This window comes from Schistocerca gregaria, unplaced genomic scaffold (genome assembly GCF_023897955.1).
Source record: "Schistocerca gregaria isolate iqSchGreg1 unplaced genomic scaffold, iqSchGreg1.2 ptg000304l, whole genome shotgun sequence".
In the NCBI taxonomy this organism is placed as follows: Eukaryota; Metazoa; Arthropoda; class Insecta; order Orthoptera; family Acrididae; genus Schistocerca; species Schistocerca gregaria.
Window position 1 is genome coordinate 1,086,267 of NW_026061786.1, and position 72,089 is coordinate 1,158,355.

General features: G+C 40.7%; 1 protein-coding gene across 1 annotated transcript; it reads right to left on the bottom strand.

The window, feature by feature from the left end:
- Positions 1–15,003: 15,003 nt before the first annotated feature.
- LOC126305259 (uncharacterized) lies at positions 15,004–54,207 on the bottom strand. Its single transcript, XM_049992029.1, has 3 exons — positions 53,588–54,207; positions 34,719–34,889; positions 15,004–17,405 (listed from the first exon to the last, which is right to left on the bottom strand). The coding sequence occupies exons 1-3, from the start codon at positions 53,745–53,747 to the stop codon at positions 15,310–15,312; spliced, it is 2,427 nt and encodes an 808-aa protein (XP_049847986.1). The 5' UTR covers positions 53,748–54,207; the 3' UTR covers positions 15,004–15,309.
- Positions 54,208–72,089: the final 17,882 nt, after the last annotated feature.

A 72,089-nucleotide genomic window follows, 5' to 3' on the forward strand; every position in this document is an offset into this window, starting at 1 on the left:
AGTGTATGAGGGTATGTTGGCGAGAGACCATTGCGTGCAATGAACATTTGGCATTGGTCACCTCGCAAGAGGCCACTGCTGACACAGGCACATAAAGATGACGAAAGCAAAATTCATTGGGCTGGAGAATATGCAACAAGTTTACTGTACTCTCCCCCACCTGACTTGAATCGCACGGAAATTTGTGGGACGTGTTGGAACAGGGAGTAAAACGCCAACAATAGCATCCCTGTAATTTGGTGGAACTGTACAATCAAATCCTCAGTGAGTGACTTAACCTGGATACAACGTACCTGCACAACCCTATGGACTCACTTTCTATCCGATTCTTAGCACTTACCAACACCTGGGGTGGAATTAGACCATATTAAATGATGCTTGTAATGAGTTCTCTAGGAGTGACTAATTTTTTGAGAGGTGAGTTAAACGTACATGGTGTGTTGTTGGTCAACTGTGAGGGTGACTTATCTACAAGGTTTGGACAAAAATAAAGAAAGTCATGCTTGCACATAAATGCAGGTGCCAGCCATGCCTACAGGTTGTGCTGTTGCATTTGATCACTAATGGCACTTGTGCAATGTCTTCAATACGTTGCAAGTGTCTGTCACAATCAGAACAGACTCTATGTAGTTGTTAATGCATTGCGTTAGAGGTAAGTGATGCTGAATGTGGGCAGATTGTTCCTGTTTGTATGGTGGGTGCTTTAGTAACCAAGGAAGTCAAACTGTTTGGAGAGGCAGGATATAAAAGATTTATGCTGCATACTGAGAAAGTGAGAAACTTCATCCACTACATCACAATGCGGACACAAGTGTGTGTTGAATGATTATGACAGACAGTCATTGAAGAGGACTGTAACAAAATGTGAGAGGATGACAGCTGCAAAAAAAAAAAAACTACAGAATTGAATGTCACACTCGACAAATCTGTGAGCACCAAAAACGAGAAGAACAGGAGTGGTGTCAAGGGGAGGCTATTGTGGAATATCATATTACACTAGATAGAATGACTTCAGAAATCAGTGAGTATATTACTTCAACAGATTCAATCATTTTTTTTATAATTATGTAGCAATATAGGTTGCAATGTATTTCAAACACATGTTAACAAAAGAGTAAGAGTGGCAAGTAGCTTACTATCTAAACCAATAAATATGATTTAACTTAAAATGGGCATCTTATTATTTCTTAATATACAATGGATGTATATCAATGTATGAGTACCACATCCAGTAATCAAGAAAGCTAAATACGTCGGGTATGCCTACCAACACTTAAATTGCTGACCCCAGACAAAAACATCTAAATCGCCGGACACCTGGGTCAAATTGTATTATTTTCCTGGGCACACACACTCTGTAGACATGTTTTTATCCTGAGCTCCAATACAGTTACCAAAAACTACTTTAAGCAACACCAGATCTTACCAATTTGTCGGTGGATGACCCCAACTCTTCTTTTGTTAAGCGGTATACCATTCCTCCAAACCCCATGACCACCCCCCCACCCCCCTCACACACACCACGCCATTAGCCTCCCCTTGACTGACTTTTAGATTCGCCCCTGAAGAAGAAAGCTCCATAACAGTGAATTGCAGGCCAAGTTGGAATTCCAAAACCACTCATCAGTGACAATAATGCCCCTAACAGGAAAATAAGGTGATCAAGCCATAAAACCTAGACTATGGAGCAATGGAACAAAGTCATTTAGACAGAAGAATCTTCTTTCACATTGTTTTCACAGGTTTTTCAAGGAAGATTGAGAGGCAGATTCACCTGGTCCTACTCCAAATCCCATGCCACTTTCCTTGACATTGACCTCCATCTGTCCAATGGCCAGCTTCACACATCCATCCACATCAAACCCACCAACAAGCAACAGTACCTCCATTATGACAGCTGCCACCCATTCCATATCAAACGGTCCCTTCCCTACAGCCTAGGTCTTCGTGGCAAACGAATCTGCTACAGTCCTGAATCCCTGAGCCATTACACCAACAACCTGAAAACAGCTTTCGCATCCCGCAACTACCCTCCTGACCTGGTACAGAAGCAAATAACCAGAGCCACTTCCTCATCCCCTCAAACCCAGAACCTCTCACAGAAGAACCCCAAAAGTGCCCCACTTGTGGCAGGATACTTCCCGGGACTGGATCAGGCTCTGAATGTGGCTCTCCAGTAGGGATACGATTTCCTAAAATCCTGCCCCGAAATGAGATCCATCCTTCATGAAATCCTCCCCACTCCACCAAGAGTGTCTTTCCGCCGTCCACCTAACCTTCGTAACCTCTTGGTTCATCCCTATTAAATCCCCAAACCACCTTCCCTACCCTCTGGCTCCTACCCTTGTAACCGCCCCCGGAGTAAATTCCGTCCCATGAACCATCCCACCATCACCTACTCCAGTCCTGTAATCCGGAAGGTGTACACGATCAAAGGCAGAGCCACGTGTGAAAACACCCACGTGATTTACCGACTGACCTGCCTACACTGTGACGCTTTCTATGTGGGAATGACCAGCAACAAACTGTCCATTTGCATGAATGGACACAGGCAGGCAGTGTTTGTTGGTAATGAGGATCACCCTGTGGCTAAACATGCCTTGGTGCACGGCCAGCACATCTTGGCACAGTGTTACACTGTCCGGGTTATCTGGATACTTCCCACTAACACCAAGCTATCCAAACTCCGGAGATGGGAACTTGCCCTTCAATATATCCTCTCTTCCTGTTATCCACCAGGCTTCAATCTCCGCTAATTTCAAGTTGCTGCCACTCATACCTCACCTGTCATTCAACATCATTTTTGCCTCTGCACTTCCACCTCGACTGACATCTCTGCACTAACTCTTTGCCTTTAAATATGTCTGCTTGTGTCTGTATATGTGTGGATGGATATGGGTGTGTGTGCGAGTGTATACCTATCCTTTTTTCCCCCTAAGGTAAGTCTTTCTGCTACCGAGATTGGAATGACTCCTTACCCTCTCCCTTAAAAACCACATCCTTTCATCTTTCCCTCTCCTTCCCTCTTTCCTTACGAAGCAACTGCCGGTTGTGAAAGCTCGAAATTTTGTGTGTGTGTTTTTTTATTGTGACTATCTACCGGCACTTTCCCACTTGGTAAGTCATGGAATCTTTGTTTTTAATATATTTTTCCCATGTGGAATGTTTCTTTCTATTTTATTAATGTAAGTTTTCTTTACACAAAATATCTTTTTTATTTACTACTTCATATCTTTAAATTTATCTATTGAGTAGAAGGAATTGACATTCAGAAATTCTGCTGATATGTGTTCAAATATTGGTTGGCTATCTGCCAGGCTTTTAATGTTATTTGGCAAATGACCAAAGATTTTTGTGGCAGCCAAAGTCAGATTTAACCCAGAACAGTGAAGATCATCCTTTATTCTAGTGTTGCAACTATGCACTTCGCTGTTATTTTTGAATTGGGATGGCTTATTAATAACAAATTTCATAAGTGAATCTATGTAGTTTGAAGGGACTATGAATATCCCGAGTTCCTTAAATAAATGTCTGCAAGGTGATCTCCACTGGGCTCCAGCTATTATACTGATTACACGCTTTTGTGCAATGGATACTTTTCCTCTCAATGATGAATTACCCCAAAATATGATACAATATGAAAAGCAGTGAATGAAAACAGGCATAGTAGGCTAATTTACTGACATGTTTATCACCAAAAATTGGAACAACCCTAATAGCGTAATGTAGTGCCCCCAGAATTTTACGAAAGTCTGGAGTCACTTGTGTTCCAGCCACTTCGAACACAAGTTATTTTGTAGTGGGTTGTAGCATAAACAGATACATACTGCCACAGAACGTTATTTGTGCAGGCTAACCGAGAAAAAAGAGCAAAACCGGGACAACAAGTGACGCGCTCGGTTGCAGCAAAGAGAAAAGAAAAACTTCTGGCCCAGAATTCCGTGGACGAATTTCATGCACGAAAAACATTGGTGATTGTTGTGTGTTGTGGAGAGACAACGGAGGAAAAAAAATGATTATTATTAATAGAGACTTGGTCTCGAGCAGACGGATATGTACATTAGTATTGTATCATTTAGAAAAAATGTTATTTAATTTGGTTGAATTCAGTCGTGTGCGAATGCCCTAAGAAAGTGTGGGCTTACTGTTTAATGTGGCAGTGAAATTGTGTATTGAATTTTGAATATAGAATATGTTAACAGCAATTGAAATTTGAGAGTGTCTTTAGTTGGACTAGATAATAGGATTTTGGAATAGTAGATTAATTTTCACCTTCTTCAAAAGATAGAATCTTCGGAGAAGAGTTTGATGCAAGCAGAAGACGCCGGAGCTGCAGGGATCTGAGCCTGCATCCGGCATTCAAGTAAGATCACACTGATAGGCCAAGGAGTGCAGCTCTAAGTTTTAGAGAAGATACAACGGGGCACCGCATAACATGGCGACCGGTAAAGAAAGGACCTATGAAGAAGGTGGAAGATTAACGAAATAAAGTTGAAAAGATTGACGAGTGTTGCCATAGCAATGAGTAACAATGAACAAGATTCGAGTATATTTATCGAAAATTGTCCTGTTAGGGAATGGTGATAGAAGCAAGGAAATCAAGTAGAACGAACGCCAAAGTCAATCCATTAATTCACAAATGCCAACGCGCCGTTCTCGGCGGCGCTGGTAGCAGATCGTCTAGTCACACCGGGTGAGCAAACTTCGACTTTTGTTCAATTATGCAGTGTAAGACTTGCGAGTAGGGGGTACTGTAAATGTTGACTCGATTTAAGGCTAAGGAGAATAAGATGAAAGGGGATAATCAACAATCAGAAGAGCATGTTGGGGCTATGGGGCTAGGAAACCCAGGACCTGATTTGAGTGAATTAATAAAGTTTATCAAAACTCAGTTTGAGTCACAGAACACAAGACAAGATGAACTGAGGGCAGAATTAAATTCTAAAGTAGATTTACAGAAATCAGAATTAAAATCTAAATTATATTTAGAGAACACTCAAATGCAACACCTCAAGTTAGACTTGAAGAAGGAATTGTCTGACTCTCTAAGTGAAAGAGTAAATATTTTGTTTAAAGGCTTAGAGGAGAGACAGGAGAAAAATTTACGGGAAATAGCCCAGAAATTAGAGTATGATGTCGACTGTAAATGTAGCAGCCTAGAAACCAGAGTCAACGAACATTTTGATTCCTTGAAAGATGTCTGTAAGGTCACATTTGATTGGTTAAACAGGGATTAAGTAACATTGAAACAAATGTACATAAACAAGATAATTTGCTCCCATTAGTTCAGGCGTAAATTTCAGGAGTTAGCTCACGTTTAGAAACTGTAGAACAAAATCTCAAAGAAAAGTTAACTCCAACTGAGTTGATCACTCTAACCGGTATAGAGGAACAGGTGGATGAGCTAATAGCATGAAAAGTGGAAGAAAAATTAAGCATTGACATTCCTTCGCCTATAATGACCTCCGAATTAGATCATACTAAAAAAGACTTAGATAACCTAAGAAGGGAATTCAAAATTATTCAGGAGATATTTAAAAAGATTACAGTCTCAAAATCTTGTTCTAAATAAAGAAATATTTAACGATTTGCAATGGGGATCGAATTCAGGCATTTCCCAACAGTGCCCTAGGTTTAAACCAGACGGGGAGGTACACCCCACACATTTCCTAAAACGATTTAATCAGGCCATGCCTAAAAGTTGGGAAGAGGCTAAGAAAATAGAATTTGCGATAGGTTATTTGGAGGGTGAAGCTTTAGAATGGAGCACAGTAAACATAGAGAACTTTACGTCCAGGGAAGACTTTCAAAGAAAATTTAAAGAAAAATATTGGTCTTCCAGTGCACAAGAGAAGTTAATTTCAGATTTGTGGGACCCGAAATACTACAGCAACGCCTGGGTTTTGACGCGTAAGTATTTTGACTGGCACTTGATGAGGGCCAAGTATTTAGTCAAACCAATAGAGGAGAAAGGAATGTATACTGTTAAAGATATAAAGAGATATGTACAAAACCCCCAGGAACGTTGACATTCTGTGTTAACGGGCGGAGTTACATCCGCTGGTTCCCGAGTTGGATTCGGTGTTGCTTCTACTTTAGTTTTCCTGCACCGGGTTCCCTTCACTTCTTCAACTATTCTGTCATCTATTCTCATACTATAAATTTATAACCGGTCATTTTCACGTCAGCCTGAAACAACTGTACTGACAACTAGGTTCAGGGTTATCTCATTTTCGAGTTCTGAAAAGGTAAAACCCGTAGATGTAATCTACGAAGGCTAGGTCCCTCACAGACTTGACATAAATTTGTCAACTTTGAAACTGCATTTGGATCTCGGGATATTCCGCTGAGGAAGTGTGCCGAAAACAAAAGGGGAATCTCACATGTGAGTTCTGCAAGGGTAAAACCCGGGGAGTGTGTTCCTGCGAGTGTTATCTGGTAGTCTCTGTACTTCTAGATAGAACATTATAAACGCCAGTGTTGAGGAAAATGGCATAATTCAGTGTTACATGATGTTTAAATTTTTGTAAAATGTTTTGTACCTTTTGTAAAGTATGTAATGGGGGAGGGTTTGTAGTCAATTTTGTATAAAGGGGGGAGGGGCGGGGGGGGGGGGGGGGGGTAGTGTAGACATAGACACGACCAACACTACACAAACACCACACCCTTCATACAGCCCTCGCAAACATTTTATAATGTATAGCTGGATCCTATTTTCTGTGCGACACTTAAAAATTATTATTAAACATGTTTTCTACTTCTGACTTCCCATTAACAAACTTTTCATTGAGTTTATAATAGAGGGAAACATTCCACGTGGGAAAAATATATCTAAAAATAAAGTTGATGTGACTTACCAAACAAAAGCGCTGGCAGGTCGATAGATACACAAACATACACACAAAATTCAAGCTTTCGCAACCAACGGTTGCTTCTTCAGGAAAGAGGGAAAGAGAGGGAAAGACAAAAGGATGTGAGTTTTAAGGGAGAGGGTAAGGAGTCATTCCAATCCCGGGAGCGGAAAGACATTTATGTCTGCTTGTCTCTGTGTATGTGTGGATGGATGTGTGTGTGTTTGCGAGTGTATATCTGTCCTTTTTTCCCCTTAATGTAAGTCTTTCCGCTCCCGGGATTGGAATGACTTCTTACACTCTCCCTTAAAACCCACATCCTTTCGTCTGTCCCTCTCTTTTCCTCTTTCCTGAATAAGCAACCGTTGGTTGCGAAAGCTTGAATTTTGTATGTATGTTTGTGTTTGTTTGTGTATCTATCGGCCTGTCAGCACTTTTGTTTGGCAAGTCACATCAACTTTGTTTTTAGATATATTTTTCATTGAGTCTGATAGAAATACTTTTTGTTGCCCTGCTTCCTTTTTGACAATATTCCAGATGTGCTAATCTCAGGCATAATGCACACACTTCTGGACTTTTCAATAACTTTCTTAATACAGTGCAGTAGTTTTTATAGCATTTCACTGTTTCTGGTCATTACTCTTCCTAGTTATAAGATACAGTTTCCTTTTCCGTTTACAAGATATTTTTATCCCCTTAGCAAGCTGTGGCTTTTTAAATGGTTTCTTAGAATTATACTTCACTGTTTTCTTAGGAAAGCTGTTTTCAAATATACTCACAAAGGTATCATGAAATAGGTTAAATTTTAAATTAGCATCAGGTTCTCTCTCTCTCTCTCTCTCTTTCTCTCTCTCTCCCTCTCCCTCCCTCAACGCGCGCGCGCGCGCGCGCGCGCGCGCGCGTGCGCGTGCATGCGCACATGCGCGCGCACACACACACACACACACACACACACACACACACACACACACACACAGAGAATGTTACTTATGCAGTCCACATGTTACAAAGTATGTGCAACCTGTTTTCAACTTATTTAAAAGTGTAAGTTGTAACAAGATAGCTATTAAAGAAGTAACTATTTTTACTGTATGCCAGTGTCAACAAAGAGTAACTTTACAAATATATATGGTACCTATTCTGAAGAAAGTATTGTCAAAACACCCCAATATAGTTTGATGAAGGATTTGGGAAGAGCATAAAGTGCAAAGGAATCAACTTATTACACAAATATGTCTTCAGTATTTCATTTCAGATACTCCATCCTTCCAAACAATGCTAACAACCTGTGTCCTTTCACTGCAGAATGATCCTCTTGTGGCCTAGTTGTGTTCTTCAGTACTGCCTTTGAAACATTTCGTCCATGTGAAATAATGAAGAATGCTTCAGGTACATCAAACCACAGCATACTCTGTATTCCACTGTCACCATGTAGAAATTGTAAGTCATGCAGTGAGCTGATAGGTCTCAATGAAGTCTGCAAAAGGTTGTTTCACAGTCTGAGAAATGCTTGAAATGTTAAGAGAGTTTGCCTGAGATAGTCTGCACTTGAGCTGTTTGCACAATGGCACTCTTTACTTTTCAAGGGGCAGGTTCGTTGGCATCTCCACAGTTTCGTGAAACATCCTGAAGTCAGTTGGCTGAATAGTATCCAGCCAACCTTACTGGAAATTTATCTGCCTGCCCTCTTTTAAGGGCTTTCCCAGTTCATAAACAGGTTCAGAGTGGAATGTGGTCACTGGAAAAGACATCTTCATCCTCTTCCCACATTCCAGCAGCAGCCACGACAGATGTGTGAAAGAACATGTCGACTGAGGTCAAAACTCCTTATGACATACTGAATGCATATCATACCTGTGCTCAAAAGGCACGTTTACTCTCACTATTCAAGTATTAGGGCAAATGGAATTAGGATCCCAAGTAGAAAATGTGAATTTACTGTTCAAATACTTTTTAAGGACAAAAAGTTGAAAGAATGTTATGTATACAGAGTGACCCACATAAACGTTTCAGTACAGATATCTCTGTAACCACAACGGATATTGAAAAATGACTTTAGTGGGCGTGAATCTGAGATAGAGGCTGATGAAAGTAAATACTATGAGACATTCTGAAATATACGCAAATATTTCAACACAAACTTACGTTTTCTTTAAATGAACATTCCATATTATTTCTTACACAATCAATAATGTGAAAAATCAGTTGCATCTCTAGAAACTGCAGAGTGAAGTTGACCCTTGAAATAAACCAAACACGCTGCTACTGCACATTCCAAGACGTAAGTTTGAACCACACACTGCTCATAATTGTGATATGATTGGCGTTTGCAGTCTTACTTTCACTGTTATCATGCGGACCAGAAGAAATAATAGCATTTCATGTCACAAACATTGATATGTACGTAACAGTTACCATCTTGTGTTTTTTATTTATCCATGTACACACTACAGAACAGAACCCATCAGTGTATTGAACCAACAATTCCTAAATCGATGGATAGGATGGGGCAATCCTGTTCAGAGGTTTCCAGTGCGGTCACTGGATCTTACCGCCATGAACTTTTTTGTCTGGGGACATGTGAAAAATATGGTGTATCAGAAGTTCCAAACAACAATGGACAACATGAAAGCCCATATTACCTCTGCATGTGCCGCAATAAAACCAGAAACACTGACACCAGTGAGTCGATCAGTGATGGAGGGTGCAATGATCTTGCCATGTACATGACAATCTCTTCAAACATACAATGTAGCGTCTCTGCTTTGAGAAATGTTGCTGCATACCAGTGCACATTTTGCGTGCTTCTGAGGAGATGTATGTTTGTTTTGTAGGTACAATAGTAAATTTGTGCATTTGAAGTGCAAACATTTATTCTAATGTAATCATTGAAAATTTTCAGTGACATGTCTTGTAATTATTGTGTACCATTACGTACAAATACAACTATAATTTACCCCTCTGTTGGGTCCTTGGTCAGCCATTAATTATATTTACTCTGGCAAGTAATATTTGGTATTTCGTTACCATTACGTCCATTTTAGTACTGTAGTAAAGATCAGTAAAGTAGAAATGAGTAAAACCTTTTCTTATTTATCACTGTGTGTGACTGGACATTTGTACTGTTTCCCATAAATAGCAATAAGTACTGTGTTTATTGAATAATAGTACAAGAATTACATCACAATTATGGGCAACATGGGGTCCACACTTGAATCTCAGGATGTGCAACAGCAGTGTGTTTCATTTCTTTCAAGTGTCAGCATTGCTTTGCAATTTCTCAGTATGTAATTGACATGTTGTGACGCAACCAACTCTATTCTTTTTAAGATATTTCACATTACGGATTGCATAAGAAATAATACAGGGTATCCATTTAAACTCCCCATGAACCATTGACCTTGCCGTTGGTGGGAGGCTTTCGTGCCTCAATGACACAGATAGCTGTACCGCAGGTGAAACCACAACTGAGAGGTATCTGTTGAGAGGCTAGAAAAACCTGTGGTCCCTGAAGAGGGGCAGCAGCCTTTTCAGTAGTTGCAGGGTAACAGTCTGGATGATTGACTGATCTGGCCTTGTAACACTACCCAAAATGGCATTGCTGTGCTGGTACTGCAAACGGCTGAAAGCAAGGGGAAGCTACAGCCGTAATTTTTCCCGAGGGCATGCAGCTTCACTGTATGATTAAATGATGATGGCGTCCTCTTGGGTAAAATATTCTGGAGGTAAAATAGTCCCCCATTCAGATCTCCGGGTGGGGACTACTCAGGAGGACGTCATTATCAGGATAAAAACAACTGGCGTTCTACGGATCGGAGTGTGGAATGTCAGATCCCTTAATCGGGCAGGTAGGTTAGAAAATTTAAAAATGGAAATGGATAGGTAAAAGTTAGATATAGTGGGAATTAGTGAAGTTCGGTGGCAGGAGGAACAACACTTTTGGTCAGGTGGATACAGGGTTATAAATACAAAATCAAATTGTGGTAATGCAGGAGTAGGTTTAAAAATGAATTAAAAAAATGGGAGTGCGAATAAGCTACAACAAACATCATAGTGAACGCGTTATTGTGGCCAAGAAAGACAAGATGCCCACGCTTACTACAGTAGTACAAGTTTATATGCCAACTAGCTCTGCAGATGATGAAGAAATTGATGGAATGTATGATGAGATAAAAGAAATTATTCAGGTAGTGAAGGGAGACGAAAATTCAATAGTCATGGGTGACTGGAATTCGACAGTAGGAAAAGGAAGAGAAGTAAACTTGGTAGCTGAATATGGATTGGGGCTAAGAAATGAAGAGGAAGCCACCTGGTAGAATTTTGCACAGAGCATAACTAAATCATAGCCAACACTTGGTTCAAGAATCATGAAAGAAGGTTGTATTAATGGAAGAACCCTGGAGATACTAAAAGGTTTCAGATTTCCAGGGGCATATGTGGACTCTGACCACAATCAATTGGTAATGAACTGTAGATTAAAACTGAAGAAACTGCAAAAAAGGTGAGAATATAAGGAGATGGGACCTGGATAAACTGAAAGAAACAGAGGTTGTACAGAGTTTCAGGGAGAGCATGAGGGAACAACTGACAGGAATGGGGGAAAGAAATACAGTAGAAGAAGAATGGGTAGCTTTGAGGAACGAAATTGTGAAGGCAGCAGAGGATCAAGTAGGTAAAAAGACAAGGGCTAGTAGAAATCCTTGGGTAACAGAAGAGATACTGAATTTAATTGATGAAAGGAGAAAATACAAAAATGCAGTAAGTGAAGCAGGCAAAAAGGAATACAAACGTCTCAAAAATGAGATCGACAGAAAGTACAGAATGGCTAAGCAGGGATGACTAGAGGACAAATGAAAGGATGTAGAGGTACATATCACTAGGGGTAAGATAGATACTGCATACAGGAAAATTAAAGAGACCTTTGGAGAAGAGAGAACCACTTGCATGACTATCAAGAGCTCAGATGGAAACCCAGTTCAAAGCAAAGAAGGGAAGGAAGGTGGAAGGAGTATATACAGGGTCTATGCAGGGGCGACTTACTTGAGGACAATATCATGGAAATGGAAGAGGATGTAGATTAAGATGAAGTGGGAGATATGATACTATGTGAAGAGTTTGACAGAGCACTGAATGACCTAAGACGAAACAAGGCCCCAGCAGTAGACAACATTCCATTTGAACTACTGATAGCCTTGGGAGAACCAGCCCTGACAAAACTGTACCATCTGGTGAGCAAGATATATGAGACAGGCGAAATTCCCTTAGACTTCAAGAAGAATATAATAATTCCAATCCCAAAGAAAGCAGGTGTTGACAGATGTGAAAATTACTGAACTATCAGTTTAATAAGTGTGTGTGTGTGTGTGGTTTGAGGTTTTCGGGCACTAAACAGCATGAGTTTAATAAGTCACTGCTGCAAAATACTAACGCGAATTCTTTACAGATGATTGGAGAAACTGGTAGAAGCCAACATTGGGGAAGATCAGTTTGAATTCCGTAGAAATGTGGGAACACTTCAGGCAATACTGACCCTACGACTATCTTAGATGAAAGATTAAGGAAAAGCAAACCTACGTTTCTAGCATTTGTAGACTTAGAGAAAGCTTTTGACAATGTTGACTGGAATACTCTATTTCAAATTCTGAAGGCGGCAGGGGTAAAATACAGAGAGCGAAAGGCTATTTACAATTTGTACAGAAACCAGATGGCAGTAATAAGAGTTGAGGGAGATGAAAGGAAAGCAGTGGTTGGGAAGGGAGTGAGACAGGTTTGTAGCCTCTCGCCGATGCTATTCAATCTGTATATTGAGCAAGCAGTAAAGGTAACAAAAGATAAGTTCGGAGTAGGTATTAAAATCCATGGAGAAGAAATAAAAACTTTGAGGTTTGCCGATGACATTGTAATTCTGTCAGAAACAGCAAAGGACTTGGAAGAGCAGTTGAATGGAATGAACAGTGTCTTGAAAGGAGGGTATAAGATGAACATCAACAAAAGCAAAACAAGGATAATGGAATGTAGTCGAATTAAGTCGGGTGATGCTGAGGGAATTTGATTAGGAAATGAGATGCTTGAAGTAGTAAAGGAGTTTTGCTATTTGGGGAGCAAAATAACATGATGGTCAAAGTAGAGAGGGTATAAAATGTAGACTGGCAATGGCAAGGAAACCGTTTCTGAAGAAGAGAAATTTGTTAACATCGAGTATTGATTTACGTGTTAGGAAGCCATTTCTGAAAGTATTTTTTTATGGAGTGTAGCCATGTATGGAAGTGAAACATGGATGATAAATAGTTTAGACAAGAAGAGAATAGAAGCTTTCTAATTGTGGTGCTACAGAAGAATGCTGAAGATTAGATGGATAGATCACATAACTAATGAGGAGGTATTAAATAGAATTGCAGAGAAGAGGAGCTTGTGGCACAACACAACTAGAAGAAGGGATCAGTTGGTAGGACATGTTCTGCGGCATCAAGAGATCACCAATTTAGTACTGGAGGGCAGTGTGGAGGGTAAAAATCGTAGGGGGAGACCAAGAGATAAGTACACTAAGCAGATTCAGGAGGATGTAGGCTGCAGTAGGTACTGGGTGATGAAGAAGCTTGCACAGGATAAAGTAGCATGTCGAGCTGCATCAAACCAGTCTCAGGACTGAAGACGACAACAACTGCAGCATCCATTTAAAAAGCGCAAGTCTGTGTTGAAAATAATATTTGCTTACATTTTAGAATATCTCATAGTATTTACATACATGAGACCCTCCTTACATTCATACCACTAAAAATCAGTTTTCAGAATCTGTTGTGGCTCCAGAGATATCTGCATTGAAATGCTTAAGTGGGACACTCTGTAGTGCATGAATCTCACTACTTATGGCAGTGACTGTAACAGAAGAATCTCTGACTATTAAAATTCATAAATTAAAAGAACTTAAGTCAGTTTACGAGGTGTGCTTGGATAGTCTAATGGTTAAGCCAACTATTTCTGAAAAGTAAGAAAAAGAGTTTCTGGAGCAAACTCTTCAGGAAGTCATATGTGTATATACTGTACACAGTGACCTCAGAAAATGCATCTGCTGAAAGTTAGTAAATGACGAACAGAATGTACAGTGTGTATAAACGTAGCCATTGTATACAAGGAAAGCAAGACTTCATCCAAACAGATCTGCTGCTAACTTGGGTAAATGTAATACAACTTAGTTGTGATACGTGCTGCAGTGACTGCATGCTGAGGATATGTTCACACCGGACAAGCCACACAGCACACAAACATGTTAGAGCATCACAAAATGGCACAGACCAGTAGAGAATGGAGCAGTGTTGGTAAGTGCACAACAATATTCCAGTGTGTACTTGTCAATAAAATTGGGAAACAACAAATGACATCCAAACACAGTGCATACAAGTGGACCATTTCCTTTGATGTAATGACACTTGACAGATCTTGTTCACAGTTGCACAGAGTGGTGCTGTTTGACATTCACACCAGACGTACAGCACTATGCCAAGTCTCTTTCAGTGGGTTTGCACATCTGTGAATGGTCAGTAAAAATCATCCACAAAGCAACAACATCCATAACACCACCATCATTATTACTTCAGTGAAATGAAATTACAAGGTACAGAAAGAAAACAGATCAAGGCAAGAATTTCAACTTTGGCTTTTGTCACACTTATTACTCTAAGTCTCTTTCCATCTCAGGTGGCAGCACAAGGAGAGCTCCGCTGATTGCACAAGAGGAGATCTAGTGCTCAGGAATTAACACATATGAACTAAATGAAACTTCCTGGCAGATCAGAGCTGTATGTTGGACAGAGATGCGAACTCGGGAGAATGTGCTCTACCAACTGAGCTACCAAAGCATGATTTGTGACTAATCTTTACAGCATTACTTCCACTATGAGGACGGGTCTTGAGTTGTGCTTGGGTAGCTCAGCTGGTACAGCACTTGCCCATGAAAGGCAAAGATGCAGAGTTTGAGTCTCACTCCAGCACACAGTTTTGATTTGCCAGGAAGTTTCATACCAGCGCACACTCCACTACAGAGTGAAAATCTCTTTCTGAAAAGATATGAACTAAAGTTGATCTTTTATAGATGAGACAGGAAATGTCAATGACAATTAAGATTCTGGATCTGATTAAGTGTTCTACACAGGGCATTTAATCAAAGATTTATTTTTAACATGTACAATATTTACATATCAATAACAGAAATTATATTAGTGAAGTAATACAAAGCAAAAAAGTAAAATGTATTTGAAGCAATACTGTTTGTGCATTATCACAGAAGTATAAACATGTTACAATCAGGTATGTGAAAACAATCATAAAGGTTTCATGGTGCCTGTTTACATACTAACACAGCCATTCATGTCATGTAAGACAATATAAAAATCAGACTATGTTAACCATCATTAACATGTCAATATATATGTTAACAGTGTGTTACTGCTACAAAAAATATTCAAAATCTGAATTTGGAAACAGTCATATAGGCTTTAGATATCCATCTCTTTGGTTTAAAATACTTCCTTTGTTTTTGATACTGTTTGCTATTATTGTCATGGTATTCTTTTTCAGACTCATTTGGTGGAGGATCTGTAATTTTGCTGTATTCACTGCCAGATTTCTGACGGCATGACTTTCTACCTTCAGCTCTTTGAAAATACCAGTTATTCCAGTTGTTCATATCCCACTTCCCATTTCTTTTAGCTTTCCTTGCATATGCTCTTTCAAAGAGCCAATCACTTTTGTGTTCATTCTCCCTAGATTCTGCTCGTGCTCTACTCATGTCAATCACCCAATCCCCAGACATGTTGCTATGCCTGTAGTCTTCATCTTTATTCCATTTGTATATATTATGAGTATTTTTCTTTCTTGTGTCATACAGTTTGCTTTTAAAATGTTTTTCTTCTTTGTAATGATATTGCTTCTTTAAATTTCTTCCTTGGTCATGATACTTTTCCTTCATTTTTTTAAAATCCTTATGTTTCCATTCATCCTTTCCATTGTTTCTTCTGGTTTCAGCAGACTGTTGCTTAGATTTTTTGTACTTTTTCTTATCATGATCTTGTTTTTTCTTATTTTTCTCTTTTTTGATTTCACGTGTCAGTCTTTTTTCATATTTACGTAGTTTTGAATGGAGGCGGTGCTGAGTAACAAATTTATCATCAGTTTCTATCTTTGGCAATTTTTTGAAATTAGAAATCTTTCCATGTCTTTCTATAGCACTTTTCTGTGATAAAACTTCCACAGTAGGATCATCTATGACTTTTTTATGTGATGGTGTTTCAGTTGCAGTATACATATTGTTTTCCTCATGAGGGCTGTTAGGATGTTTTCTATAGTGCTCCATGGGGTGTATATTGTGGTGATAATTAATAAAAACCTCATCAATGAAATCAGAAACAGTGCAAACATTACTTCTCTCAGCATTTAACACAGCACTTCCTTTTGGATTTAAGGTAACTTCAATTACCTGCAGGGAATCCATAGCTTTTTCTAAGTGCAGTGCATGGAAGTTAACACTGCTAAAAATTTCATCAATTTTTCTTTTGTCGGTCATAAGAGGACTGTTTTCCAGGACTGAATAAAGCATGTCTTTAATATACTGCAGATGTGATTTAAGTTTTGTGGTAGCTTCCATGTTTAGTAATAGTGCTGACTTAAAAATTGGAAAGCTTTGCATCAATCTCTTTGCTTCGTTTCTTATATTCCTTATGTCATCATGATGCAATGAAAGTACAGATTCAGTGATTTCCTGGACAACATCTTTCACAATATGTTTTAACATACTTTTGTTTGTATTTTCTGTACTAACAGGTGAGTCCTTGGAATCAGTGGCAGCTTTGCATCTTTCAGAACTGTGTGTAGATGTAGATATAGAAATTTTAGATGGTGACTTAGCTAGTGAACCGATCAGTTCCTCTGACAATGCACTTTTTCTTGTTTCTGCTTCGCCTCCCACCCTCACTTGTGTACTTTCTGGAATACTTGTCCTTGACATGTGTTCGTGTATTTTCTTCTTAGAAATTCTTTCCTCTTGTGTTTTTACTGTTACACTTTCAGTGTACGCATTAATTTGTGAAGAACATCCTTTGACTGTGACAGTTTCTGTCATTTGCGAGGCTGTGGCAGTCTGTCCCTTTCCTTGTGTAGTAATAGTTCCTCCCTCACTGTGAAGTGCTTTCTCTGGAGAGTTCATGTAGTCAATAACTTCATCTCCCTTGGAGCGATTCCGTAATAGATTACCAATTCTGTCATGAAGCTCATCATCAGAAATGTGACCATTCAGAATATCCTGCCGTAAGTCATTTAAAGATGTTTCAAAGCCTGACACCTTAGCTTCAGTATGTGGACAGGTAAGATTTAGCAAAACTGTGAGGAACACACCATAATTTTCATTAAAATGTTTCAGTTCTGTATAATCATTACCTGTAATATGCATTATATGATTGTCATAGTTTTTTAGTGTCAGGCAAATGTGATTCTTTAGTTTGAAGTTCTCAGCTTCCAATTTCTTCACTCTTGTGCCCATGTCGTTCACCTCCTCTGAGTAACCTAAAACAAAATACTAATAATTGAAATAAATAGATCTTCAAAGGCACAGAATATAACTGCATCAAATTGCACCAAAGGCAGTAACAATTAGCACATGGGTGGTTTCATGTCAAATCATACAAGTGATGTCAACCCGTGGTCATGACTTTTTCTGGAAAAAATATATATTAGACCTCTATATCATAAGTGTTAAGAAATAAAGTATTTTCATTTATCTTAATTTTTGTAAATGGTACAGTCCTTTGAAAAATGCATATTTTGTAAAGAACTCTTAAAACAGTTCAGAATTTAAAAAAAATATACCTAGTAAACCAAAAGTACTGGAGACCTGGCACATGTTTTTCATTAAAGCTCCCTCATAGTGTGTTGAAATTTATTTGACACCTGCACTCTTACGGGATTCCTTTAACTTACAAATTTAAGATGAAAATATGAAATTTAAGTTAATTTTTTCATTGTTTTTTCTAATTTGGAAAGCCACAGAATGCTATCTTGTCATATTACCAGACACTACTGAAGTAATTATAAATAGTATCTTCTCTACACCAAATACCTGTATTATGTAAATATTTATTACTAAAAATGTGGGAAATATTTTTCTGTGTAAAAAATTTTTCAACATTCTGCATACTTCACGTCACTGAATTTCTAGAGTAAAATACGCATGTTTCCAGCATTCTTCTGTTAATCACAAATGAGTGAGAACTTGCACATAAACCATTCTGCATCAAGTTTTGTGTTTGGTTTGAACTTTCTGTTAGATACAATATCAGTCAGGAAATACAGCAGTGAAAGAGTGAAGTGTGTGTACTATGAAAAACAGACAAAAGAAGGTGCTTAAGAAAAGTGAAAACACTTCACAGTTGTTGGAAATCTGTCAGAGGTATTGCAGAAATATATTAGTCCGCAAGTAATGGTATTAGCATCAGACCCATTGTGCAGGAATTGTTACAATCACTACAAGAAGAAATTTAGTGGCACCCCATCTGAATGATCACCATCACCCAAATGTGAAACTGAAGAAGACAGTGCAGATATTTATATTCCTGGGTGTGAAGTTGTTGATGTGTTGAATGTTAGCACTTCTGCTATAGTCTCTACTATGTCCCCCCTTAAATGTCGACAGAAGCTAAGAAGCACAAGAAGGTAACAGTATGTAAAAAGAAAAGTGGACGAAATTGAAATAATTTTTACACAAGCAACACCTTCAAAACTTTGTGAAATGCATACCGCAGATGCACCTGGTGCAGAACCTGAAGATAGTGATATTATGTACACGAAATGTGATGTGTGGTTTCAAAACCTAAATATTGATATACCAGCAGCCACCTATACTGAGAAGGTACAGTTACTGACACTGACACCAGGTAGCTACCTTAACCAGCAGATACAGAAATACATGCCCACCACCTCACATTATTTGATTTCAAAAGCTCATAAAATAAAGAACGAAAAAGGTATTTGGGCATGCCCATATTCCTATTGTGGGCACAACCAAAATGGGTAAAATGCCAGCCAGTGAAGGAAGCATGCACATGTATTTACTGCACTAACTTCCAACTTGTTTGTTTTGCCATAAGCAGTGTCACAGGAAAGAAGTACAGAGAAATGGACCTGATGCGTTTGTGTATATATCATGAGTCACAAGATAAAGGCTGGCTGCAGAAGTGTGCAGTGTGTCCTGGTGCTGAAATGATGACTGTTGAAGCATTACACCTTTAGGATATTGACAATGATGTAACCTATGCATTATGGGAGGGGAAGAGATGGTGAAGAAGACAGCAGAGCCAGAGAAGTTTGTTACAGAGGTTAGTCAATGGGTCATGAAAGGAATAGCTCACCATCACATCCAGGGGATTCAGAGACAGGCCACAGCAGAAGCAAAATCAGCCACATCCCAGAATACTGACACATTAGTTCCTCATTTCCTCTTTGCTGAGAACTGGTCTGTTGCTTTGCAGAGTAAAATTCAAAGTCCCCACTAGCACACGTCACAGGTTCCAGTATTCAATATTCACATGTGTTGCTCACTTCCTTGAGAAATCACATTGTTCTGCTATTGTCAGTGATAATCTCATTTATGACAGTGCACAGGCATGCTATACTGTCAGCATCATAACTAATGACATAGCATCTCGAGGCCATTCATTACCTAAACATGTGCTTGTGACTGATGGTACAGCATCTCATTTTAAAAACTGTTTTCAGCTTTATAAGCTTGGTCAACAGTGTAGTACACGAATTAAGGCAAAAGAGATGAATATTTTCGGCAACAGGTCATGGAACAAGTGCAGGTGATGAGGTAGGAGGTCTCTGTAAACATCTTGCAATCTTGCAACAAGACTTAATCTGCAGCACAAAGCTGTTAATGCTATAAGAGATGCTACTGGAATTAGTAACAAAGATGTAACTCTTTTAAATAAAGTACATTAAGCGAATTCTGTTCAAATAAATAAATAAATAGAGAGAGAGAGAGAGAGAGAGAGAGAGAGAGAGAGAGAGAGAGAAGAGCGGTCTCTTACGAAGGCTGTGGTATGAATTCAATTAAGTCACTACTGGGTTGCATAGCAGAGTGGCACAAACTTTGCAAGAACATTTCTCCACGAAATGCAGCCTGTTATTGTATGTGAAATGCAGAGATCACAATATACATTAGAAGACTTTGTAATAAGCTACTTCACTTCTTGTGTGTATGACAATTTGTGGTGGGTGGGACAGATAATAAGTGTCTCTCATGAGCTGCAAGATATAACCATCTCCTTTGTGACACCTCATGATCCTGCTAATGTTTTCAAATGGCCATCATAAAAATATCAATGTGTAGTTCCCATTTCCCAAGGACTGCTGTTGTTGGATCATTCCTGTCCACATGCAAATTCAGCTTGGCAACAAAGGTTCAATGAGAACCATATGAAAAAAACAAATGAACTCTTTTCAAAAATGCAGTGTTGATTGTTACATTGTAGGCAAAGTATGGAAAATCATGAAGTAGTAAAATCATGACAGAAGATAACAATAATTTGTAAATAATATCATAGAAACAAAAATGGGTATAAATATTCCGTATCACATTTTTGTTATAAAATGCTCTCATACAAAATTATGAATTGTTTTCCCACTCATTTATAATGTTATACAGTAATTATTTTGACTCAGAAATATTAGTTTTGCATCACATTTATGTAAACTCAGCAATCAATTTAAATATTCAAGTGTAAATGATTTTTTGAACTTGAGAGTAAAGCTAGGTCTACCTAAAAAACTTCTCACATTTTGTACAAACAAGGATTGCCCACTCTTATTGTGCATTCCCTCAGTACAATGACCAACTAACATACCATGAATTTTTTAGAAAATTTACGATGGGGTTTTTGGAGAAAATAAATTCTAAATAGGAGAAAATAAATTCTAAATAACAAAAAAATTTCAGATTCTTTCATCTTTATGTACACCTATTTAACAGTTTAAGCATTTCATGCTTTAATTTCATAACTGACAGTTTGCAGTTCTTCCACTTTATCATTTTTCTCATGATAGTTAACATCCTGTGACTATTCATATTTTGAAATTCACAAAAAAGTTACAAATTTTTGCAGTTTATTTTAAAGAATGGTTTCTTTATTACAATTTTTCAATTTTCCTTTTTGTTACGACATTTCCACAAATACTCTCATTTAGAGAGGTCTGTAACATTTTAACAAATCATCAGAAAAAAATTGTCGATTTGGAGAGGTATCACGTGGAACTTCAATACATATTTCTTCCAGCAACGTTTGAAATAGTGATGTGACACATTTACTCTTGATCTGATTTGACATGAAATCACTTGCTTCTCAATTCGATGAATCATCCTCAATGGGAAAAAATCATTACCTAATTACTAAAATAAAAAAAGTAAAAGATACTGGTACATGACTGCAGACTTTTAACGCAAGTGCAGAGAGCAAAACATTAGGACAAATAACTAAAACTTAGTCATTTTTGTATTACTTGTGGGAAATGTATGGCAGCAATTAGATAAAATAATGTCAACGTTTCTGGTCAGAGTACTTACAACTAGACCAATTAAAAGTGAACTAAACTGTAATTTGTTGTACATCCGCAGTGATATTAATGTCAGGCATGCATATACATGTGTAGGGCTGATTTGCGGATTAGGTTGTTGAGAAAAATTATGGCTCAAAAGTGAAGCAATCTAATCTGTGTTATGCAAAGCTATGACATCATCTACACATAGAATTGTGGAAACAGATATTCAAGTATCATTTAAATGAAATGGACTCTAAATAAAATTATTTTATTCACACATCAAGAACAATCTCTCTCTCTCTCTCTCTCTCTCTCTCTCTCTCTCTCTCTCTCTCTCTGTGCGTGTGTGTGTGTGTGTGTGTGTGTGTGTGTGTGTGTGTTCAATGAAGTCAAATCAATCACGAATCCTGGTGTCTCATTTCAAATCTGAAGGTAAAATACAAATGGAACACATGAAATTATACAGAAAAAGATGGTATACAATCAAAGAACAAGACAGAGATGAAATGTAGGAAAAGATCCTGAGAAGCACTACTGTGTGAATAGTAACAACAAAAAGATGTGGTACTTTCCTTCCAGGAACCTGGGACAACAATGATAGTATTTTGGTTCAAAGACATAGTGGGATGTACTATGCATCCTGACAATACTATGAGTGATAAAGCTTAACAAGGTACTTTGGATTTATGGAGCCATTTCTTAAACTTAGGTTAGCACAATGAGTTTACTCAAGGCAGTCATAGTGTGGCAACACATCACAATAGTAACATTTTCATGCATGCAATTGTTGCTCCCATCTTCCATTGCCTCACACTCCCCCCCCCCCCCCCCCCCCTTTCCTCCCAATGCTGTAATTTTAACTGTTTGCCATGTCTGCAAAAAAAAAAAAAATGTATGTTGTATTCCTACAAAACTGGCAGGAATTGTGTGACTCTGAAGTATATGTGTGGCATTCCCCATGATTCTATCTGATGGCAACCATAACTCTGTTGTTAATTATTTACACAATTCTATATTAATTTCATATTTTAGTAACTGGCAAGCACAGTGTAAACATCCTATCATGAAGTTTTAGCACCCATTATGATATTTAACCTGCAAAAAACAAGTTATTTTCTTAATTTCGATTCAGTCATTTTAAAAACAAATTAGGGTTCCTACAGGCTGAAGTCTGAAATGTTAGATACCTTTATTGGGTAAGTAGGTTAGAGAATTTAAAAAGGGAAGTGGATAGGTTGAAGTTAGATATAATGAGAATTAGTGAATTGGAGTTGCAAGAAGAACAGGGCTCCTTGTCAGGTACATACAGAGCAATCAAAACAAAATCAAATAGAAGTAATACAATAGTAGGCCCAATCTTGAATAAGAAAATAGAAATGTGGGTAAGCACAGTGAACACATTATTGCAGTCAAGACAGACACAAAGCTAATACCCACCACAGTACAAGTTTATATGCCAACTAACTGCAAGAAGAGAACACAATCTTTTGAAATATGGTGCTATGGACAAATGTTCAAGATTTGATGCGGATATCGATTAAGAAATGACAAGGTACTGATCCAAATTGGGTACAAAAAGAAATTCATAACACAAGTTGACTAAAAGATGGTATCACTTGATAGGACACATCCTCAGGCATCAAGGAATTGTCTATTTGACTATGAAAGGAAGTGTGTGTGTGGGGAGGGGGGGGGGGGGGGGAGGGGGGGGGGTACATATTGTAGACAGAGACCAAGGCTTAAATACAGTATGCACGGTTGCAATAATTATGCAGCGATGAAAAACCTTGTACAGGATGGACTAGCACTGACAGCTAAAAAGAACCAGTCTTCAGACTAAAGGCCATAACAACAACAATTTTAACAAACACAAAATTAGTTGTATACCTGACACCTACAACTGCTGTACAGATTGCACACTTAAACTTGGCCCTAGAGCAGAGGATGCTTGGTGTGAAAGCATGTGATCGGCTCATTGTGCATTGGCTGTTGTGTCAACCCCACCTCCCTCTCCCAGAGCAGCCAGCTTTTAGCTTTCAGACAAAACGAAAATGTAATAGATGAATACATCCCAGAGTGGCATGAAAGTTGATAGCAAGTTGCTAGAAGGACCAGGTATAGACACTTTGCTTATTTTTGTAAATAATATTATCAATCACTATGAACAACACTGCACACAAATCCACCCAGGTACACAGTGGCTACTTACTGTTATGGCATTCAATACTGTTACAAAGCTGAGGCTGGCAATGAGCTTAAACATTCTGAAGCAGCAAGAAACCAGTCAACTTTCACTGGTAAGAGACAGGTAAGTTAAAGTGAGCCATCTGTGATATTTGTGTGTGGGCAGTGTCATATTTCACATTACTCACTTGCATCTCAACAGTAACACAATATATGGTAGATGCAACTCAGAAAGAAAGTTGAGAAACAAGAATAGGTTATTAAATGAATTTGTCAATTGTAGGGAAAAAAATGGGAAAGGTACTGGTGCAGGATGGAAAATGCCATGTGGCTAGGGCCTCCCGTCTGGTAGACTGATCGTCTGGTGCAAGTCTTTCGAGTTGACACCACTTCAGTGACTTGCATGTCAATGGGAACGAAATGACGATGATAAGGACAACACGACACCCAGTCCCTGAACGTCTCTGACCCAGCTGGGAATCGAACCCGGGTTGTTAGGTATGACATTCCGTCATGCTGACCACTCAGCTAGCAGGGGCAGCCACTGGTATAAGATAAATACATAAGATATATTACATGCATGAAAGAGAAGAAAGTTGAGACTGATATTTAAAACAGTCAAAATTATTTGTCTTTGCCAGGCGACATCATATTGGTCACATAGGTTAATACCTTCTTTTTTGAATGTCATAAAGTCATATTAAGACTGAATGTATTTTGCTTTATTTTGATGTATGTTCAGTGGTGAATTTAAGAATATGGTTTTTCTTACAATTTTGTTTGCTAGGATCATAAAGAAGGGAGATAACACTGATATTAAAAAATTTGGCACGTACCAACTCCAGTGCAGTGGTTGCGTTGATCTACACTCCTGGAAATTGAAATAAGAACACCGTGAATTCATTGTCCCAGGAAGGGGAAACTTTATTGTCACATTCCTGGGGTCAGATACATCACATGATCACACTGACAGAACCACAGGCACATAGACACAGGCAACAGAGCATGCACAATATCGGCACTAGTACAGTGTATATCCAACTTTCGCAGCAATGCAGGCTGCTATTCTCCCATGGAGACGATCGTAGAGATGCTGAATGTAGTCCTGTCGAACGGCTTGCCATGCCATTTCCACCTGGCGCTTCAGTTGGACCAGCGTTCGTGCTGGACGTGCAGACCGCATGAGACGACGCTTAATCCAGTCCCAAACATGCTCAATGGGGGACAGATCCGGAGATCTTGTTGGCCAGCGTAGTTGACTTACACCTTCTAGAGCACGTTGGGTGGCATGGGATACATGCGGACGTGCATTGTCCTGTTGGAACAGCAAGTTCCCTTGCCGGTCTAGGAATGGTAGAACGATGGGTTCGATGACGGTTTGGATGTACCGTGCACTATTCAGTGTCCCCTCGACGATCACCAGAGGTGTACAGCCAGTGTAGGAGATCGCTGCCCACACCATAATGCTGGGTGTTGGCCCTATGTGCCTCGGTCGTATGCAGTCCTGATTGTGGCGCTCACCTGCACAGCGCCAAACACACATACGACCATCATTGGCACCAAGGCAGAAGCGTCTCTCATCGCTGAAGACGACACGTCTCCATTCGTCCCTCCATTCACGCCTGTCGCGACACCACTGGAGGCGGGCTGCACGATGTTGGGGCGTGAGCGGAAGACGGCCTAATGGTGTGCGGGACCGTAGCCCAGCTTCATGGAGACGGTTGCGAATGGTCCTCGCCGATACCCCAGGAGCAACAGTGTCCCTAATTTGCTGGGAAGTGGCGGTGCGGTCCCCTACGGCACTGCGTAGGATCCTACGGTCTTGGCGTGCATCCGTGCGTCGCTGCGGTCCGGTCCCAGGTCGACGGGCACGTGCACCTTCCGCCGACCACTGGCGACACCATCGATGTACTGTGGAGACCTCACGCCCCACGTGTTGAGCAATTCGGCGGTACGTCCACCCGGCCTCCCGCATGTCCACTATACGCCCCCGCTCTAAGTCCGTCAACTGCACATACGGTTCACGTCCACACTGTCGCGGCATGCTACCAGTTTTAAAGACTGCGATGGAGCTCCGTATGCCACGGCAAACTGGCTGCCACTGACGGCGGCGGTGCACAAATGCTGCGCAGCTAGCGCCATTCGACGGCCAACACCGCGGTTCCTGGTGTGTCCGCTGTGCCGTGCATGTGATCATTGCTTGTACAACCCTCTCGCAGTGTCCGGAGCAAGTACGGTGGGTCTGACACACAGGTGTCAATGTGTTCTTTTTTCCATTTCCAGGAGTGTATATTTAGGGCAGGCCAATAGAACATTTGAAGCAAGAACATGGAAAAACATGGAAATATGGCACCAACCATTTAATCTTCTATGTAGGAACACAAAGAAACACACAGCTGTAAAAGAGAAACAATTTATTGGGTCTCAGAGTGACATCAACAAAAATACAAAGTGTCGTTCGTATAGTGCTGCACGTGCACAGTGGAACTGGTGATGACAGTCACTGACCGAGGTGCCCCTCATGGTGGCCTCAGGTATTTGCAGGCACGCTGTTTGACGGTGGTGTGCAGTACTTTTGCCAAAGTAGCCTGCCTTTGTTCACTGTGGGCGCTAGGTGCAGTAAACAGCAGGTTACTACACTCCTCCTTCCTTGTGTGTGTGTGTGTGTGTGTGTGTGTGTGTGGGGGGGGGGGGGGGGGGTGGGTGGGTGTAGGGGGAAGGGACAGTGGGGAAGCAGGTGTAGCCATCCTGATCTGTGCAGAATAATGCATACAGACAAAATTGAGTGGAGGAAAGGCACGCCACCACCCGCAGACCCCAGGACTGGCAACAGTGGAGGGGGGAGGGGGGGAAGCTTAGATCTTGGAGCCCACAACAAGGGGCAGCGGAATGGACAGCGATGATGGCGGAATGGAAAGGAGAGGCACTATTGATAGAGGCCTGGCTTCTGCCACCACTGATGGCAGCGCCAACTCAGTGCAGTGGGAGGTGTCAGCACCTGCCGCAGAAAGCAAACTTGCCATCAGTGCTGATGAAACCCTGACTATTGGCCTGCTCAACCCTTGGAACAGCCGGGGGTGATGAAGAATGAGGTGTTGTGCCCACAGCTTGAAGAGGGGACCCTGTGCTCATCCTAGAACACAGCTGATCCTAGTGGCATGCTTTGACTTTATCTTCATTGCAAACCATAAAGATATGGCAACTCTGCTGGCTGTGGATGACAGGTGGAATCCAGCTGACAGCGGTGTAGGAGCTCAGTGGGACTCTTGGTCGCAATTGCTATCATTCTGTAAGAGCACAAAAAAATAATAATAAAAAAATAAAATGTGAGAGCCTACTCAGCCAGGAAATCTTCCACATAATTGTGCAACTTGATTTCAAACGTTTGGACAAGGTATTCCAATTCACCATTTGTCTTCACATGGAAATGGCAAATACCACAGTGTACAAAAATCCTTAAAAGACTGCACCACAAACTGAGAAACACTGTCCAAAACCAAGGTGCAAGGCATGTCTTCTATGGAGGATATCTTCCAAAGGGCCTTGACTTTCGCATCTGCTGCTGCAGAGTGACATACGGAAAACAAGACAAAGCATCAACTACTAATAACCCGAAAATTTCTAAAGGAGGACCAGCAGAATCAATGTGGACTTATTCTTCTGCTTCTTATTCTTTTCATTTATTTTATTATTCAATATCTGGGGATAATAATTTTTACTCAAGATTTTCTTTTGACAAGAAGGGTTATGAAATATGGTCCTAATAGTACTGCGAAGAATAAACCTCGTAGTGATTAGATTCTATAATACTGTGGTGTGCTCATGTTGCGGTTACCCTTGAGGCTTAAAGAACAGCTGTATTAAGTAATGGAATTTGTATAGGATAAAAAGGTTGAATTCCTATTTGGGGTCATAGTATTCCTCATTCAACTGCTACATCTACATCTACATCCATACTCCGCAAGCCACCTGACGGTGTGTGGCGGAGGGTACCCTGAGTACCTCTATCGGTTCTCCCTTCTATTCCAGTCTCGTATTGTACGTGGAAAGAAGGATTGTCGGTATGCTTCTGTGTGGGCTCTAATCTCTCTGATTTTATTCTCATGGTCTCTTCGCGAGATATACGTAGGAGGGAGCAATATACTGCTTGACTCTTCGGTGAAGGTATGTTCTCGAAACTTTAACAAAAGCCCGTACCGAGCTACTGAGCGTCTCTCCTGCAGAGTCTTCCACTGGAGTTTATCTATCATCTCCGTAACGCTTTCGCAATTACTAAATGATCCTGTAACGAAGCGCGCTGCTCTCCGTTGGATCTTCTCTATCTCTTCTATCAACCCTACCTGGTGCGGATCCCACACTGCTGAGCAGTATTCAAGCATTGGGCGAACAAGCGTACTGTAACCTACTTCCTTTGTTGTCGGATTGCATTTCCTTAAGATTCTTCCAATGAATCTCAGTCTGGCATCTGCTTTACCGACGATCAACTTTATATGATCATTCCATTTTAAATCACTCCTAATGAGTACTCCCAGATAATTTATGGAATTAACTACTTCCAGTTGCTGACCTGCTATTTTGTAGCTAAATGATAAGGGACCTATCTTTCTATGTATTCGCATCACATTACACTTGTCTACATTGAGATTCAATTGCCATTCCGTGCACCATGCGTCAATTCGCTGCAGATCCTCCTGCATTTCAGTACAATTTTCCGTTGTTGCAACCACTCGATACACCACAGCATCATCTGCAAAAAGCCTCAGTGAACTTCCGATGTCATCCACCAGGTCATTTATGTATATTGTGAATAGCAACGGTCCTATGACACTCCCCTGCGGCACACCTGAAATCACTCTTACTTCGGAAGACTTCTCTCCATTGAGAATGACATGCTGCGTTCTGTTATCTAGGAACTCCTCAATCCAATCACACAATTGATCTGATAGTCCGTATGCTCTTACTTTGTTCATTAAACGACTGTGGGGAACTGTGTCAAACGCCTTGCGGAAGTCAAGAAACACGGCATCTACCTGTGAACCCATGTCTAAGGCCCTCTGAGTGTCGTGGGCGAATAGCGAGAGCTGGGTTTCACACGACCGTCTTTTTCGAAACCCATGCTGATTCCTACAGAGTAGATTTCTAGTCTCCAGAAAAGACATTATACTCGAACATAATACGTGTTCCAAAATTCTACAACTGATCGACGTTAGAGATATAGGTCTATAGTTCTGCACATCTGTTTGACGTCCCTTCTTGAAAACGGGGATGACCTGTGCCCTTTTCCAATCCTTTGAAACGCTTCGCTCTTCTAGAGACCTACGGTACACCGCTGCAAGAAGGGGGGCAAGTTCCTTCGCGTACTCTGTGTAAAATCGAACTGGTATTCCATCAGGACCAGCGGCCTTTCCTCTTTTGAGCGATTTTAATTGTTTCTCTATCCCTCTGTCGTCTATTTCGATATCTACCATTTTGTCAACTGTGCGACAATCTAGAGAAGGAACTACAGTGCAGTCTTCCTCTGTGAAACAGCTTTGGAAGAAGACATTTAGTAATTCGGCCTTTAGTCTGTCATCCTCTGTTTCAGTACCATTTTGGTCACAGAGTGTCTGGACATTTTGTTTTGATCCACCTACCGCTTTGACATAGGACCAAAATTTCTTAGAATTTTCTGCCAAGTCAGTACATAGAACTTTACTTTCGAATTCATTGAAAGCCTCTCGCATAGCCCTCCTCACACTGCATTTCGCTTCGCGTAATTTTTGTTTGTCTGCAAGGCTTTGGCTATGTTTATGTTTGCTGTGAAGTTCCCTTTGCTTCCGCAGCAGTTTTTTAACTCGGTTGTTGTACCACGGTGGCTCTTTCCCATCTCTTACGATCCTGCTTGGCACATACTCATCTAACGCATATTGTACCATGGTTTTGAACTTTGTCCACTGATCCTCAACACTGTCTGTACTTGAGACAAAACTTTTGTGTTGAGCCACCAAGTACTCTGAAATCTGCTTTTTGTCACTTTTGCTAAACAGAAAAATCTTCCTACCTTTTTTAATATTTCTATTTACGGCTGAAATCATCGAATGCTGATGCCAGTCTTCTGCTAAAGAAAGTTCAGAAGAATGATACAAAGAATAAAACTTCTGATGCAATAAATAAAATTATTCTTCATCGTAATCTAATGAATACAAATTCTGTATGTAATCCTTAATTTATAGTTAATAATGTAATTCCAAATCCAATTATGAATTGGTTAATATTGAATAGGTGGAATTATTTTCCTAATCCTGATATAGAGCTATTGCTCCAATTGCTCCTGTTAATGGTCAAGGTCTGTAATCTACTAAGTGGCATGGGTGGTTTGAGGGAGTTGTTAACATAAGTTAAGTAACTTCTCTAGATTATAAAGTTCTTAAAATTTAGAAAACATGAATTAAAGCTACTGCTGATTCTAGAATAAATAGAAGTATTTGTCCAATAATTAGGAATGAAATAAATTTATTGATATAGATGGCCCTGTATTTCTTAATAAGGTTAATAATAGGTGTCCAGCAATTATATTTGCTGGTAGTCGTAGTGCTAGTGTACCTGGTCGGATAACATTTCAAATTGTGTCAATTAGTACTATGCAAGGCTGTGCAAGGGGGTTCCTTGAGGAACAAGGTGTGTAAATATATGATTAGTGTGACTGATTCATCCAAATAGTACAAATCTTAATCATATAGGTAAAGCAATTGCGAATCTTAATGCTAAATGTCTTGTTCTAGTAAAAAATACAAGGGAATAATCCTATGAAATTATTGAATAATATTATAATGAAAATTGAAAAAAAGATGAATGTTGTTCCATTAAATGATTTTGGTCTTAATAATGTTTTAAATCCATTATGTAAGGTTAAGTTTAGTTTATTTCAGATAATATTAATTCGTGATGGTGTAAGTCAAAATATTGATGGGATTAATAATAGTCCTACAAATGTTCAGGTTCAATTTAACAATAAGCTAAAGATGTTAGTAGATGGGTCAAATGTTGAGAATAAATTTGTTATCAATTTCAGATTAGATTTTTTTATCTCAATTGTTCTTTTTTCTGCTTTTTTAATAAGATTAGGTTTAAAGGAAGAAAAGAGTTTATTTAACTAAATAGAATTAAAGTGGCTGAAAATATAATAAATAGAAAGAATCATATGAGTGGAGATATTTGAGCGGCTGCATTGGGGTCAGCCATGGTGAAAAAATAGTGTGTAGCACTGCTTCCCGACCCGAACACTTGGGCAGGTCACAACAAGGCATTCCTCCTCCTGCTTCATGACACATCACAGTGTGGCAACAATTTTGTGTGAAAGATTTCCAAGTCATCCTGATGTAATAAGTGAAGAGCCTCCTATCTCTGAGCTACATGAACCACAACATGGGGAGTAAACCCTTCCATCGACAGGTGAATAATACATTCAAGAAGGAGAGGCAATGGCTGTTCATATAAAAATTCTGAAGCAGATCTGCCCAGCCCAGCAGAAATTGGGCCATCCATCTTGTATCGTGCATACAACATGCTGGAGCACTGGATCCACTGCCAAAGCAGAGGCAATACCAGAACTTGTAAAGAGAAAGCCATCCACTGTGAGCACTGCCTCCATATCCAGTTGGAAACAAAGTAGTTCCACCTGCTTGAACATGGAGTCATGAGCTGAGAAAAAGAACCACCATTCCCATAATTGAGACATGGGATGACAATGGATCTCATAATTGTACCAGGACAAGAACAGAGCCCACCGCTGTAGATGATGAGTGGCTTTGTCCGGTAAGGCACTGATGGCCTAAACAGTGAAAGTAAGGGCTTGGGGTTAGAAATTAAATGAAATTTCGCACGTATGAATTTTTTAAGGCCCAGACAATAGTAAAAGTATCTTTCTCCATCAAAGGATAATGTTGCTGAGCTGAGATGAATGTTTCTGACATAAAGGCAATGGGCTGTTCGGACCCATCTGAATGGTGATGTACAAGGACATACTGGAACCCATCTATCGCCAGGACTGGATGCTTCCCGGGTTGAAATATGACCAAACACGGCACTTAGTGAAGACTAAGCAGCACAAAAGCATGCTAACAGACTGCAGACCAAACAAATGGAGCACTTTCACAAAGCAACAGATGCAAGGGCTGGGTGATAGTACCCACTCTCTGAATGAGCTTGTGACAGTACCCCACTTTGCCAAGGAGTGCCTGAAGTTCTCATAGCCATAATGGCAGCAACATATTCTTCCAAGTGACACATGTCCTGCTGGGGAATTACATGGCCCAAATAAACAATGGAAGGTTTGGAGAAGTTGGATTTAGCTAGGTTACATTTAAGGCATGTGGTCTGCAAAATAGGAACAAAGAATGGAGGTTACATAGGTGACCCTCCATGATAGCACCTGTCATGACAATATCATCAAGAGAGTTAATGCGATGATGGACAACAGTCATAAAATGTTCTAAAAGATGTTGAAAGATGGCAGGTGCACTAGCAACTCCAAACATAAGCTGTTGGTACTCACAGTGGCCAAAAGGCATATTAACAACAAGCGACTGTTTTGATGATTCATCCAACAGAATCTGAAGGTAGGCTTCACTCAAGCTGATTTTCGAAAGGAACTGACCCCCCGCCCACTTCTATATAATCACTAAGAGCATAACCCTCTCACTTGAGGAAATTGGTCTAATCATTCCCAATTATGTTAAGCAATCCAGCTCCATCTTAACCTGGTCACATGAAGCTACTGGCACCAGCTACATCCAAAAAAGGGAGGGCAGGCAGAGGGTTTGAGGCTGAGGGGTCCCGTGAAATTGTTTGCAAAACCTAACCCTGGGGCAAAGAAAACCAAAAGCTCAGAACACAAAATATCCAATTTGTTACACATTAATTGGCCTGACACCAGGTATGCTGCATATGCAATAGAAAAACAAAAGTAGCAAAGGCATTTAAAATTTTCAGTATTTGCATTGTTAACCAACAAGTACGTAATGGAACTGACTTGTAAGCTGTTTTGGCTGTAAATTCGCCAGGAACAGCAATCTGCTGTTTGCTATAGCTTACCAATCAACATTCAATGTGTGCCAACAGTGGGAACCCAAGCCTGTCTTACATCTATGTGCCGAGTGGCAACACAGTGGCCACCATGTCAACTTGTAGGATTAATGGTTTACCTATCACCCGCACTTCAATGAACAGTTTGTTCTGGCTTGCAGACAATAATAAACGATGATGAAACAGCATGAATATCAATGTTCACTGATTCCTGTAATGACTCCTGGGGTGGAAGGTTGTGATAGAGATCGAAATACCCCTGCCATGTGCCCTTTCTTTTACATTTAAGAAGTCCACTGCTTGGGGCAGGCCGCCTGCTGGCACTGTGCAAAAGAAAAGGAGCATGAAGGAAGTGTTGTTCATTTTCCCTGCTGCTTATAACATGTTTTACTTCATCAGCCCAGTTGGCTTCTTTGTATTGTGGCTTCCTCCTCTTCCCCCAGTGAGCCAGGCTCCATGCACCAGGGCTGCACACAGTCAACAGTGCCATCAAAACCTCTTCTAATGTAGCATCTTCAAGCTGAATGGCACATTGATTGAACTCCTTATTTGGGACCAAACAAATGACTGTCTCTGACAATGTTGTCGGCATAAGATATCCGGGACGAACCAACGCTTAATGAGTGAGGCTGTGAAACTTGGCCGTCCAAGCTCAATATGATTGCTGTGGCTGTTTGTGACACTGGTAGAATTCAACACATGCTGCAACCACTTGCATACACTTCTGGTGAAAGGAAGACAGCAAACTATGCATATCGTCAAAAGAAAGTGATGCTGGTTTCTGCAGATAAGCTAACTGGCACACAAGGTATGCACCATTAAAAAAAGAGCCTTATCGACCTCTGTGTTGACCACTTGGAATGCCATGAAATGTTGACAATGTCTCTTCTCATACATGTCCCAGCCCTTCGGGGATTCATCACAGGGGACGAATGGCGGTAGGTGCCCGAGCCTGGGTAAACGTGGCAAACAAACATTCCAATATAGCCATATGCACCTGCTGCTGTTGCAGAAGTTACGGGGATAAAGCCTTCATGGAAGAGCTGAATCCGAAACTCACAAAAATTTGACCCTCGATGTTGCCATTTGTGTTCTGATTAGGAACACAAGGAAATACATGGCTGTAAAAGAGATACAATTTATTGGGTCATGGAATGGCATCAAGAAGAGTACAACAGAAGTAGTATACATGTCTCAAACCCATTTACCAACCGATGGCATGGAGGCAGGTTCATGCCTTTAGAAAGACACTATCCATGTCATGTGTCAATAGTGTAGTGCTGCACATGCACAAAGCATCTGATAATGGCAATTGGTGACCAGGCTGCTCCTCGTGACCATCTCAGCTAGTTGCGGGCACACAATTTTAATTTCAGTGCGCACTAACCTTGCCGCAGTGGCCCCACTTACATCTGCTGTTAGCAGAATGTGTAGTAACCAGCAGGTTACAACATTCAACATTTGCAGAACACTTCCAACAAAACACCCACTGCCCTACCACAACAAAAACAGACATGAAAATAGTCAGATTCAGTAGCAAGAAACATTTTTGAGCCACATAAGAGAACTTCCAAAACACATAATAAATGAAAATACAAACACTAGTAACAAAGTGCTATTTAAGCTGATGGCAATGGACTTGCACAACATAAAAATATTAATTTATTTGTCATCAGTGAAAGTGCTGTGTGCAAAAATCGACCGTATATGTGCAGAAGAATGTTAGGAATTGTGTAACAAAAAAACTACACATAACAATAATAGTAAGTTAAGGCTTCAGAACTGTTTGAGATTCTAGCAAAAAAAAGGAGAGAGAGAGAGAGAGAGAGAGAGAGAGAGAGAGAGAGAGAGAGAGAGAGAAGTTAAGTGACCACTGAAAATGCTATAAAATAAAGCAAATCACATTTGGTCTTAATAATACTTTTATTACAGTCATAAAAGATGTTATTAACTGCCATAACTTTATAACCATGATGGCAGAAAAAAAGACACAAAGAGGACAACACGTACAGCTGATTATAATGTATGGTATCTTACCAAGGTAATGTCCTACAGCAAGTCCTACAACAACTGAAGCTGCAATTACCATCAGTATGTTGAGAGCTGTATTAACATCTTTGTTGGGATGATGAACATATTTTTTGTTCTTCGGTCCATTCACCTCTTCATCTGTCTGTGCAACATCGTAGTCCAACTCTCCAGAGAGAACTGAAAAGATTGTTCACAGTGAAACTGGTTTCTTGTTTTTAAATTAACAATAGCAAATACACTCTTTAATGTACACAAGAAAAGGAGGTATCCTTGGAAAAGGCCTGGAGACATGGGAATATATCAACAGGATTGTATCATAGTGAGAAAGAGATTCAAAAATAAGATATTCAAGTATAAGGAATAAGGTATATGATATTAGCTAGTAAGGTATACTGAGAAGCTGATACAGACACAGATCACACTTTTGTAATAATAAAGAGTACGCTGAGTAGTAAGAGAACTGGTAAGAAGAAGCAATGCATAAGTCAGTGGGACAATAAGTACTAAGGAATATGAGATACGTTTAAAGTTCTCTGAAGCTGTATAAACTACAGTAATGAATACAGCAAGTGGCCCTGGTGAAGTGGAATGGGTATCATTAAAATGGACACCCTCAAACACTCAACAGTCAAATATGGGTACAAGATACACTACACTTGTTCGTACTCTGTTAGAATATTGCTGCGCAGTGTGTGATCCTTACCAGGTGGGATTGACGGAGGACATCGAAATACAGCAAAAAAGGGCAGTTTGTTTTGTATTATCACGTAATAAGGGAGAGCGTGTGGCAGATATGATACACGAGTTAGGATGGAAGTCATTAAAACAAAAATGTTTTTCGTCGCCGAGCGATCAATTTACGAAATTTCAGCCACCAACTTTCTCTTCCAAATGCGAAAATATTTTGGTTGAGCCAACCTTCATATGCAGGAATGATCATCAAAATAAAATAAGAGAAATCAGAGCTCGAACAGAAAGGTTTAGGTGTTCGTTTTACCCGCACACTGTTCGGGAGTGGAATGGTAGAGAGGAAGAACCCTCTGCCAAGCACTTAAATGTGAATTGCAGAGTAATCATGTAGATGTAGATAACTGCAACGAAACATATGATAATGGAAGAAACACTTCACTTTATTGGTAGAAATAGGAAATACAAAAATGTTCAGGGTAAAAAGGAATAGTGCAATATAAGACACTTAGGAATGAAATTAACAGGAAAAGCGAAGTGGCTGGAGCAAAAATGTGAAGACAATGAAAAAAGGTCACTGGAAGTGCAGACCCAGTACATAGATCAGTCAAAGCAACTTTCTGTGAAACTGCAAGAAAATCTGTCAACATTAAGGGTGCAAAAGAAATTCCACTGCTGAACACAGAGAAGACAGCAGAATGGAAAAAATACATTGGAGAATTTATGAACGGGAGGAACAGTCTACTTACAAGATAGAAGCAGAAATAGATGTTGATTTGGAAGATGTAGAGGATTTACTATTAGCCACAGTCTGAAAGCTCTTTTAAAGGTCTGCAATTTTATAAAGGAAAAGGCATAGATGACTTTCCTTTACAATATCTAAAATCATTGAGAGATGTGGCAAACAAATGACTGTTGTAGTTAGCATATAGAATCTATGAGGCTGGAGACATATCAGCTTAACAGCTGATGCATCAAAGTTGCTGACAAGGATAAGGTAAACACACCAGGGAGGGAGTTCTGATGCTAGATTTGATCATAGGGGCAAGACTTTTGAAATATCAAGATACCTACTTAAGATTTATTGACCTATAAGAAGCAATGGAGTTAGATGTTTGAAATTTTCAGAAAAATGAAGATAATTTTTAGATAAAAATTGATTACATACAATATATATAAGAAAAAAGAGGAGGCAATAAGAACAGAAGACCATAGAGACAAGGGCTCAGTAAAAAAAAAGAGGTGTAAGGCAGAGGTGCAGTCTTTCTCTGTTACTGTTCAAACTGTAGATCAAAGAAGCTATGGCAGAAATAAAAGAAAAGTTCAAGAGTAGGACTAAAATTCAATGTGAAAGGATATCAATGATAATATTTGCTAATGGCACAGCTATTCTCAGTGAAAATGTGAAATAATTATGGAACCTGTTGAATGGAACAAAAAGTCTACAGAGCGCAGATTATAGACAGAGTAAATAAAAGAAAGAAGAAAGTAATGAAGAGTTGTGGAAATAACAATAACGATAAACTTGACATCAGAATTGAGAGCGACATAATAGATTAAATGATGGATTTCTATTACTTTGGAAGCAAAATATAACATAACATGGAGGAAATAGTAAACAGACTAGGAAAGGCAAAGAACTCATTCTTCACTAAAAAGAAGTCTACTAGTATCAAATATAGGTCTTAATTTGAGGAAGAAATTATTGAGAAAATACATCTGGAGCAAAGCACAATGCAGAAGTGAATTGTGGACTGGGGGAAAAGTGGAACAGAAAAGAGTCAAAGCATTTTGGGTTAGATGTTAGAGTATGCTGAAAATTAAGTGAACTGGTAAGGTATGGAATGAAGAGATTCTATGTAGAATCAGTGTGGAAAAGGATCTGGTGGACAGAACAGGATGATAGGAAAAGTGTTAAGAATTAGGGAACAGAGTGTAAAAACTACAGGAGAAAACAAAGATTAGAATACATCCAACAACTATTTGAGGACATTGGGTGTGAACATTATTCTGAGACAAAGATGTTGGCACAGGGAAGAAGTTAAGCTAAACCACAAAAACAAGCCAGAAGACTGAGAGGATGGTGGAAGTGTAGGAAATAGCGAATATTTGAACTCTGACTAACACTAAAGTTCACTTTAAACAGGTTTTTAAGTTTTCCAATATATAGAGAACTACAATGATCTCTGACAACAGCAGCAGAGTAGCATAACAGGAGCAGCAGTGGTTTCTCTCCAAAGTGCCTGTTCTTCTCCCAACGTGCAAAAATAAAATAAAAAATAGGAATCTAGAAGTGATTACCATGTTTAACAATGTTGGTTGAATAGCACTAGTCACAATTTGTTTTTAATAAACTTTTTGAAAGTTGAGTGCTCTCCTTCATGATGGGCACCACGTGTGAATGAATGATTAAATGAAAGATAAGGAAAAATTGCAGTATATTTTTTCCACAAACAGGTAAGATCAGTGCTGTTTAGGCATGACAGCATCTTTATAGATTACAAATAAACAACTGGGAAGCTTCTGCATCGTTCTTAAGCGATTAAGCAGGAAGTCCTATCAGACTAATATATTCTATGCAAAATATACTAGAAACAATGTATGCAATGTGAAATTCCATATGTGCCTACATTTATGACCCTAAACAACAGAAAATGGATTTGATCCAAAAAAATGAGTACATGTATCTCCTTGCAATAGACATATACTTATCTCTTATTTCAATGAACCTGGTCACACTCACAAACTATAAGCTCTCCGCAAAATATGTCATCTATAGACTGAATATGCAGTATGACAATGCTTAACGTATATCATCAGGATGCACAGCAACATGGAAACTTTTCCTGTAATCTCAACATGATAGATGTCAAAGACACTAACTTGTTCGTGCAACTCAATATCAGAGCAGAGAAAGGAAGAAATGATAGCGGGACCAGAAACACCCTACACCACAAGCAATACGGTGGCTTGAAGATGGTATAGATGTAGATTCTGTGTTATCTTGAGAAAGTTCACACAATTCCACATCATTGTAGCTCAATCACCTTTTGCATTATGTTTTTCAGATGAAAATTATTGCCACTCCATGTTGCTGGAATATGAGTGTGACTTAATAAATCAGATACAATAATAATCTTTTTCAGTCTACAACTTCCAATGAACTGGAAGCTGGTGTGATGGTTACTTCCTCTACAGTAAACAATTAAATGAGGAGAGGAGCATGACTTTTGTGTCTGGAGATGATCAGAAAGAAAGACCCTATTTGGCCAGACAATGAATATTTTAATTGCATTTGGCCACTCTTAAGTCATGGTTACTTTCAGTAGCACACTTTCTGTTACAAAATTGTAATCCATTTGCTACTACAACACTCCCACTTTCTCCCCCACTTCTACTGTTTCCAATAACAAATTAACTCTTCTCTGAAGTCTTAGTAAATGTTTCACTATCATACCAGTTTCTCCATGACATCTATAATTTCTAACATTATATGTTCACATTTTCAGATTGTTATCTTCGTTCATCCTACTTCTGAAAACCCACCCTGTACAGACCCAAACAAAAGCATGAAATCAGATAAACTTTGGGTTATACTGCAAATAGGAGTTAATCACGAGATTATTTTAGACCACTGCATTTTTTATGGATACACTGATTCTGGCTTTAATTCAGTACTTTCTATCCTCTTCTGCAACCTTGCCCTAGAGCAGTTTCTATAGAAGAATGTTGGGCAGGCACTGTCTGCCACTCCATCAACAATCTGAGAGCCATCACCAGGATCTGAGGCAGAGAGCGACTTCCTTGACCAGAAGCCTTTTGCCATCATGTCTCATTACTTTTATTCAAACTCTTAGCAGCCACTAGTATCAAATATTAGTAGCTGTACATAGTAACTGATGGCCAGGGTGACATTACAGTATGTGCAAAAATAAATGATAAGCTCATATATACCAGCAAAAGTGACACCAGTCAAGGTTCACAAGATAGAATGGCTACATACAGAACTTTGGCTTTTACACGAGGACTGCACAGTGAGATGCAACAACATTATTGATCGCTGAGTTTGCTTGCTGTCTCGAATTCTTACCTTTTAAAATAACTAAGCACCTTGCGGACATTCAAAGAATGATTTTATTAATTTTATATTTTGTACTATAGTTTTATTAATTTCACTTCTTGACAATTGCATTATGCACTGCATGTCTCATTTTTGTTGTTACCGGGCATATCTTAGATAATGCCATGCATAAGTAAGGTGGTTTTTGTTCACAGCTGGTGGAATTTGAGAGAAAACATAGGGGTGCAACCATGTTACTAGCTATGATTTCTTTGGTGGTCCCTCCCGCCCTCAGTATTAGTTCTGGTGGCAGCTTAGTTTTGATGTATGTGTACACAGGTGTCTCACTGCAGTTTATGCAGCAGTCTGTTGACTGGTCTTGCTGAGCATCCACAACATGCAGCGGACTGGGCACTTGTATGGTAAGCTAATTTTGAGGTTCATAAATTGGCATCTTATGGTTGTTATGCCTTCATTTCTTACATCCACATCACACATTTAGTCATTCACAGTTGGTTCATAGGTTACATTAGGCTGGCGATATCTCCTTATTTGCTGATACATTCAAGATTTTTCAGTTAGGCCCCATTTACCAGTGTGTAGTGATTGAATCAGAGAACCTTTTCATACATCACCCACACAGGATCTCAAATGCAACCCGATCAATTTTCTGGATTTTTTTAAATAACTGGCACCACTTTCTAGTACGGTACACAATCAAGGTATGACCCCAATTTTCACATCTATATGGGTCATTTCAATGTTACTTAATTTTTTGAAGAATCCTCTTAGTTTTCCTTGTTTTTTTGGAATGTCTGAAGATGGAACTTATACGCTGTAACCTGGGTCATGTGTACGATTTTATCCAAATAAAGGATTTGTCAAGAACAAACAAAATGGAGTTATTTATCATGAAAAATACAAAAAAGAACTGCACAGTTCTTTATGGTTTTTAGTCATCTTTTGGATGTTGCAGGTCTTCTTATGGTCACGCTTTTGACGAAAAGACTGAAGAAGAATTTCACCTTATGCAAGACACTGGTTTATATTTTCATCTCACCCAAACACGTTTCACAACGTTATGCACTATCTTCAGTGGACTTGTTGGTTTATTTTCTTTCTGAAAAATTACTGTTACATGTCAACTTCTTGTGTTAAGACATATGGTACTGACCTGAGACAGTAAGTTATTAATTTACAATATGTTTCAGGTGTTTGTCAATGTATTGAAAATGAACAACATACTACTATGGTGCAGACCCACCCAACCCATCCATTCAGTACTTCCTATTCTAGTCCTATCAAAGGCTTATCCTACACTCTCAGAGACCAGGCCACCTGTGAAAGCATCCATGTTGTGTACTAGCTTTGCTGCAAGCACTCCTCAGCTTTTTATATTGGTATATACCAATCAGCTATCCACCAGGATGAATGGCTGCTGCCAAACTGTGGACAGCAGCAAAGTGGAACCCCCTGTTGCACAACATACAGCTGAACATCAGATGCCTGATTTCAAGGACTGCTTCACAACATGGGCCATATAGATGCTTCCCTCCACCATCAGCTTTTCTGAACTGAGCACATGAAATATATCCTTACAACACATTCTCCACTTCCGAAATCATCCCAGTCTCAACCTATGGTAAGCTACTGTCCCCACACCCTCCACCCAACAATTTCTGGCCACTCTCTCCCTATCACTTTGTAGTGCCTCAAGAATTTCGGTGTAAATTCTAGAGAAACTTGGCTTTACACCGTCTCGAACACCCGATATTTTAAGTATGAGGGTGAGAGAGTGGAGATGTGTCTTACCTTGCAGAGTGGAGATGTGTCTTACCTTGCCGCCAGTTTCTAAGTGTGCAGGATGGACATGTATCAGGAGAATATGGCAATAGTGACGGTCGATCTGCACACACAAGTGTTTGTAGCGCATGCCTGAGAAGCTGCATGTCCAGTACAAGAGCAAGCACACTCTATTCCTTGACAGTGTAATGACTGTATTGTTGTGAAAAAATGAATTATGTTTTGAACTACAGACACTTACATTTGACTTTCGGATGTTGGACTTGCAAGAAGCAAGAACTGATTTTATAGTGGTTATTAAACCAAACACATTATAATTGTATCTGTTGGTATCTAAAGGTCCCAGATGGAGTTGACTCACGAGAGTTGAATGCTTGTGTGAATCTTGTGAAGTTGTTTTATTGTGGAGATGAAAATATAACAAAGTTGAACTAAAGTATCCTGATAGTACAGAATCATTTCAAGAGTGGAAAAAAAGGTCTATTTTGAAATTCCCTTAACAAGCGGCAGGCTTTGGAGAAGAAGAGTTTGTGAAGATTGACACAGCCGGCTGACCCGAGAAGAAGATCGGCTGCACACAATATGTAAGTCAACTGCAAGAGACGTGCGAGTCTTGCACCCCAGTACCACACTGTCTCTCCCGTCCTCCGAATAATGTGAGAACGTGGCAACCTACGAGACAGGACCCAAAGAAATCTGAAATTTAAAGACAGAAACTAAAAGAAGATATTAGGTACCGCCATAGCAACCAAGTCTTACAACATACGAACACTGTTTCCAGTAATTGTGCAGAGTCCAATGAACAAATGGAAGAAAGTTGAGAGTGCAATTCTGTAAAAGACATGAGAAAGTAATAGCGGAGAGAACTGGAGAGATGACCTCAACTTTTTGACTAAGAAGGTCGGGTGTGGAGAGTAAGCAGTCTTCACACATGTACATCACGCCGCTGCTGTCGCCGTAACCAGCCACCGATGCCGACGCTGAAACCAATGTCCAACGCTCCCGGTGCACAGTGCTGTCCACCGGCGCTAATTATACATCTTCGTACCAATGCAGCTCAAACTCTATGCTGGCTGAGTGAAAAAACAATAATTTTTTGGTAGAGTTGAGGGGACGATTGCACGTATAACTGTTATTATAGTTATTGTACTCAGTGGTGAATTTTCTTTAGATGTTCACTAGATCTAAGATCAGTAAAACTATGGATCAGGAACAACAACATGGAACAACTTCAGAGCCAGCCAGGGCTGGGGAAGTCAACAGGGGAGTGACAGACTGGACGGAGTAAGTAAAGTTAATAAGTGCCATTTGAAGTGAAAAACTAGAAGCACAAAGTGTAACTTTAAGTGAAAAATTAAGTGCTCAAAATGCTTCGTTTAGAGATGAACTGAATGCTCAAAATGCTTCATTGAGAGATGAACTGATTGTGAATTTAAGACTTAAGTGAGATTCAGTGAATACCCAATTAAATAGTACATTTGATGCTCAGAGCGAAATTTTAAGTAATCAACATGAAACCTTGAATAGTCAGGCAGCAAGTATAGTTTTATTAAAGACTGAATTTGACCCTCTTAATAATAAGGTAGAATATCTGAAGTTAGATTTAAAGAGTGGACTCACTAGTTCTTTGGATACTCACGTTAATCAACTATTTATCAAATTTAACCAGAGAAAGGATGAGCAACTTCAAGATTTAACTAAAAAATTAGAATTTGACACTGAAGATAAATGTAATTATGTAGAAAAGGAACTTGTTGAAAAATTAGGATCATTTCAAAGCGTATGCAATGTTACCTTCGATGCTGTATAGCAGAGGTTGAACACCCTGAAGGATAGTATTGAGAAACAAGATAAGATCATTCCTTTTGTCCTATCACAAATTGCAGGTGTCAACACTCGAGTTGACACCATGGAAAGGGATTTTAAAGAGAAACTAGCGACATCAGCTACCTTAAATATAAGCAATCTGGAGGAACAAGTAGAAAAGTTAATAGACAGAAAAAAGGCCGAGAGGGTAACCCCTGACAACATTTCTTCAGATTTAGCTTTGGTACTTAATGATACAAAAAAAGGCATAGACAGTTTATGGAAAGAATTCAAACTTATCCAGGACAAGCTAAACAAAAAAGTGACTTCCTCTAATGTGGTGTTAACCAGTGAGGCAATAACCGACCTACAATGGGGAGCGAATTCAGGACTATCCATGCAGTTCCCAAAATTTATGCCAGACGGGGACGTACACCCAACACATTTTCTGAAACGATTTAACCAAGCCTTGGCAAAAATCTGGGAAGACTAAAAAAAGATAGAATTCACAGTAGGGTACCTTTTAGGGGAAGCTTCAGAATGGGGCACTGTGAACACAGAATTGTTCGTCTTGGGCCGACTTATAGAAAAAGTTTAAGGAGAAGATATTTTGACTGGTATCTGACATGAGCAAAGTACTTGGACAAACCAATGGAAGAAGAGGGCTTAGTTAGAATCTTAATAAGATGGTTACCTATCTATGCTAGGAAGGATATATTATGGAGTGGGTGGAAATGACAAGTGTACGAACAAACAATCTGAAATTGGAAATATTTTCAATAATCATTTTTTAAATGTTGTGGAGAAAGTAGGATCTAGATCTTTACTAGAAGAGGCAAGGCTTCTAATAGAAGAGGCCATACCTGTGCAGTTTGAAACAACTGTATTTCCACGAACCTCTCCCTCTGAAATCAGTAAAATAATAAACTCATTGAAAAGTAAAAGCTCTTATGAAATTGATGGCATTTCCAGCAAGATACTTAAAGCTTGTTCCCCACAGATAAGTAGGATTCTCAGCCACATATGTAATACCTCTTTGGAGCAGGGTGTTTTCCCCGATAGACTGAAATATGTCATTGTAAAACCATTGTATAAAAAGGGGGATATGTCGGATGTCAACAACTATCGCCCAATCTCTCTTCTGACAGCTCGATCAAAATTTTTTGAGAAAGTAATGTATTCAAGAGTAGCCTCCCATATATTTAAAAATAAAGTACTAACAAAATGTTACTTTGGTTTTCAGAAAGGCTATATACGCTTTCACTGATCAAATATTAAATGCTCTGAATAACCGGACATCACCCATTGGTATTTTTTGTGATCTCTCAAAGGCCTTTGACTGTGTAAATCATGGAATTCTTTTAGATAAGCTAAATCATTATGGTTTGAGGGGGGGCAGTGCACAAATGGTTTAATTCATACTTAACTGGAAGAATGCAGAAAGTTGAAATAAGTGGTTCATGTAATGTTAATACAACAGCTGATTCCTCAAACTGGGGGGCTATCAAGCACGGGGTCCCACAGGGTTCGGTCTTAGGTCCTTTACTATTCTTGATATACATTAATGACTTACCATTCCATATTGATGAAGATGCAAAGTTAGTTCTTTTTGCTGATGATACAAGTATAGTAATAACATCCAAAAACCAAGAACTAAGTGATGTAATTGTAAATGATGTTTTTCACAAAATAATTAAGTGGTTCTCAGCAAATGGACTCTCTTTAAATTTTGATAAAACACAGTATATACAGTTCCGTACAGTAAATGGCACAACTCCAGTAATAAATATAGACTTTGAACAGAAGTCTGTATCTAAGGTAGAATTTTCAAAAATTTTGCGTGTGTCCACTGATAAGAGGTTAAACTGGAAGCAACACATTGATGGTCTACTGAAACGCCTGAGTTCGGCTACGTATGCTATTAGGGTTATTGCAAATTCTGGTGATAAGAATCTCAGTAAATTAGCTTACTATGCCTACTTTCATTCACTGCTTTCGTATGGTATCATATTCTGGGGTAATTCATCGTTGAGTAGAAAAGTATTCATTGCTCAAAAACGTGTAATCAGAATAATTGTTGGAGCCCACCCACGGTCATCCTGCTGACATTTATTTAAGGATCTAGGGATCCTCACAGTATATATATTCACTTATGAAATTTGTTGTTAATAATCCAGCCCAGTTCAAAAGTAAAAGCAGTGTGCATAGCTATAACACCAGGAGAAAGGATGATCTTCACTATGCAAGGTTAAATCTGACTTTGGCACAGAAGGGGGTAAATTATGCTGCCACAAAAGTCTTCGGTCACCTACCAAACAGCATCAAAAGCCTGACAGATAATCAACCAACATTTAAAAATAAATTAAAAGAATTTCTAGATGACAACTCCTCCTACTCATTGGCTGAATTTTTAGATATAAATTACGGGAGGGAAAAAAAACTAACTTAAGCATTAGTGTCATGCAATATTTTGTGTAATGTAATATCTTGTACAGACATCTTTCATTAACCTGACACGTTCCACATCATTACGAAGTGTCGTATTCATGATCTATGGAACAAGTATTAATCTAATCTAATCTACTGTAGAAGAATTGATATCCTTTGTAGACACACTGGATGCCTTGAATTAAGACCAAAATGAGAACGTACATCGCCCAGTAATGTCGCAGGAATTTGCACCTAGTAGCAGTGGAGTACAAAATGGAAACGCAATATCCTGATTTGGTAACCAGCCGGTACCTACAAACAATGAGGAAAACGTTATGCGATCTGGATCCAGGGCCGTGGCCCAGGTCGTAGAAATATATTAGGAAGCCTAGCTCATAATAAATATGTGAGTCACGCATAATGTACTGACCCAAGAATGGTTGTTGCTAGTAGAACCTAGCTTAACTACCGTTAATCCACAACCAATTATAGTTGGAAGGGTAGAAGATTTCAAAGGTAACATATTTACTGATTCTGGTAGTGAAGTGTCACTTATTTCTAATGATTTATTTAATACATTAGGAACTAAACATAACTTACCGCTATTACCGGCAACAGGAGTGTACATAGTAGGTATTATTGGGACCAAAAGTAAGGTTGTAAAACACGAAACCCAGGTAAACTGCATCATTGGGACTGTCCCATTTCATCAGACACTTTAAGTAGTGGAAAATATCAATAGGGATGTGTTATTTGGTCTAGATTGGCTATCAAGAGTTTAACGTCAAATTGAATTTTGAGGACAACTGTCTTTATTTTGAACTAGGTGATGATAAATATTGTATAAAGTTTGTCACTGAGCCCCACAATAGTAAACAAATAACTGAGAATCAGTGTTTATGACTAACAGTGACAGCACAACCGTCACCACAGATTGAAGACTTAAGTCATACATCACACCAAGCTGACATACAAAATAAAGTAAGTGAATCCTCAATTTTAACCAACAACCAGAAGTTGGATTTAGCTAAAATTCTATTGGAATACGAAATGGTATTTCCTGATAGTCCGGGTAGTATTAGTGACTACGTATGTAAATTTAAGATCAAAGATAAAACTCCATTTTTCTGTAAACCGTAACCAATACCAATGAGCTTGAGAGAGGCGGTTAAAGAAGAAATAGATAAAATGAATGGCAGCAAAATAATAGCACATAGTTACGAATAACCCTTTAGCAGTGGTAAAAAAAGGCTACAGGGGGTGTGCCGTTAGTGCTAGATGCACGCACTTTGAATAAACACATAGAGACAGAACGAGACAGACCAATTAATATCAAGGAATTACTGTCCAAATTTGAAAAAGCGCAGTGTTTCAGCACAATGGACCTGACTACTGGGTATTGGCAAATTTGGTTCCATCTTGATTCAAAGAAGTGTACTACAGCGTTTCTATTTGATGGGAAATCATATCATTTTAATGTGTTACGGCGATACAGATAGCCGTACCGTAGGTGCCACCACAAAGTGGTAGCAGCCTTTTCGGTAGTTGCAGGGGCAACAGTCTGGCTGATTGACTGATCTGGCCTTGTAACACTAACCAAAGCGGTATTACTGTGCTGGTACTGCGAATGGTTGAAAGCAAGTGGAAACTACAGCCATAATTTTTCCTGAGGCCATGCAGATTTACTGTATGGTTGAATGATGATGGCATCCTCTTGGTTAAAATATTCCAGAGGTAAAATAGTTCCCCATTCAGATCGGGCGGGGACTACTCAGGAGGACATTGTTATCAGGAGAAAGAAAACTGGCATTCTATGAATCGGAGCTTGGAATATCAGATCCCTTAATCAGGCAGGTAGGTTAGAAAATTTTAAACGGGAAATGGATAGGCTAAAGTTAGAAATTGTGGGAATTAGTGAAGTGTGGCAGGAGGAACAAGACTTCTGGACAGGTGAATAAAGGGCTATAAATACAAAATCAAATAGGGGTAATGCAAGAGTAGGTTTAATAATGAATAGGAATGTGGGTAAGCTACTACAAAAAGCATAATGAACACATTATTATGGCCAAGACAGACACGAAGCCCACGCCTACTACAGTAGTACAAGTTTATATGCCATCTAGCTCCACAGATGACAAAGAGATTGATGAAATATATGATGGGATAAAAGAAATTATTCAGCTAGAGAAGGGACATGAAAATTTAATAGTCATGGGTGACTGGAATTCAATAGTAGGAAAAGGAAGGGAAGGAAACGTAGTAGGTGAATATGGAATGGGAGTAAGGAATGAAAGAAGAAGCCACCTGGCAGAATTTTGCATAGAGTGCATACCTTAATCATAGCTCACACTTGGTTCAAGAATCATGAAAGAAGTTTGTATACGTGGGACAAGCCTGGAGATACTGGAAGGTCTCAGATAGATTATATAATTGTAAGACAGAGATTCAGGAACCAGGTTTTAAATTGTAAGACATTTCCAGGGGCAGATGTGGACTCTGACCACACTCTACTGTTTATGAACTGTAGATTAAGACTGAAGAAACTGCAAAAATGTGGGAATTTCAGAAGATGGGACCTGGATAAACTGAAAGAACCAGAGGTTGTAGAGATCTTCAGGGAGAGCATTAGGAAATGATTGAGAAGAATGGGGGAAAGAAATACAGCAGAAGAAGAATGGGTAGCTTTGAGAGATGAAATTGTGAAGGTAGCAGAGGATCAAGTAGGTAAAAAGACGAGGGCTAATAGAAATCCATAGGTAACAGAAGAGAGATTGAATTTAACTGCTGAAAGGATAAAATCCAAAAATGCACTAAATAGAGCAGGCAAAAAGGAATACAAATGCCTCAAAAGTGAGATCGACAGGAAGAGTAAAATGGCTAAGCAGGGACAGCTAAAGGGACAAATGAAAGGATGTAGAGGCACATATCACTAGGGGTAAGATAGATACTGCCTACAGGAAAATTAAAGAGACATTTGGAGAAAAGAGAACCACTTGCATGAATATCAAGAGCTCAGATGGATAACCAGTTCTAAGCAAAGAATGGAAAGCAGAAAGGTGGAAGAAGTATATATAGGGTCTATACGAGGGCGATGTTCTTGAAGACAATATTATAAAAATGGAAGAGAATTTAGATGAAGAAGAAATAGGAGATATAATACTGCGTGAAGAGTTTGACAGAGCACTGAAAGACCTGAGTCGAAACAAGGCTCCGGAGTAGACAACATTCCGTTAGAACTATTGACACCCTTGGGAGAGCCAGGTCTAGCAAAACTCTATCATCTTAGTTTTAGTGGATCCTCTAATAGTATCACAAAAAGGAAAATACAACGTAGAAGACATAAAGATGTATATCCCCCACGGACGTTAACGCTCTGTGTTAATGCACGGAGTGACAACCGTCTGATCCCCAGTTGGTATCGGTGTTTCTTCAAACTTAGTTTCCCTGCACCGGACTCCCTTCAATTCTAAATAATTCTGTAATGTATTCTTGAATTCTTAAACAATCCCATACTTTTGAAACCGAATATGACTACAAGATTAGGACCAATTTAAGAGAATCACAGATGAATAGTGATCTTTAAACATGAAATGAGACGAATAGAATACAGTACTAGTATAAAGGTAATATCAGGGTACTATTCAAATTAAGTAACTTCTAAACATCAGAAACTGAATGGAGTGCTTTATGTGTGTATGAAATTTAGTGTAAAGTGAATGACTAAACAACTATATTATCGTGGTGTATAATTTTCTATTTTTATAGAATAGTTTATACCTTTTGTGAGATGTAATGTAAAGGGGAGGGTTAGTATCACTATTGGAAGGGGTGGGTAGTGTAAGTACAAGCACGACTAAAACTAATCACACACCCCTCCTTTCAGACTACCCTCGCAGACAAGTGTAAATGATTCTTCACCATTTGCCGTTCAATAGGTGTTGCTAAGATTTTTCTTCGGGGGCTTCAAAGCTGAAAGTGAAAATGTCCGTTCTGTAGGATACATTTAACATCATACCTCCTTCAGCTTCTCACTCAAGTACAGGCGAAGTTTGGATCCTGGAGAAGGGGGAGTGGGAAGGGTTTCTTGTCTTTGGGGCTATCTTCTTAGCAACCGTCTCCACTTTTTCCTTTCTTACTTCTCTAGTGAGTACCTATCTATCTTTCCCTCTTCTATCACTGAAATCCTTCTCAATTTCTGTGGTTCATTATAACCTCAACTTATTTCACATAAGTCAGTCGAAGAATCAGGATACACAAACACACTTAAGCATACACACAACATAACACGAAGATGCAAACAGGGAAATGTTGTGAGAACTGTCAAGTGTTGTAGGGGGAAAGTATCGGCACACACAAAAATATGCATACATTGCTGTATGCGGTGACAGTTCCGCATCACATATACGTACGTACCGACGTATAAGAACTATTATGAGTATTGTTCGTATTGGTGGTGGTTCTGCATCATCAATTTTGTTGATCTCAAATATACAGCGTGGTCGATTGATTGTGATGGGGCCAAATACCTCATGAAATAAGCATCAAATGAAAAAACTACAAAAAACGAAACTTGTCTAGCTTGAAGGGGGAAACCAGTAGGTGCTATCGTTGGCCCGCTAGATGGCGCTGCCAAAGGTCAAATGGATATCAACTGCATTTTTTTAAAATAGGAACCCCAATTTTTTATTACATATTCGTGTAGTGCGTAAAGAAATATGAATGTTTTAGTTGGACCACTTTTTTTGCTTTGAGATAGATGGCACTGTAATAGTCACAAACATATGGCTCACAATGTTAGACGAACAGTTGGTACCAGGTAGGTTTTTTTAAAATTAAAATACAGAACATAGGTATGTGTGAAAATTTTATTTCGGTTGTTCCAATGTAATACATGTACCTTTGTGAACTTATCATTTATGAAAACGCATGCTGTTACAGCAAGATTACCTGTAAATACCACATTAATGCAATAAATGCTCAAAATGATGTCCATCAACCTCAATGCATTTGGCAATATGTGGAACAACATTCCTCTCAACAGCAAGTAGTTCGCCTTTCGTAATGTTCGCACATGCATTTACAATGCGCTGACGCATGTTGTCAGGCGTTGTCAGTGGATCACGATAGCAAATATCTCTCAACTTTCCCCACAGAAAGAAATCCAGGGGCATCAGATCCGGTGAATGTGCGGGCCACGGTATGGTGCTTCGACAACCAATCCACCTTTCATGAAATATGCTATTCAATACCGCACGCGAGCTATCTGCCAGACATCCTTCATGTTGGATGTATATTGCCATTCTGTCATGCAGTGAAACATCTTGTAGTAACATCGGTAGAACATTACATAGGAAATCAACATACACTGCACAATTTAGATTGCCATTGATAAAATCGGGGCGAAATGTCCCATAATGCAGCACCATACAGTAACCCGCCAAGGTTGCTGATGTTCCACTTGTCGCAGCTATCATGGAGTTTCCGTTGCCCATTAGTGCATATAATGCCGGTTTATGTTACCGCTGTTGGTGAATGACACTTCATCCCTAAATAGAACGCGTGCAAAAAAATCTGTCATTGTCCCACAATTTCTCTTGTGCCCAGTGGCAGAACTGTACACGACGTTCAAAGTCGTCGCCATGCAACTCCTGGTGCATAGAAATATTGTACGGGTGCAATTGATGTTGATGTAGCATTCACAACATCGACGTTTTTGAGATTCCGGATCTCGTGCAATTTGTCTCCTACTGATGTGCGGATTAGCCACAACAGCAGCTAAAACACCTACTTGGGCATCATCATTTGTTGCAGGTCGTGGTTGACATTTCACATGTGGATGAACACTCCCTGTTTCCTTAAAAAACATAACTATCAGGCGAACAGTCCGGACACTTGGATGACGTAGTCCAGGATACCGAGCAGCATACATAGCACACGCCCGTTGGGCATTTTGATCACAATAACCATACATCAACATAATATCAACCTTTTCCGCAATTGGTAAATGGTCCATTTTAACACAGGTAATGTATCATGAAGCAAATACCATTAACACTGGCAGAATGTTACGTGATACCACGTACTTACACGTTTGTGACTACTACAGCGCCATCTATCACAAAGCGAAAAAAGTGGTCCAACTAAAACATTCATATTTCTTTACGTACTAAACGAATATGTAATAAAAAAATGGGGGTTCCTATTTTAAAAAATGCAGTTGATATCCGTTTCACCTACGGCAGTGCCATCTAGTGGGCCAACCATAGTGCCATCTGGATTCCACTTCAAGCTAGACGAGTTTCGTTATTTGTAGTTTTTTCGTTTGATGCTTATTTCGTGAGATATTTGGCCCAGTCACTATCAATGGATCACCCTGTGCCGTGCCAGTCCTTTGAGAAAAGGTATAGTATCTACTGGGAGTTGGTAAATAGAGGTAGACATAGCATCTACTATGTGTGGACATGATATTTGTTTATACAGTAAAAGTGAGGAGTGAATGTGGACTATAGGGTATAAAATGAAGTATTAAAAAGCAGAATATGAGTGTAAAGTAGATTTGTAATTTTACCAGAGAATATTTAAGTATAGTATACATAAAGATGTATGCTAGGGCAATGAACCAGGAGGCCTACTCAAGAAGGATATGGAGGGCACACTCGGTCAGAAAAAGGGTGGATAGGCAGACCTGTGAAGGGCTGACCTATACTGCGTGGAAAGGGGCACCAAGAAGAGGATTGACCTGTACCATAGGAGGATAGGAATGAGGACGGGGTGTACCTACCAAAACAGAAGGAGAAAGGGTACTCCTAGGACCAACCTATGTAAGATATAGGTGCTGTTCCTAAAGGGAAAATGGACAGTCTCATGATAGAAGTCACACGTTTAATGGGATGAGACTGGTAAGTTTGAATTCTATGCATAAATAGCCTCATTAAGTTTCAGGTTTACAAATATCCAAGAAGGGAACACTTTTATTCAACCCAGAGTTTCACCAGATTACAATAGATAATGAATAAGTACATACTTAGAAAAAGTACTACAGGAAGTAAGAACAATGCAGCAGAGTATTCGTGAGTTATGTACACCTGTAATTTTCGATTGTAAGAGGAATAGAAAACAGAGCTAACTCCAATATGGACTGAAAGGGTCATGTATTATAATTACAGTAAAATATGCATGGTTATTAATAGAGAGAGACATTGTTAAAAGGTAAAGAATTATCCTACGTATAAAATACTGCATGTTCGAGCTAAAGGGAGGGTATGTAGTGCCTCGAGAATTTCGGTGCAAATTCTAGAGACACTCGGCTTTCCCACGTCTTGAACACCTGATATTTTAAGTACAAGGGTGAGAGAGTGGAGAGTCTACCTCAATGCAGATTTTGTGTGTGCAAGACGGACATGTATCGGAAGAATATGGCAATAGTGACGGTGGATTGGCGTGGACAACTGTTTGCAGCACATGCCTGAGAAGCTGTATGTCCAGTACAAGAGCAAGCACACTCTAGTCCTTGGTGGTGTTATGACTGTATTATTGTGAACAAATGAATTATGTATTGAACTAAAGACACTTACATTTGACTTTTGGATGTTGGACTTGCGAGAAGTAAGAACTCGTTTTATAGTGGTTATTAAACCAAACACATTATAACTGTATCTGTTAGATTCTAAAGGTCCAAGACGGAGTTGACTCACGAGAGTTGAATGATTGTGTGAATCTTGTGAAGTTGTTTTATTGTGGAGATGAAAATATAGGCCTAACGTGACATCAAGGAATCGGCAACTACGTAATGGGGGAAGGGGAATGAGAGAGAGTAGGGAGGAGGGGAATTTGTAGAGGTACACCAGGGCTTGAATACAGAACTCAGGCACAAATGTATGTAATTGCTGTAGTTATGCACAAATGTATGGTTTTGAACAGAATAGACTAATGTATAGAGCTGCATCAAACAATTCTTCGGGCTTAAGATCAGAATGACAGCAATTACATGGATGATTTGACAGTTACTTATAGGGTGAATGATAACAAATCTGGGAATCATACTGCTACTCTGAAAACAAAGCATGACAATATATTCCCAAAGTCGTACCTTCATCACACTCTTCTTGGTCGATGACTTCCACGGATTCACCATCGCTTCCGTCGGAAGGTGTTCCGTTATCCTTAATCTTATCTGCTGCAGTGTCATTTATTACCATCCAGCTGTCCGACAGTTCGGAATTTGTGCTCTCCTGCTCACTTCCATCCATTTGATAATGCCCTCTATGGTTCACAACCACTAGTGATAAGAGTTTAGCAAACTGTTTTCATTATTTCCTTGATCACAAAGGACTGGAATTTCCAAACTCACTCTGTGTACAAACACTTCCTTTCACAACACACGTCAGATTAATTAGGTCCTCGTCAATACTGGCATCAGAGATACACAAACAATTTCAAATTTGCAACTGCAACTATATGACTAACCTTCATCTAATTTTTAAGTATTATTTGATATGTAATACCTAAACTACACGTCATATTAATAAGATTCAGAAAGTATATAATGGCATAAACACATTCCTTGCTCCATCACACCATGTTTTTACTACGCAGGCCAAAATGAAACATTTTACCTGCGCAAAAACAAATGCGCAGACAATACGTAGCATGTGGACAGGTAATGACCGCAAAATTGTTTTCGAGTCAGTTGTGTGTTCACAGTGAATTGGAAAGTAGAAGATACGCGTCAGTGCACTAGAGAATTTCTTGCTGAATTTATTGAACTATTCTGAGACACACATATTTGTGGGAAATTAAAAGCAAGAAATACAGCGATCGAGTTAAGAAACCAGCTGCTTATAGATCTTTAATGAAGAAAAAAGGCGCAACTGACTCTATAGCAAACATGGAAACGTTCTACACAGAAAGGTCGTTGTGGACTTTTTACCGCAAAAAAACTAATCAAAGGCGGGCAAGGGCGACGAAATATATATGTGCAAGTTCCGCCACAAGAACGCATATTTGCAGTATAAAAGCAGTGGCTTGAGTATGTGTCAGTGAAGAGTAAACTTTAAAATTTTTCTTATGTCTCATCCAGTGTACCAAAAACTGAAATTGGTCGGGTATATGGAGCATATTAAAAAATAGTAAAATTTTTGTTTTGCTTATGATTTCATTAATTATTTTACACACACGCACACACACACACACACACACATACACACACACACACACATATATATATATATATATATATATATATATATATATATATATATATATATATATATTCCTGGAAATGGAAAAAAGAACACATTGACACCGGTGTGTCAGACCCACCATACTTGCTCCGGACACTGCGAGAGGGCTGTACAAGCAATGATCACACGCACGGCACAGCGGACACACCAGGAACCGCGGTGTTGGCCGTCGAATGGCGCTAGCTGCGCAGCATTTGTGCACCGCCGGTGGCATACGGAGCTCCATCGCAGTCTTTAACACTGGTAGCATGCCGCGACAGCGTGGACGGGAACCGTATGTGCAGTTAACGGACTTTGAGCGAGGGCGTATAGTGGGCATGCGGGAGGCCGGGTGGACGTACCGCCGAATTGCTCAACACGTGGGGCGTGAGGTCTCCACAGTACATTGATGTTGTCGCCAGTGGTCGGCGGAAGGTGCACGTGCCCGTCGACCTGGGACCGGACTGCAGCGACACACGGATGCACGCCAAGACCGTAGGATCCTACGCAGTGCCGTAGGGGACCGCACCGCCACTTCCCAGCAAATTAGGGACACTGTTGCTCCTGGGGAGGACCATTCGCAACCGTCTCCATGAAGCTGGGCTACGGTCCCGCACACCGTTAGGCCGTCTTCCGCTCACGCCCCAACATCGTGCAGCCTGCCTCCAGTGGTGTCGCGACAGGTGTGAATGGAGGGACGAATGGAGACGTGTCGTCTTCAGCGATGAGAGTCGCTTATGCCTTGGTGCCAATGGTGGTCGTATGCGTGTTTGGCGCCGTGCAGGTGAGCGCCACAATCAGGACTGCATACGACCGAGGCACACAGGGCCAACACCTGGCATCAAGGTGTGGGGAGCGATCACCTACACTGGCCGTACACCTCTGGTGATCGTCGAGGGGACACTGAATAGTGCACGGTACATCCAAACCGTCATCGAACCCAGCGTTCTACCATTCCTAGACCGGCAAGGGAACTTGCTGTTCCAACAGGACAATGCACGTCCGCATGTATCATGTGCCACCCAACGTGCTCTAGAAGGTGTAAGTCAACTACCCTGGCCAGCAAGATCTCCGGATCTGTCCCCCATTGAGCATGTTTGGGACTGGATTAAGCGTCGTCTCATGCGGTCTGCACGTCGAGCACGAACGCTGGTCCAACTGAGGCGCCAGGTGGAAATGGCATGGCAAGCCGTTCCACAGGACTACATCCAGCATCTCTACGATCGTCTCCATGGGAGAATAGCAGCCCGCATTGCTGCGAAAGTTGGATATACACTGTACTAGTGCCGACATTGTGCACGCTCTGTTGCCTGTGTCTATGTGCCTGTGGTTCTGTCAGTGTGATCATGTGATGTATCTGACCCCAGGAATGTGTCAATAAAGTTTCCCTTTCCTGGGACAATGAATTCACGGTGTTCTTATTTCAATTTCCAGGAGTATATATATATATACCGGGATTCTATAAAATTCTCTCACTCGCCATTCTGGAGGGTTTAGAAGCCCAAGTCGCACATCGAATAGGTGAATACCAAGGGGGCTTCATAAAAAGTTGCTCAAAAGCTGAATAGATCTACAACCTCAAAACAATAATCAGATATTGTACTCTAAGGTTCAAACACTATGTGTCAGTCTTTGTGGACTTCAAGAAGACATACAACTCCGTAGACTGTGAGGTCTTGTGGAACATCCTAAATGAGTTCAGAGTTGGCCTTAAACTGCAGGCATTAATTAGAGCCACCCTAACAGATACAAAATACAAAGCAAAATTCCTCAGGTGTCTCTCGGATTCCTTTGACCTAGAACAGGGGTCAGGCACGATGATGGCCTGCCTACAATGCTTTTTAATTGCATCTTGAAAATATCATGAAGACCTGGCGCGAAAGATGAATGGAAATCAACTATAGCCCAGTGCGAATTGGAACCAAATCGAAGGGGATCGAGGTAGACCCCTTGGCTTTAGCTGATGACATTGCCAATCTTTCTAACGACATAGACACTGCTAGAGTTCAAATCGAACAGTTAAAAGAAATCGCTGAACAAACTGGTCTGCAAATATCATCTGAGAAAACAGAAGTCATGCCTAACATTAAAGACGCCCCACGAAAACTCCATACGAAATATGGGGTGATCACCCAGATAGACAAATTTAAGTACCTGGGTGAGATATCATGAAAAATGGACTGAACAAGGAAGCCCTTAGGGAGCAGGTACACAAACTAGAAACAGCCTACCAAACATCCCGCATGATCTACACTAAAGAATGCCTTTCCCAGAACAGTAACATACATCAGTACAAAACAGTTTTGAAGCCAGTAGTTCTGTATGCAGTCGAAACCTTATCCGTAAATGCTGGTAAAAGACTCACCGAAGAACTTGAGAAAAAAAGCGCAAAATCATTAGAAGAACTCTAGGATCCAAGTACAAGAATGACATCCATCAAAATAGATCCAACAAGAAGTCTACAGTAAACAGTAAAATACAAAAAATTACAGACACAGTCTGTAAAAGATGGGCACGATTTTATGGTCACATCAAACGAATGGATGGAAATAGATTAATCAAAAATATATTTCTCTTTTTTTTTATTCAAAACCAAAAACTATGATCCAATGGTTTAAAAACACCAAAGAAGTCCTCCAGATGCTACATATCAAACCTGAAGATGCTTTTGACAGATTTCTTTTCCGAAAGAAGATAGTGACAAATGGAATAACCCAAGATGAGCAACTGAAAAGAAGACATGGTGTCCTTTGGACAGAAGAGTGCAAGCAGATCCACTCACAACAAATGAGGAAAGTCTGGGTTCAGAAAAAAACCAGGTCCATATGATATCCAATATTACTCTAAAACCCGGCTGAAGGATGAATGAATGAATAAATAATTAAATATCGCTGGTGGTCGACTGAGACCATCAGAATTGCTCTTTCACTGCCAATTTGGTTAGTGGCTTCTGACATCATACATGTATCTTCCTTTATACCGACTTGGCATTAATAAAGGGCGGGCATATTTCGATTTGGGTTGTGTTTCCGTACATTCTATATTCCACCTGTAGTGGAGCACTATATTAGTGGCCTGTGGCGACTGTGTTCATATTTAATTTGGGACCTTTATGGTTAAAACACAGCTACAAGGTGGCGCAGGAAAACCGGCCCTTACTAATCTGTTCACTGTCGCCTGTCAATTGTCATCTTTCGTTTCGACACTGTTGTGACTACATTTGTATTGTCGGTACGAATTTGCAACAGCTTATTTGTTATTTCTTTACCATCTAATTATTATATGTTTGTCTGCAGGGTGATTCAAAAGAACGTTTACAAACTTACATGGCACATCAGGCGTACAACAAGGGTCAGTAATCACACAGGAACTGGTGGTCGCAAATGACATCCAGGACAACATAATGGCGTTGCAGTTATTTAGTCACATGCTGCAGCTAGGCGCCCACTGTAGGAGATACTCAAAGTGCTATATCTGCAATTACCTGGATACCAGAGAACACATAAAAAAATAACTAGAGAGAAACAATGACGACACAAGGCAGGAAGACTGCCTCCAGACAGTACACAAACCCACGCTAGAGTCAAGCAATAACATTCGACACAGCACTGTCAACAGGTCAAGTATGAGCCACAATCCAAATCGACAACAAAGAGCAAAACCAATCCCAAAGAAAAGTCGTCAATGAGTAGTCAGTAGTATGGTGAACATAGTAATGAATGCTGTTGGGTGAAGTCCATGACTGACTGTGTGGTCGAGGTGCAGCAGTATTTATGCTGGCCATGAGGGACACGACTGGCCGATGTATTCACTTGGATAGGTGATGAGTGACTCAGCAGGTGAATACAGCACTGTGATCAAACTGCCCTCTCCCTTCTGTCGAGCTCCATTTCCTCCAGCAGACCTTCAACTTCCTCACAGCCTAATACCAGATCCTTCTCCATAAGAACCGATGGATATAAATGAAAATGCCCCAGAAGATGCTGTGAAAGGTGGAAGGAATGTACAGGCTATAATGAAGTCTCATCGACTGTAGGCTGTGGGGAGCAAGTGCGTTCGGCAGTGTCCATCAGAATAGTGTTGGATGTGGTCATGATAGGGGGGAATCACTAATCCAAAGGGAGCCAGAGGAGCATAAGGCCTGGATAATAAGGATTTCCAATGGGCAAAATCCTCCTCTTTCTTTTTTTTTAAAAAAAAAAGATTTAGTTTAAGCAGGAATCTTCAAAGTTTTAATTTATGCTGGTTGAAGGCCTTAACATTAAAACAAACTAAATTAATAGAAGGCTGAAGGCCTTGCACAGTACTTGAGACTAAAAGAAAATCACAATATAAAAACAACAGAACAGTGGTGCTCAGAAATGTTCCAAGGGTTGGCTTGAGGAGGTAACTCTAACATAAGTTTAGGTGAGACAGGCAGAGAAGGGTGGCAACCCGACCTTGGGACAGCTGAAGGACCGACCAACAACATAATCGGTTCCCTTCCGCCTGACCAAAGGCACGACAACCGAAAATGTCAGCGAGGACGAAGATACTAGCAGCACTACGTCTTCAAATATTGGTGTCTAAATACAGCCAAGACACAATAAAATGCTTCAAATGGCTTTGAGCCCTATGGGACTTAACTGCTGAGGTCATCAGTCCCCTAGAACTTAGAACCACTTAAACCTAACTAACCTAAGGACATCACACACGTGCATGCCCGAGGCAGGATTCGAACCTGCGACCATAGCGGTCGTACGGTTCCAGACTGTAGCGCCTAGAACTGCTCAGCCACTCTGGCCAGCCAAGGCACAATAACCACTGAAAAATATGAACAAACTCCAAGGGCTGTCGAACTACAGGCCATGCTGGACAGCATCAACACGACGAGGAAAAACACACCGTGGAAGACTACGCTAATAACCTCATCCCGGAGATTTCCTCACTGCTCTGTCCCATCCGACCGACTGCCTACTCCAGTATGCAGAGAGCATTGACACAACTGCTCAGTCGAAATTACACAAGCTAGACACAGTTCCATGAAAACACTTCCACAAGAACTCGAACAGTCGTAAAAGCAATCACTGTGAAACAACAAGGACGAATGACAAGTCGACACACACATAGAACCCAAAGTGGTCGGCGACCAAATATATGCCGTCCGATGAGACGACCGACCGAACGACCGACCAACGGTCGTTTCCACTTCAGTCTCCTTTCGTCGGAGAGCGCATGCCTGTCCCCAGCGATTGGCGAGTACTGGCTGTCCGGACCTCACTAGTGCTGCGTCCCGACTGAACCCCCGAAACATGACGAGCCGGAAATACTAGCGGTTGCTTCATGGATAATACGACAGAGCTCTTATCTATACGCGCTGCTGCTGCCACTCACAGGCAGGCAAGCCAGCAAGCTAGTGATGCCAGTAAATCGAATAAGAAACGAGGCGACAGTTCCATAAAGATAAGCTGTCAAGCAAGAAACTGCATGAACACGAGCCATGCACAGTTCAGATGTGTTTGGTGCTGTTTGCGGTGCAGAAGACCTTGAAGGCAGAGGCCATGACTTGTGGGCCACTTTCAGAGATCAATGTGTGAGGCAACCCTTCAATGGCGAAACCTTGGGCTAAGGCTGTAAGGGTGGCCTCGGCCATGGTGGATGCCATGTTTACTTTGAGTAAACATCTATAATGAGCAACCATGTAGAACCCAAGGATGGACCTGCAAAATCGAGATGGATGCTGTCTCCAAGAGAGGCGAGGAGTAGGTCAAGATTCAAAGGACTGAGGGGGCGCCATCTGGCACCAGGTGCATGCTGCATAACTACAGACCATATTATTGATGTTACCATTGATCCCAGGCCAGTACACATGGCGATGTGCCAACGTCTTCATGCAGGACATGCCACAATGATCCCTATGGAGCAAATTTAAAATTTGATGATGCAGTTCCAGTGGAATAACCACTCGATGTGCATACATCTCAACATCCAAAATGATGACATCTTCAACAACCGAGAAAGCTGTTTCCAAGGGCGGAGCCCTGCAGTCAGCTGATGAGTGAGATAATGGGGATGCCATAGATTACACAGCGAAGAACCTGTCACAGGGTGTGGTCCTGGCATGTTACACCAGCAACACACTATGCTGTAATGGGAAAATCGTCCAAAGTATGTTGCCAGTCGATATTGATGTGTAAGCAGAGGACCTCATGTTGATCGAAATCTGGGTCTGGGCCAGCCGCTAGATGGGACAATGCATCAGCATTATAATGCTGGGTTGTTGGTTTGTATCAGATAGTACAACTGTAGGTACTAAGGAACGTCCAGCACTGGAGGCGTTGCATTGTTCGTTCTGGGTGGTTGAAATATGGCCTGAATAATGCCACGAATGGCCCGTCACCTTAATTAGAGAGATCCACATCTTAAAATGGTAGATATGAAATTTTTTGACTGCGAACACTATTGCCAATTCCTCCTGTTCGATCTGGGAATTGTTGCGCTGTGCCAGGGTCAGGGTCTTGGAGATGTATGCTATAGGCTGTTTGGAACCATCCCCATTTCTGTGTGCCAAGACTGCTCTGAAATGGTAGGTGGACACATCAGCTGCCACAATCAATGGGTGATAGGAAGAGAAGAGCATGAAACGGGATGTGGATGTCAGCATGGTTTTCAATTTGAAAAAAAGCCTGGTCGCAGTCAGGGGACCAGGTATATGCAAGTGATTGAGAGGTTGTACAACAAGGGGCGCCTGAGGTAAGAATTTAGGTTAATAGTTGAGCTTGCCCAAAAACGCCTGTAATTCAGGTAAGTTCTTTGGACAAGGTAAAGGAGTGATGGCGGCAGCTTTCTGATTCCCTCTTTAGAGAGCTGATGACCCCAGTACTCCACTCCTGGCTGAAAAAATCTGCACTTCTCCAAATGACAATGCAGGACCCTGCCTTGCAGGATGATGAACAGGGTGCGGACGCTTTCCAAATGCTCCTGGCGGGAGGATCCAGTGACAATAACGTCATCCAAATAATTGACACAAGTCAGAATATGCTGTATCAACTGTTCCAGGAATCGATGGAATATTGCAGGGGCTGAGGAAATGCCAAAGGAGAGTAGAGGAAGAGGATCTTAGTGTTTAACGTCCCGTCGACAACGAGGTCATTAGAGACAGAGCGCAAGCTCGGGTGAGGGAAGGATGGGAAAGGAAATCGGCTGTGCCCTTTCAAAGGAACCATCCCGGCATTTGCCTGAAGCAATTTAGGGAAATCACGGAAAACCTAAATCAGGATGGCCGGAGATGGGATTGAACCGTCGTCCTCCCGAATGCGAGTCCAGTGTGCTAACCACTGCGCCACCTCGCTTGGTCCAAAGGGGAGCCATTGTAATTATACAAACAAACATTGTGTTAAGGACTACAATGTTTTCAATCTAAGAATAGCTAGAAGTATGCATCAGTAAGGTCTCTCTTGGAAAAATATTCCCCCCAGCCAGCCTGGTGAGGAGGTCTTCTTGCTGGGGAGTAGGATAAGTTGTTATCTGCGATTGAGTATTGATGGTCACCTTGAAATTCCCAAACAAGCAAAAAGACCCATTCGGTTTCCAGCTGAAGACGATGGTCGTGACCCATGTACTACATCTGACATGTTTGACAACCCCAGCTGCCCACACGCAACTGAGTTCCTGCTTCACAGCAGACCGTAAGGCCACCTGAATAGGTCTGGTGTAGTGAAAACGAAGTGTTGCATCCAGCTGAAGGCTGATGTGTGCCTGAAAGTCTGAAACACACTCAAAATCCAGTTGAAAGAGACGCGAAAACGCCATGCAGAGGTCGTCCAGTTTTTGGAAAGGGACCGCTATGGAGACCAGCTTGACTTCATCTGAGAAAATCAAAACCCCACGAAGGTATCGAAGCCAAAAATGTTGGTATCTGACAGATGGTGGCCGACAAAGAACGTCAAAAGCCAAGTCATATGTCCCAGCTGGACGTAAGTCGCCTGATTGATCAAAGAGACAGTGGTCCCAGTGTTCACCTGAAAACAGATGTTCTGGTGAGACATGCGAAGCGGAGAAACAGTTTCTGGGGACTGTAGGCTCAGAAGTCATAGAGGTGGACAAAGACGAATCAAGACGTTGTTGCAACCTGGCTGTCGTCCTACGCTTACGACGCTGAGGTGGCCCACGTGTTGGTGTGTGAATTGCCGCCACTTGCAGCCTTGCTGTGAGTCATTCATTAGCTGCCTGTGCCATTTCGAACGAATGAGCGATGTGGAAGATGTCCTTTAACGACATGTTACCCAGTTTCAACATCGTCATACGAATCTCTGGGTGAGGCTCCAGCTGAACCATCACATCACATCACCAATCAAGGAGTAAGCGTAGGAAGCCTTACAGCCTTGATTGCCAAAATAAAATCACATTTGCTCCCGAGTCCTTGTACGTCAGTGATCCATGAGCGGTATGATTGTCCCCGATGTTTATGGCATTGATGAAATACTAGACTAGAGACAACCACACGGTTGGGAATAATAATTAGTCAGCACAACACATTTCTCCTGAAAGGAGAGTGCAACGGGTTCAGACAGAGGAGCCAATTTTCAGAGGAGAAAAAAGGTGTCCGGCAAAGCCCAAGACAGAATGATCGATGGCTGCAATGAATCGTTCATAACTTGAAGTGCTGTGAAATGTAGCTTCAGTCGATGCAAATATGTGTCCCAGTCCTCCATAGCGTCAGTAAAGGAGGAAATGATGGAAGACAGAATGTTGTGTCGAGTGCAGCGAGCGCTGGTCCCTGGGCCACATGAGCCTCCTGCACATGAAGTTTGTCCGCTAAGAGCTGAAGCTACTTTTATAACAAGTGCATCTGTGTCTGTTGTTTGTGGATCAGCTGCTGCTGTTACTCGAGGAGGCTAACCAGTTTAGCTTCCATACTATGGAACAATTCCTTTTTCTTCGTTGCAAATTCCTAAATACGCGAGTAGCCAGATACGAGTGCACATGTCAGAAAATCTGGAGAGAAATGATGACGACGCAAGGTAGGACGACCATCTGTGGACGGGACTCAAACTCACGCCAGAGTCAAGCAATAGGGCTGACTGAACTGTGGATCCGAGACGGCACAGCAAGTCAATAGCGACGTGTGCAACAATGTAGTGCAACAAACGTTCGACATAGCACTGCCAACAGGTCAAGTACGAACCACTGTCCATATTGAGACCAAAAGTAAGACCAATACCAAAGTGAAGTCGTCGACGAGTAGACAGTGAGACAGTCGAGATAGTAATGAATGCTATTATATGAAGTACATGACTGACTGAGCTGTCGAGGTGTGATGGTGTTTATGCCAGCCACGAAGGACACCATTGGTCAGTGTATTCACCTGGAGACGATAGCGCACTAACTGGATGAGAATAATGCTGTGGCGACACTGCCCTCTATCATCTATCGAGTCCATTTGATCCAGCGGGCATTCAATTTCTGCGCAGCCCAATACCAGGCAAAGTTTTGTCCAGATGCATTGAGCCACACCTAACTTTGACACTGCATTGAATGGCGCACCCTCTAAAGGTACTTGGTGTATCTCGAATACATCCTACCGCTGCATCAATCCTGTCAACTAGGTCCTCCGACGATGTAACAGATGTTTCACACACAAGGTCCTTCAAACACACCCACAGGAAAAAATTGATTGGGGATTGATAGGGTGATTGTGGTGGCAATGTGACTGGTCCACTGTGACTGATCCAGTACCCAGGAGAGGGGCCCCCAACTGTCTGCTGAAATGCGTGGGGTGTCCATGGTGCTGAAATCGAATGAGGCGATGAGTAGGCATGGAAACATCATCCAGCTTGTGTGGCAGAATCTCTCTCAGAAATACGAGATAAACGAGGGTTGGGGTATATCAGTGTGGTGGGATACACCTCGTGTTGTTGATGACACACAATGCATCCTTTCAAGAACACTTTCTTCCGCTGCAACTGTTTGTGTCGTTCATTGGCGTCCAGCATGTGGTTCGTGGACAGGTAATGAGCCAGTTTCGCACAATCAACGCTGCAGGGTGGCGAATAATCTGTGGCAGGGAACCTCTCTATCAGGATATTTTTCATGATACAGTCGCATGGCTTCTCGTCCATTGCAGTTGGCTGCATCATGAATCAAATGCATCTCAGTCATTCAACTGTACGTATAGCTGTTCAAGTTGCTCCCACTGCTTCAACAGTGTTAACAGCCAAGGTCTCTGTGTGTCCATCCGTATTTGTAAAACAATGCCCTCTCGTGACTGTAGAGCCCTCTTGTGGCGTTTGCAGCCCCTGCATCCTATGTGATTACTGATCCTTGTTGTATGCCTGATGTGCCTTATCAGATTGTAAATTTTTTTTGCATCGCAGTGTGTTTGTTATTGCATCTGTTCATGGCAGATAACAGCTAGTGCGTAATTGGCAAGCAGCCTGTACTCAGGGCCGTTTTTTTGTGTGCCACCTTGTGCTGCGATAATGCTCCCCCCCCCCCCCCCCCCCCCCTGTGCTGTGCATTTCATGCATTCAGAGAGCAGTTCTTCTTCTACAGTGCCCAGAGTTATTGACAACACCCTCCACAAATCTCAAATTATCAAAAGTGACAGTAGTGCTCTGATGATGAAAAAAATTGGTGTTGAACAATGGAGAGCACTAGACAGCCTACATGACTTCGGAATGGACCCTGTATTACAAACCAGGGTGCTTCCGAGCGACATCAATCAGGCGAGTCAGATTCGCGCGCACTCACTTTCACTGAGGTATCACCTATACCGCAAGCAATTTCCATCACTCCAGGCTGCATTATCTTCCAATTCGCCTAGTGCACAAGTCGTCCCACACACGAAGCCTATTTGCACTGCCGTTCATCCCCTACAGACGTAGCCGTGACAATCTTCCGGACTGGGGATACATCTTAAACTGCCACCTTTTTGACCACATCAACCAAGTCTTCGGTTCGCCATTATGGATAGCACTTTCACTTAAAGTGATGTCATCAGTGATAGCACGAAATTCATCGTACTACTTGTCACCTGGCTGAACACACGGATACAATCGGCAATATCATCCTTGCCCTGCCCTCAGACAACAATACAAGTTTGCTAAAACGCCACTCCTCCACTGCCTCACCCATTCCCCAGCAAACAATTACCCTATGTAATCTACAAAGAAGATTTAAAGGACAGGATTCTATCGCATCTATGGCGTCAGCTACACACTCAAACTGATTTCCACCTTATGCACTGTCATACACTACGAACACTGTGAGTCATCCAGGTGCCCCCTGTTAAGTTCAACTGGCTGTGGCTTTCCTTGAGCAACAGCCACTATATGTGTACCTCAAATTTTTCGACAGAACGTTTTCCATCATTCAACATCGGCAATATACAAATAATGCTAACAACAGTGGTGTCAGATGTGCCTCACAACTGCAGTGGGAACACAGCCGACTTCTCATCTACCACGAACAACGTCGATCTTACCTGATCTCTGACGACCCTGACATCACTGCTGGCTGGCAAAGCTTCGACCTACACGCTTCTACAACGAACCCCAACCCTTATGCCTACCATGAGACATGGTGATCTCAGCAAACCGCATCCGACCCTAACATCACAACTGCCTACATGCCAGAACAACCCCATGTGCATCCAGCAATGGCGCTGCACAGGCTACTTCTACTTGTATCATGCATGATTCGATGACTCTGCTAACAACTGTCATCCACCATGTCACTTTCCAAACTCGAGAGACAGTTTGGAGGAAGCGCACTAAACCTTGCAGGATATGTAAGCCACCTAGACACTCAGAATGATGATGTTGGCTTTCTCCCACCTCACGCACATCATGATAACAGTCTCTTTGCTCTCGATTGTATCAGCAGCCAATGCTTCTTTGCAGACTCCAGCTCTGAAGTCAGCACTTTGCCGCCCTCTTCTATTCTGGATCTGTGACACCTTCCAGATCAGCTATCCAGCTTTATAAAACAAACAACATGAAATCCGGATCTGCAGATCTTAGACCTGCACACTAGATTCCGGATTTGGTGACGTTGTCGCCTGGACATTCATAGATGCTGATGTTGATGAACCCATACTTGGTGCAAACTTCCTTTGAAACTTCCTTTTGATTCCAGATCGGTACAGCAGGAATCTGACTTACTCTGCTAGTTTATTTATTTATTTATTTCTTAAGCAGGTCATATATTGTGTGATTTCACATGTTCTGTCACACAAATTCAGTTTTATTACTAGCAAATTTCTTTTTTGTTGAAAACTTTACATAAAGCTAAATAAAACACACACACACACACACACACACACACACACACACACACACACACACACACACACAAGCACACATAAGCAATTAAATTTCTTTTTTGTTGAAAACTTTACATAAAGCTAAATAAAACACACACACACACACACACACACACACACACACAAGCACACATAAGCAATTTTTTTAAACTTGTTGTTAACATAGATAATGATAGTAATGAGATATGTAATAGACAGTGGATGCATTTTAATTATAATTTAAAAGTGTATTTAATGGAAGAAACAAAAGATGGAAATTCGACTTAACTATGATGCGACAGTTCTTCCCTTTATACCTTCTGCGTGTATGACTACTTCTGTTAAAATGTGTTGTCTTGACAGTGGTAATACTTAATTTAATGAATTGATTAATTACTTTATAATGTGTTTCCGAAATTAAGGTAACAGTGGAGACTGGGTGTTGATTTAAATGTCATAGTTAGCTGCATCAGGTGCGAGGGCTCGGTAAAACTTCCAGTCTGTCACACCAGATGAAACGAAAGAAGAAGTAATGTCACATCTTCAGATAGTGTTACATGCTATGAAGTATTATAACAAACAGCAGCACAGAGAGCTTTTCTCAGATTAATTCGCCATAATGTTGTAGAACCTTGGCTTAGTTTTGCTATGTTTGTGTGTTTGTCTCGTCTTCACTTCCCGTATGTGATGTAGCATCCGATTCCATATCTGTGCTGGTGTCTGTGTCGTTTACTGTGTACTGCTGATCTGTCCGATGTGGAACCTGTCTTATTCTAGCGTATGGACTTCCCCTGTCACATATAGTGCTCGCGATATTTCATCTACGATGTTGTTTATAGGGTTCCAGTCATCTTGTCTACGTATTAAGTGTCCCATGTCCTGGTTTCCTAAACTCGGTCTTATGTGTCCTAGGGCACCGCAGATGAGCACTGTTTGTTCAGGTGTTCCATTCCCACCATAGGCACAAGTCTGAGACTGTTTTAGGCCAAACCTGTGGAGATACGCAAGATACGGGTCCATGAGAAAGTGCACTATCCTGCGTGTTGGATTTACATTCTTCAAATTCATCTGCTCTCATGTACTGAGAAGGAAAGAGTGGACTCGTCTTCCCTTATTCGTTGTGTTCCATTCTATGTGCCATGTAACACCACAGCTCTTATGCTGTATTGATTTATTTTGCTTTTGTTTTATTTAATGTTACATCGTTGAGCTTCTGTAAATATGTTTGATTGAATAGATGTCACAAAATTGTATGCTCTTTTCTTTGTTTAAAACTTAGACGTCATGTTTTGATTCTATGCAATGTAGTGTATCTGTCATTTGAATTCTTTGTATCATTTGGAGGGAACAAAACTTACTGTATATGATTGTAATTTTGTGTGAATAATTTTTGGTAGAAATGTCAATATGTGCAAATGTTTTGTTTTATTTAATGTATTTTATTATTGTTATGTAAACTGCTGATCCTCACTTAGGGTTCTTAGTTCTTTTTCTATAAAAGGTGTAGTGGTTCCCCTCGGGAACGGAACTGTGTAGCACGCGCAAATTGTGGTTGGCATAGGTAGAAAGGTGGACCAAGAGTCAGTCGGGGATGACCCACCAGTCGGGGACGAGGTAACAGTCCGGGACGAGCTACGAGTCATGGACGAGCTGCAAAACTGTGCACTGCCATGTAAATGTTGCTTATTGTGCTGGTTCCGAGAGAGGTTCTTTTCTGCCATTTTCCAATGCCTCGGATGGATGGATGAATAGCTGGAACTATTCTGGAATTTGTATCTATCATCGCCACCAAGAAATGACAGAGTCCAGCAATTCTACCTCTAATTCCACCTACTGACATGCCATCATCACCACATTGCGCAATCACTGAACAGATGCAATCACTGTAATAGCACTATAGCAATGTACAGTGAAGGATCAGCTTAATGGATGTGTTAGTGTGCTCAAATATAAGGTAATTTATAACTGAGCTTATGTACCTACCTTGAATTTTCTCCTTATCATAACACCTCTCAGGTTCCGCTCCGTCTGAACTAAAGTGATTTCCGAGTGTCCTTACTGAAAGAACATTAAAGCCCAGTGTTTTTGCTAAGTAATGCCTCTTGAACATAGTAAAAAGAAAGTTAAGGTGGCAAGAGAGTGAGTTAATGATGCTAGCTAAAAATAATTTTTCTAGTAAAACTGCTTATTAATGTGTTGTTGCCAACTTCAAATTAAGAGTTCGTAAGACTGAGGCTTATAAAGTTTTGCTTAGTAAATGGTCACATTACTGCCTGTTGTAAATCGCAGAAGGTGAGCCAGTATCTTACATATATGTTAATTTTGTCTCTCAATGTAGTAAAGGTGGAAAACTGCAGTGTGACACGTTATATACTCATGTTGCTAAGTGTTTGTCTCTCTTGTGTATTAGAAGTGCATATTAATAATATAGCAGGATCCACAGTTTGTCTATTGTGGTAATGCTAGGTAACAAGTAATGGGAAAACCACTAATTATGAAAAACATTATTTCTTTATTCAAATGATAGTGAGAAGCAACCTGTTAGTGGATTCCAGTTACATTTCATTTTAAATAGTAAATCCAATTAATGATTCTGCAGTGAATAGTAATAATAACGTTATAAAAAAACCATTCAGTTTGTGTAAGCCCTGAAAGTAATAGTGTTTCGGTATCTGTTATAATTTTGCAAATAGTTTGAGCTGCTCTAACTGTTAGTTTCAATCTTATCGTAAACATATGCATGTGTCAAGCGTTCACTGCACTCGCGTGTGACAAAGTATAGGTTCCCAGAATGAGATTTTCACTCTGCAGCGGAGTGTGCGCTGATATGAAACTTCCTGGCAGATTAAAACTGTGTGCCCGACCGAGACTCGAACTCGGGACCTTTGCCTTTCGCGGGCAAGTGCTCTACCAACTGCTAGTTCTACATGTTTCGCAGAAGAGCTTCTGTAAAGTTTGGAAGGTAGGAGACGGATACTGGCAGAAGTAAAGCTGTGAGTACCGGGCGTGAGTCGTGCTTCGGTAGCTCAGTTGGTAGAGCACTTGCCCGCGAAAGGCAAAGGTCCCGAGTTCGAGTCTCGGTCGGGCACACAGTTTTAATCTGCCAGGAAGTTTCATATCAGCGCACACTCCGCTGCAGAGTGAAAATCTCATTCTGGAAACATCCCCCAGGCTGTGGCTAAGCCATGTCTCCACAGTATCCTTTCTTTCAGGAGTGCTAGTTCTGCATGTTTCGCAGAAGAGCTTCTGTAAAGTTTGGAAGGTAGGAGATGGATACTGGCAGAAGTAAAGCTGTGAGTACCGGGCGTGAGTCGTGCTTCGGTAGCTCAGTTGGTAGAGCACTTGCCCGCGAAAGGCAAAGGTCCCGAGTTCGAGTCTCGGTCGGGCACACAGTTTTAATCTGCCAGGAAGTTTCATATCAGCGCACACTCCGCTGCAGAGTGAAAATCTCATTCTGGAAACATCCCCCAGGCTGTGGCTAAGCCATGTCTCCACAGTATCCTTTCTTTCAGGAGTGCTAGTTCTGCATGTTTCGCAGAAGAGCTTCTGTAAAGTTTGGAAGGTAGGAGACGGATACTGGCAGAAGTAAAGCTGTGAGTACCGGGCGTGAGTCGTGCTTCGGTAGCTCAGTTGGTAGAGCACTTGTCCGCGAAAGGCAAAGGTCCCGAGTTCGAGTCTCGGTCGGGCACACAGTTTTAATCTGGCAGGAAGTTTCAAAGTATAGGTTATGTTTATCCATTAAAGTTACTAATAACTATTTTCTGGAACGAGAATGTTAATCATTCTCTTGCCTAGTTAGGCTGGCGACCGTTTTCTTTACCTGTTAACAGTGCAGATAGGCAACATTTTTTTTGTTACTGTTCAAATATTTCCGTAATTCAGACTTTCACTTCCGATAAGCCACCTCCGTTAGGTACAACACGGTCAACATAACAAAATTCCTCTCAGAGGGTAACAATGCTCTTTTGCGTTATACCATAATTGCTTCAATAAGATTGCTTTATTTCACAACCTGCTTTAAGGTTATGGTACAGCAGCAGACGGACGGTAGTGTTATAACCACCTGTTTAATTCCGACTGTCAGCTATGTCTTGTACAGTTATTTCTCTTATTTTGTCTCGTCTTCCCTCCTTCAGCCAGTATGCCGCTGCTCTGTGGCGAATTGTAATGTCTGTAGGGAAAACTCTCAGTACCACGCACAGTGCATCAGCGAGGTCATGCCAAAAGCCCCCAGGGATTCTGAGTAGAACACTCCTCTGGCAGCACCTCACAATGGTTTTATGGGTACCTAAGCATAATCGATGTGCTGAAGCACTAGCTGCAAAACAAGTTATTTACTCAAAGAGTGCTGTGTAGTATGTCCTCACTGTCTGAAGCGGTAGTCTGTATCTTACAGTGTTCACTGTTGCAAGTTTATGCACCAGTTTTGTCACATTGTTACTTGTCAGTCTGTTCATTAAAGTGTAAACGCACATCAACGCAAACGGCAAGGTATCTTGTCACAGTTTTGCTTTTTATAATTGGATTTCTTTTCAGTCTACCTCTTAGAAGTAGGTTTGCTTTATGTAGTAGCAATCTTAGGTGTTACAAAGTGTCTGTGTTTGTGGCTGTGTTTTTTTTTTTTGGTGTATATAATTATTGCGTTATGATCACTGAGTATTCTCTTATCGATCACCTGCCATTTCGCTGTCTGTATTAATGATGCGCTGTTTGCCAGAGTTGTTGCTGTTTACTCCACTATTTCCATGGTAAAACTGGTGGCCGGCCTGGTTTCATTAAAAACGAGAAGATACATTCGTTCATAACGTCGACTATTTTTGTCTTCTGGGGTCTGTTCTGTCATAGTGCCAGGCGATTGACCTAGCATTTATGTCTGTTATGATAAGTAGTAGTCTAGCATTTGCAAATCGAGCAATCTCTTGAGCTTAGATCGACGAGATGATTCGTTTTTCCCTGCCAAAAATTATTTTGACAGTAACCTTATGTTGTGTGCATAACTCCGTAATTTGTGTTACTGCAATGTTGTTGTTTACTACAGTGATTGCAACCTTGGTCTTGTTCGTGCCTGTGATTTGCATGTACTGCCT

Coding starts and splice junctions, on each gene's coding strand:
- LOC126305259 (XM_049992029.1), bottom strand. CDS start 53,747: ATGGATGGAAGTGAGCAGGAGAGCACAAATTCCGAACTGTCGGACAGC. Junction 34,890..53,587: donor CCAAGAAGAGTGTGATGAAG/GTACGACTTTGG, acceptor CAATCTTTTCAG/TTCTCTCTGGAGAGTTGGAC. Junction 17,406..34,718: donor TGCTGTAGGACATTACCTTG/GTAAGATACCAT, acceptor ATTTTGTTTTAG/GTTACTCAGAGGAGGTGAAC.